Source organism: Sorghum bicolor, chromosome 1, assembly GCF_000003195.3.
Source record: "Sorghum bicolor cultivar BTx623 chromosome 1, Sorghum_bicolor_NCBIv3, whole genome shotgun sequence".
In the NCBI taxonomy this organism is placed as follows: Eukaryota; Viridiplantae; Streptophyta; class Magnoliopsida; order Poales; family Poaceae; genus Sorghum; species Sorghum bicolor.
The window spans coordinates 14,460,854-14,524,194 of NC_012870.2; the positions used below are offsets into that span (position 1 = coordinate 14,460,854).

Below are 63,341 nucleotides of genomic sequence, written 5' to 3' on the forward strand. Positions count from 1 at the left end.
TATTTGTTTCTTTCATGCTTTAAAATGGTGTAGAAGCCATATAGACGATCAATGCTCAAAATTTTGTGACGGAATAGACCGGAAATGGTCAAGAGCCTGTTATTTGAAGATGTACTATTTTTGAGAAAATGTAGTACAAACACAAACTGGAATTTCAGTGTAAGTAGACTTACAAATAAAGCAATGTTTTCTTCTTCTTCCTTCTTTTTTTTTCAAAAAAATTGAGGCAGCAAGTGTATTTTTTTTGGAGGGTACAACTGTAGGAGAGTACAACAATTTTCCAACAATAGTATAGTTTTTGCAAATTAACTACAATACTAGAGTCATTACATCCAAATAAACAACACTCATATAGCATTTGGAACCAAAAGAGCTTTAGATTTATGCAAGCACCAAATTAATTAATGGGTTGTTCACCATATGCATATCGCGCGGAGCTATAGCTTAGCTCTATACTCCATGGTGTGGAGCGAGGAAGAACACGCTCTTGAAGGAGCCTACGTGGCACATTCACGGCGCTTAGACTTTGATGACCATTTCCGTAGAGGAAAAGCAAATCTAAGAGGGTGACACGCTGCTCTAGTTTTGCTACTGGTGATATATATACCTACATATATGACGACTACTCCATTTAGCGCTCGCTGCTTTCGCAAATTATAAGCTAACAAATTTATTTTTTTTAGAACTTTACTTATGCACCTAGAGTATGTTATATCTAGCTATTAACAAAAAAAATTATATACCTAGACTAGAAAAAATCAAATCAACTTATAATTAATTTGAAATTGATATGGTGCCAATATACTCTATATTATTTAATCGTTATGTGGACGAGCGCGGCTTTAATAATTAATCAAATTTAATGGAATGCGATGTCTGCGGGCAAATCGTAATTTATTGGGTTCGCACTCGTGCGAATGGGACACGCTTGGACGTTGAGCGATCCGATCCATGGACCGGTGTCGGCCGCCCGGCCGGCATTAATGATCGATCGATGCATGTCATATTGATGCTAGTATGGTTGAATCCAAAATTCAAAAACTTTTTAATATTTTTCATCACACAAAATTTTACGGTACATGTATAGAGTATTAAATATAAATATAAATAATAACTAATTGCACAGTTTTCTGTAAATCATGAGATGAATTTTTAAGTCTTGTTAGTCTAGAATTAGACATTAATTGCTAAACATAATAAAAAGTGCTAGAGTAGCTAATCTAAAATGTTTTTAGATCTAAACAAGTCGTATATATATTGGCCATTGCCATGTAGTATCTACGACTATTCATTCTTTGTTCCCATGGCATGAGTTTCACCATTGTACGTACGTGTAAATCTCCTGGGCACTCGCCTCGCGTCGCATCACTGCTAGCTACTGCTAATTATTATTAGCGACCCTTTTTTGCGTTATTAATAATGGCTGTCTATTTTAGCAGTTTAATTTACCGGCCGCGCTAGCTAAGTGGTCTACAGGTGTGCACGAGCTAGACGTCTCGTGCAGCCAGCCAGCCAGGGCCAGCAAGAGCAAGCCCTTAATTTCAGCTAGAGCAAACAAAAAAGTAGAGCGTAGAATTGTTGTTTGCTCTGGACGTTGCGGCTGCCGGTCCAGCATATATGCCATCATCACTGATGACTAGCAACATACGGCAGCATTAGCAACAACAAAAATACTCTAAATCAAAGGCGCTCCATATAGGAGATCACCCTGAATCTTTCTTTATTTGGCGTGCACGCTCCCATTTCCAACGCCCATGGATTTTAGGGGGCGCAAAGTCTCGGGATCACTTGTTAATCTTCCTTGTTTCCCACTAACAACCCAATTACCCAAAATGGGGACCCAATGCAATAAGACCCTGTTTGGTTGAGGCTGTTTTATTTTAGTAATACCTATCCTATCTAATGTTTAGACATAGAGTAGCTAGGCAACTAAATGTAGACTATTTATGAAACTAAAATACAGCAGACTATGTATGAAACTAAAACACAGTTAAAGAATACTGTGAAAGACAACTTTTAAATCTAATTAATTCATAACTAGACACTAAGTGTTATAATTATTAATGTGCTATAATATCTGTTAAACTTTAGTCTCTAAAACCAAACACCCTCAATACAAAACCACCACCTCTAGAGGAGTACTAGCAAGAGTGTACTAGGACGCAGACGCAACGCATCACTTCACAACTACCGACACGATCTATTTGTAGAATAATATCCATCCGTGTGGTGTGGCGATATAAAAAAATGCGAGGCCATTCGTGCATGGACCGCCGTCCACGATTGATCCAGGGCAGCAGCAGCTAGCTTTTCAAAAGGACACTCTTGCAATTGCAAGCCGACAAGCGGCGTCACCTGGTTTTCTACTGCGACTCCGGAAAAGCTGCTCTCGCCGCTGTCTTTTACTGCCCCCTTTTTTCCGCTTTGCATTGTGTACTCTTCCAATCCACAAGTACTACTAGTACTACCATATATCCTTTTTTATTATAAAATAAATAAAGAAATTTAATCCTGCCGACGATTTCGGCAGCGCGTGCGACTGTGCTTCCTCCTGTGTGTTAGTGACCCACGCACGATGGCTTTGTTTAGTTGTGCAGTTTGACTAAGCTAGTACATGCTAAACCGCTGCTGTTTGACTCTAAGTGAGCAACCTAACCATGCGTCAAGGGGGCCGGAAAAGTGGATCGTCTGAAATCCCTTCTGTATCTTTGATTGATTCTCCGGTATACTGCAATTTTTATTTGTTAGATGTCTTGTCCCCGTCTTGGAACACCGGAGGATCTTGGCTGGCATGGCATGTACACAAGTTTGTTGTCTCATACAAGTTTTGTTCTCTAGCTAGCCCATCAATTCGGGTCAACTAGATTGATGTATGCATGATGACTCAAATCTGTCCTACTACTCAGCAATACTTCAGCATTTCAGCGAAATGAACGGACCTAAATGGATCTTAGATGAGACTACGTACGTAAAGGATCGAGGCCATATATATAGACATCAACCAAGTCAATAAAAGGTATCAAGAGATGTAAGGCCATATATATAGGAGTGCTAAATAGATCATGCTAGATAGTTCTATTAGATTAGACTCTTGTATAGGGCAAGAATTAGAGAAGAATCAATAGTGTAGAGGACAATAATCATAGGGTCTAGTAGTAGGGTTGTAAGAGCAACAATCACTTGTATTTTCTTTGAGATGTGTGTTTATAGAGTCTACGACCAACTTCACCAAAACTCTAATTTCTCTTGTCATGGTTATTTCATCATCATCATCATCATCATCTAGGGTTTTTTTATGAGACTCAACATTCAATTCAATTGAAACTTAACCTTTCTATAAGGTAAATTAAGAAGAAGAGAAAACCTTAAATTACAAATTCATTGTGGAGGTCTTGTTCTAGCTAGACCTCCAGAGACTGGTGGGGATTCGCTGAGTGCATGTAGCTACGGGCTCTGGTGCAGAGAGCATGTTTACATGGGATGAATGTGCGAACATCGGATGGGGAGCTCGAGGTTATTGTTGGAGTATGATTTGAATTCTAGCGTTATATGGTTTTTGTGTTCTGTACTAAACTGCAGTCTATTTGTCCTACCTATGTATGTACAACTTATAAGCCACATGGAAAGAGAAGACGACTCATCATATTCCCTGTGTTTTATAAAGTCTCATCATATAGTGAAGATCTTCAGTTGGTGCTAGTTCTTTCCCATAAAGGGTTCCCACATAAACAAAATATGTGTCTTGTGTTCAATCTTAATTCACATTTTTATGCTAACAATCATGAGACGCCTATGTAGGGATGAAAACGGTACGGATATTTTCCGACCGTATTCGAGACAGAATCCATTTAGAGGAGTTTAAATCTGTCTGTATCTAAGTTCGATATTCAACATCTGATATTGTATCCGTATCTGAATACTCAAGTCATATATTTATAATGTCGACATCCAATTGTATCCTATCTGACATGGTTAACATTATCCGTATTCAAATCTAAATTTGATCAGAAATATAAAAATGAATATGATATTAATCCATCCGTATCCGATCCGTTTTTATCCATACACCTATGTAGAACACAGGCATTTGTGTCGGTCGTACTTTGACCCCGCCCGACTTAAGCCTCATATGTGGTCCAAAACTAAGAGGAGGTACCTAGTGTTGTTGGGCCACGGCCCAACTGGTCTTAGGTTTGGGATTTTGTGGTCTGCCTCTGGTTTAGAACAAACCTAAGTCACCAATCGTTTGAAACAAAGGAAGTATATATGGTGCAAGAATTAAGAAGACGGACTCGGACTAGGAGATAGCATAATAAACAATATAGATATAGAGGATTAGTACCACTGAGTATATCATAGATAATAAGAAAGTATTGCATTATATTGATGCATGATCACCTATTAACAACGTTTCAGGTAGTAGCTGTACCTTTGTCAAAAAACATGGGTGTACGGAGAGACACATGTACTGTAGTAGGCAGGCCAGAAATGGTATCCATGATCTGTGCGGTGCGTGTACACAGCACGCGTGCTGTCGGGCGTACCGTACAGTACGTGACAGGGAGGCGCAGTCGCGCAGAGAGAGCGAGCGGAGGGAGTACGTTTTCATTGAAACGCAAATGTTTTATTCCTATATTATTCCAAAATTTGTATTCACATTTTGGGAACGGAGTCAGAACATGGCTGCTATAGTGTGATACGTAGTACTACTGCCTTGCTGCAGTGTACGTTGCCTCTGCACCATAGTACTATAACGTACATACAGTACCACTGTAGCAGTGCACTAGTGCACACGGAGTATATATTACTTAGTATATTTTTCTGCTGAGAAATTTATGAAGTCATGGCTCAGGACCAACTTTGTCTGTGCGGCTGTAAAATCATTTTGATAAAATTTGAGTCAAACATTAGAAATAAAAATCATAAATAATTTTTAAATTATTGAGTTTGGAAATATGAAAACTATATAAATAGATTTGTCTTAAAAAAATATTTTTATAAAAATATACATATACCACATTTTGATAAATATTTTTATAAAAAATAAAGAGTCAAAGTTAGGTTTTTTAGATCGTGTTGTTATGCTAAACGACTTGTTTTTTTTTGTATATCCAACAATTTGCTAAAAGTACTTGGTATCCTATGATTTTTTGCAAAACCATAAAAAACAGCCTCCAACAAGTTGGCAAAACTACTTGGTAATTTTGTGAGCTTGGCAAAATTCCCTCTTCACTTGGCAAATATGTTAAGTCCTCCATCGCTTGGCATCACGTGTATCCCAATTTGCCAACTAGTTTTGCTAACTTGCTTGAGGCTCAATTTTGTGATTTTGGCAAAAATCCTAGGATGCCAAGTTCTTTTGCTAAGCCCAAATAGCACACTGTTGGAGAAGGTCTTTTTTTTTCACTTGTCATTTGGTTTTGAGACTTGGTAAAACTATAAATTTTCCAAATGAGTTTTAGGCCTTGTTTGTTCACCCCGAAATCCAAAAAGTTTTCAAGATTCTCTGTCACATCAAATCTTGCGGCACATGCATGAAACATTAAATATAGACGAAAACAAAAACTAATCACACAGTTTGACTGTAAATCATGAGATGAATCTTTTGAGTTAATCCATGATTGGATAATATTTGTCAAATAAAAACGAAAATGCTACAGTACCAAAATCCGAAATCTTTTCAGAACTAAACAAGGCCTTAGCAAACTGTTGAAATTGCTCTTATGCTGGTTTTGTGACCATTGATGGACCTTGCGTGGAGATTTTGAGTTTGTGGATAACAACAACAACAACAACAACAACAACAACAACAACAACAATAATAATAATAATAATAATAATAATAATAATAATAATAATAATAATAATAATAATAATAATAATAATAATAATAATAATAATAATAATCTGTTGTTCCTTCGGGTGGACTTATAAAAGATACCGGCCGTAGTAGGTTTGTTTGGTGGAGCTGGGCCTTCCGTTCCGGTGGCACGGCCCATCTAACGGACGGCGATGTGGTGCTGCCACCCGCACGACACTCTCCGCATCGCATGCACAACAACTGGCTTGGGTTGCTTCGTTGGTCGTTGCGTCCTTGCCTGCCTCTCCCGTAAAATAAAAGAGAGTCCATTCTTGTCAGCTTATTTTTTCTACTAGCTAACAGTATTTTTCTCTTATAAAATAAATTAGCCAACAATAATTTCAGCTATAACTTTTTAGACCAACGAATACGCTCAGAAAGATTTGCCGCCTTGCTGGTCAAACGATAGTACTTACTCCCTCCATATCATATTCTCTCTATACCCATAAAACAAATCGTTTAAGATAACAACATGATCTCTAAAATCTAACTTTAACTTCTTATTTTTATTAAAATATTTATCAAAAAATAGTATGCGTATATTTTTTATAAAAGTATTGTTCAAGTCAAATTTATTTATATAGTTCTCATATTTCTAAACTCAACCACTTAAAAGTTATTTATAATTTATATTCTCAATATTTAACTAAAAATCTTGTCTAAAACAAGATATGAAGTGAGTACGATGGTGGTGCAAGCACACGGGCGGCCTCGAACTTAGAATGATTCTCTGATGATGCAGCATGCCGATCCAAATGCGCGGCGCTGCTCCCTGCCCTGCTCTGCTCACACGTGCGGCTGTCCGGACCTGACCACCACACCACCTCCGGACATGGACGCATGCGATCTCTCCTCGTGCGGGTGCGTCACGCGTGCGCCGGATGCCCAGCCCAGCCCAGCCCGAGGCACCACCTGCCTCTGTCTGCCTGCACACGTGCAACTCTCTGTCGGCTAGCTACCTTCACGGTTGTAGCCAGCAGCAGCTCAGGTACTGTACTACTCCCCATCACCTGTCGATCGCTCATACGAGTACGTGCATCCACGCCGAGCTGCATTTCGTACCCCTCTCTCTCTCTGCCAGCAATCGAGTATGCAAGCAACTCTAGCTTTAGTCTCTAAATTAAACTCTTAAACTTTTATTTATAGGCTATGATAAAAAAAAATAGGGGCTCAAATTAAGACCCAACTCCAGTAGAAAAAACAGATCAGGTCTTTATCTCTCATGAGACCCACCTATCATTGACAAATCTCTCTTGCTGAAGATGGTGCCGGCGACTACTCACGTAGGTGGGGAGGCGTGGGTGGGGGGAGAGAAAGTAGGGGTGGGGCCCACGGGTGGGGAGAGTAAAAGTGGGTGGAACCCACTGGATAGGGGGGTTCTGGATGTGAGGAGAGGGCATAGAAAATAAGAGCCTAGGTAGGAGGTAGGTTGAAGTTGATTTTTTATCAAGTCCCTAGATTTAGAATATGAACTTGTTTAGGAGGTGGGCTGGAGTTGCTCTAACTAGTGCTGATACGCGTGTGTGGGCGATAGGCAAAGCAAGTTCAAACATAGTACTCCGTACTCCTAAGACTGTCTTCAACAACGCAATCTATACCCAAAATAGATATACTTTATCTACCCCGAAACACCTTCCAAAAGATGACCTATCTTGCTAACCGGCTGAATCGAGATACAAAAAAGTCTCATCTCTAGACGACGACGCAAATGAAACACGCTCGTAGTGGTGGTGGGCCCGACGACGGCAAGGTGGGGTAGGAGGCAGGCGGCGGCGCTCAATAGAGACAAAGGTGGACGGGGGCGCTTGGCGAGGCGAGCGGTGCTCAACGAGGAGATGGACGGCGGCAGATCTGAGCTCCTCCTCGCCCGTGGTCGTCGGATCCAGCCTCCTCCTCACCCGCAACCACCGGATCCAGAGGGAGGGGAGGGAGAGGCGCCGTGCTCAAAGATGGAGTGGAGAGAAGAAGGGTTGGCGCTAGGGTAGAGAGGGAGAGGAGGGGCGGCACATGTAGAGATGTGAGCGGCGCTCGGTGGGGAGGAGGCGGGTGGAGCTTAGCGGGGAGGACTAGGTCTCGGTTTGGGTTGGCTGTTGGAGTACGATAGTTTTGGATGCCTTGCTCATTTGTTATGCATGACCCAAATAGATGAAATAGTTCTTGGTGTGGGTCGGCTCTGTTGGGGATAGCCTAACTACGTACTCTAGTCCAACCAAAATACAGATTTTGTTTCAAGTAAAATGGATAAGCAGTCCTTAAACTTGTCTTGTGGTGTCATTCAAACCCTGTTCGCTTGAATTTATCAGCCTAACTCATCCGCCATGGTACAATGTTTTTCTTTCACAATAAATCAGCGAACAATACTTTTTAGCTTGACTTTATCCAAAGTTTCTAAATGCATTTCCAAGTACTCGATCTTATCTTAGGGTGTCATCTAGGTTCAAAACTTTTAAAGTGTTATTTTTAGGTACAAACAAAGCTCCAGCTAGCACACATGTTGGACTCTATCGCTCCATCTGCATTCTCTCTCTCCCTCCCTCCCTCCCTTAGCTCCATCTCTATGCTCCACCCCTCTCTACGCCTTTTCAATTTAGTGTGTTGCATTGCATCACAATCGCCAAATTATCACCGCTACATGCCATCATCACCCTCCATATCAAAGGTCACGATGTCTTCAGTAGTAGCTTTGGCAATGCCAAAGCTATTGCTCCTTAATTAGATGGAAGAGGTAGGCAAATGGCAGTTTTCTCCAAGGAGATCAAATGGAGTATGCTGAGAAATAGGGGCTAACATGGCGGAGTCCTGAATTCGGCTTGCATGCCTCGGGCAGGGTGTTTGGGACTAATAGTTTAGGAGGTGGAACCAAACACCCTCTCATCACAAAATTTGTTTTTCAATTGAATTAACCTTCAACCGAAGAGCTCTAGTTTGAGGAAATAATGGGAGGATAAATTTTGAGGACTTGGGGGTTGGAGTTGCTCTTAAGGGCTAATCAATCATGCGGTGAGCGCTCTACTAATTAACTACTACTCTGCTCGTGATTAGCAACCCCCATATGTTGCAACTACGATAAGACTATCTCTAACAATCGTCACCCAAAATACAAGACCTATTTGTCTTTTGGGTAGCGCTACAGGTAAAAAGTTTCATACCTATTTTTAGTCTTCTCCAACAACAAGACCTAAAAGACAACACTCTCTGCAAATGGGTCTCGAGGAGAGAGGATAACCAAATTTGGGTTATGCCTCTCCTGATACCCAAAATGGGTCTTCTGTATGAGTATTCTGTTGGAGGCTATAGGTATTGTGTTGGAAACCTATTTTGGGTTTGAGTTCCCATATGGGTTTTTTATTGGAGACAGCCTAATATAATCTAGCCGCTGATGGAGTGGCATGCATGCTGGAGCAGGAGCGGGAGCAGATGCATGGAACACTGGTGGCATGCATCGGATGCCTATATAGCTAGCTAGCTTATTGGTTGCCCAGTAGTGCCCACCAACATGTTACCCATTCGATTAGCAGAGACTAACTCAAATAAAATACTTAATCTTTTTTTTGTGACTAAATAAAATACTTAATCATGCCATGCGTCAATGCGTGCGCGCACGTTCGTCAAAACTCAAATATATAGGAGTACAGTATTGCTTCTTCTGCTGCAATCACCATGGGTACATCTGTCTGTCATTATTACTCCTAAATAACTGCTGCCCGACCACAGATACCGTACCTGAAATGGCCGACACACGTTACTACGCCAGTTACCATGATTCTTCTTGCATTGGACCCACCTTTACTAATTTTTAGTTACATCAAACAACTTTTTTTTTTTTTTTAAAAAAAATGTAGATGCTTGCAACTTGCAATGCCTTCAACCAGCCGGCAGGAGGGACCCCAAACAGCCCAGCCCAGCCCAGGCCTCCAAACAACTGCCCCCCAACTGCCACACACCCAGGAGCCCCACGGGCCACGGCCCCCGCGCCCGCACACATGTGCGCGTGCACGTGTGGTGTGTCCAGCAGGACCCCAGCGGCCCAGCCTCATCCATATTTTTGCCGCAAAAAATTCACTCATCTGCTGCTCTGTAAACTGGCTACCGGTTTCACTTCCACGCGCGGTGCTCCTGTGATCCTTTTCTATTTTCATTTCAATCACACAGCGCGTATTAAAAATTAGTACAAGTTGTTATTAAAAAATAGTACAAGTTTTGTTCCAAAAATAGAGCAAAGCATTGCACCGGGCCGGGCCAGTTCTTTCTTATGAGGAAGGACGTTGGCCCAGGTGGCCGTGACCCCGTGACATTGTACGGGCTTCTTATTGGGCTGCATGCAATAATGCGTTTATTGATGAGATTTGGCCCATGGGCTTACTCAGATGTTCAGCTGATAGGACACTCCATCAATCAATCAAAGAAATGTTTTGCTAAAAAAGTCGATCAAGAAATGTCAAAAGCCATGCTCAAGTACTCCTGATGTTTGGTTTTCATCAAACACTGCATCGATATACGTCCATGCTACAAGTATTGTGTGTTGATCAACAATGTTGGCTGATGGGCGCACCAACCGGATCGACATACGAGAAGGTGTACTTGTCTTTATTTGGGTACTCGTGCATTAGGGTCAGGGTGTATCGGTCCCCAAACCTGGCCTCCCATGTAACATGGCCCACTGCATCTGGCAGGACGAGTGTTTGCGCGGATAAAGGGCTCAATACATGTCGATCCATGAGGAAGAGAAATATCTCCACCCATAGCATGGAAGCGCTCGTGGCTCATGCCTCTCTCATCCTCGCCCTCACGTGGGCTCGCCTGTTTTCCCCTCTCTGCCCCCACCACTTCTCACCCTCTACCATCACAAAGTGAGTCCGGCTTCACTTCTCTTTTGGTGTTTCCGCCGCCTTGCATTGGCTCAAGGCCTCAGTACCTCCATCTCCACAAGTGAGTCCACCTCCTCCCTCATCTCATTGCCCTTGCTAGCATTGCTTGATTCTTTCCTCTTTGCTCAGGGATTGAGAGAGGTTTGGTGTGGTTCAACTCTTAGGCGAGTGCAAGGTGCAACAATAAAGTAGCACTAGGTAACTCAACCATATGTGTTTGGACATAGGTATGATTAATTATAAAAATATAGTACTAGGTCATACAACATATGTGTCAGAGTGTAAACATATAGTTGTTGTCAAGGTTCCCACAACATATGTGTCTAATCTGCATATATTTACCAATTTATGGATAGTGCACCATGTGGCCAATTTGACTATTTACGGTTGCGGATGAGAGTTTTACATTTGTGGAACTAGAAAGCATGGTTGGCTCAAGTGTATCTTATGGTTGCGGGATTGAAAGCTGATTTGTCTGCTATAGCATGCAGGTGCGTTAGATAACTATTTACAGCGTTGAATACTAAAGGTTTTTGGTGTCTGAATGGCAAAATAATTAAAGAACTGTTTAGTTTGATTAGTTTTTGAATAGGTCTTATTACAAATGTTTATATCAAACTCATGTCATATCTCAATTAAAGAAGAAGCAACCATATTTGATAAGGCAAAAGACGCAAAGAGTATTGGATATAGTTTGGTCTCAATAATATTATTCTTTGCAAGAATAATAAAAGATTGATATTTGATTAATATTGATCAAGTTTGAAGAATGAGTTAAGAATGGATAGAGACTTGGAAAATAACTATGCAATTGATATTAATCAAGTTGAAGCATGAAGAAGGAAATTATCTAGGGCAATGATGTTACAAAAGGACAAGCCAGTGTATGAAAGTGGAAAGAGACATGGTCATATGAATATCTCTGCTCTTATTGTTTAGGCATGTGCCTATATCATGAACATCATTAACATAAGAGAAGGCATGCCAAGTCAAATGAGGTGACCAATGATCTTTGTAAATGTGATTTGGATATGATTTGTGAAAAAGGATTAATGAATTTTAAATGAGAAATCATTGTTGGAGCAAAGTAAAGTTTGATTCAAGGTGGGAAGATGGGTCGAAGGAATAGACTAAGTTGGGCTTTCGAGGTACTAAGTGTAGATGAAGGTAAAGCAACATATTGACACCATGGAATCAAGGCTAAGGTGAACAAGAATCTAGGAATTTGAATTGAAGCCACGAGAATTCATTCTTGGTGAAGCATCAAATCATTATTGTATCATAAGTGGGAAGTGACTTAAAGCCATGATCTGAACTCAAATATGTTAAAATGGTTCAAGTCACTTGCTCAAGGTGGATTTGTTCAAGTTGAACTGAATTCATATATGTTAAAATGCTCATATATGTTAAAATGGAAGTCACATGCTTAAAGACATGAATTGAACTCATGTCTTTTATTAATAATTTGTTTTTGTAAGCTATTAATTAAGTTTGTAATGTAATATATATCATGCATGTGTTGCTAAATTCCTTAGAGCTTTTATTGCCATATAGTGGTGGGTTTTGGGTATCAGGAACCAATCGGGTCTCAGGGATCTATAGAATTTGGTGTCGGGTTTAGATTATCAACCAAACTAGTGTCCGGGTGGTTTTGGGCTTTGAGTTTGGGTTTCAGGTTCATATCAACCACTACTACCTAAAAGATTTCCTAAGACAATACCCAAACATTAATAGAGGTCGAGCACACTAGGGTACCACCACTATTAATGGTTGGCCACCTTTAGGGGTTTGTGGCCGCCTCCATTGATGAGTTTGCAAAAGTCACTATAGTAGTAGTGCATGAAGACTTGACCTAACCTGAATCCACCCAGATGCCATACCTATAGATGATTGAGAGCAAGAGAGAGCAATCTTGGTCTTAAACACCTATGGATTTTCATCAAGCATGTGGTGAAGTGTTATTACTCTTGGAGGTAAAGCTTGTTAGATGGCTAGAGTTTTCTGGCGAGCTCTCTCAAGCTTGTGGTGAGCCATGGAAAGTTTATGAGGGTTTTGATTTCACCACCGCAAGGGAAGAAATCAAGGTACACAGATTAGAAATTAAAGTGGTTAAAAGAGACTTGGCTCGGGTGATCCTCAACAAAGACATAGGATTCATAGAGCGTTGCCTAGGCTTTGAGCGCTCGGTCCACTACTACCCCTCTAGGCGACATCCCAACTCGTTCACAAGTTTTTCTCGAGTATATAGCTTGAGGCTATGGCATTTGCCAACCAATAAAGTGAAGTTTATAGTTAAGCATATCTAACCAACTGTAACTAAAATCACAAATATTTGGGCGTAACACACGGACGTGCATGTGCATGGCAAAATGGTGTTATATCTATTAAATGCATGGATATGCCAGGATAAAACTGAATTACAAATTTTGTTAGGGTGTTGTGACTTTAACCCTATAAATATACGAGAGTTGCAACCACGTCCACCACAATAGAATCGCTTCCTCTGATCTATCTAGCTCTACAGTAGTGCACAAACATATTCACGCCACCATAAAGCCTTTGGCCATCATTCCTATCATCATTTTCCTCCTTGTCACCATGAATGTGTGTCTACTAGTAACAACAAAACTACATATTTCTAATCATTGTGTGTCACTCCATTCTCCACGTCATGATAAAAGCAACTCTCTGGTTGGGACTCCTCCACAATCCCTCTCTAGTTGAGAGAGGCCATACTACACATTTATATATGTATATATATGTATTCTCACTAGCTGGTAGTTGCCGGACTAGAAGGTGTGATCTCTCTAAATCTCTTGGGGGTAGAGAGAGGACAAACGACGAGCAAAATTGATGGTCAAGTCAGGTTGTAACTCCGAGCATGTGAAACAAGTGGCAGTCGTCACTAAGGTTGGACAATCACGAAAGCAACAACATGACACAAACGACACAGTATTGCAAAAACTTTGTATCACTCCTCAATTCCTCATCCATCATGTCGCTCAGCCATGTAAGGTATATGTAGTATTCTCCCATCAATATGTTCTGAGTTATCCTACCCCTTTCTAGTGCATCATCGTCATGCAACTGAGGACCTACACCTTGTGTTCTTGTGTGATGAGTGATTTATTTGTTTTGCTCCAATATCTAAATTGTTGGTTAGAAGAGAGGGAAAAGAAAAGGGTTCTTGTGTTGATGAGTGATTTATTTGTTTTGCTCCAATATCTAAATTGTTGGTCATAAGAGAGGGAAAAGAAAAGGAGAGAGAACTAGTCCATGGATCTACATAGAAGTTTGTGGAGACGATGAAGAGATCGAGGATACAATCTGCATAACACTACTTCTTTATTGTTTCGAATAGATGTTATATAAAAACAGCCAAGGCTACTCTACTACTCGAGTGTTGTGTTGCATTATTTAATAGCCAGCATCACGTCATCAACTTCACTCTTCATGCAATATGCAAGAAATACTTGAACGACTGCACTGCTTCACTCTCTATGCATGAATTCATACGATAACTAGCATGAATGCATGCTCCAAATAACTTGGAAAATGGTCTCGAGGGTGTCAATCATCTCTCTCTCTATTTTTTTTTTGTTTGGGCCAGTGTGGAAGTTCAGGACCCGCAAATACACACGAGCCCACCCCTCGCGGCCTGGCAGGCGGCAGCCCAGCATCACACGCACCCTGCACGCGATCATTTTTCCCACGACCGATGGACGCTGACGGCTGGAATTTTTTTTCCACGATCATTTTCCCTTCACGATCACATGTACAGGTCAAATTTTCTGATCATATTTAACTCTGACCGGGTTAATTTCTACCTTACCTATCTCAAACCCCTAGTTCACCGTGGCCGGTTTTCTTACGTAGAAAAAAACACACCTGGTTTTCTCATTTGTGGTTTGAATGACAATTTTATGGCTACATGTATTTTGGTAGTCATAACGAATTGGGTTGTGAGGAACTCATCCTGGTCACACAAAAAAAAATCAAAATAACATGACCACAAATTTTCTGATACAGTGTCGAACATGCATTAACTAAAATTAAAACATTTGAACACCAATCATGCGAACATTCACCACGTGGGTCTGTTTGGTTTCACGAGTTAAAATTTACCGTACCGTTCGTTACAACGACGGGTGAATAAGCTCCCTGCTCCCCGCTCCTCCACGAAGTGTCAGACAGCCAGCTACTAAGCGTCCTGTCAGATTCGAGAAGTTAAATTTTTTTTCTTGACGGATTCAAGATGCTAGAACTGAACTATGGCCAAACTTTTAATTTGGAATTGGCAAATCCAAGATCCCACTAAGATGAGTATAATTGCAAGGCATACACGGGAAATAGATTCTTTATTCAACTCAGTGACAAGATGTTCAACTTGCCGCCAACCGCTTGGTGAGCTACTGCAAGCTGCTGGATCCCTCTGCACTACCACTTCTAGACACCATACCATTCACAGAATAGGACAGAGGAAGAAGTTGCTGTTCTTACATCTTGGGCCTTGTTTAGTTCATCCTGAAAATCAAAAAGTTTTCAAGATTCCACGTCACATCGAATCTTGTGGCACATGCATGAAACATTAAATATAGACGAAAACAAAAACTAATTACACAGTTTAGCTGGAAATCACGAGACGAATCTTTTGATCCTAGTTAATCCATGATTAGATAATATTTGTCACAAACAAACGAAAGTGCTACAGTACCGAAAACTTTTCACTTTTCGGAACTAAACAAGGCCTTACCCTTGATGAAGTGTTCTCTCCACTGCATAAGAACAGAGCAAAAAATATTCTCCTGCTTAAACTTTTTGTTAAGATGAATAAATACAAATTAGCTTATGTGTTTGCAAAAAGGCCAAGCGGGCATGTGTTGCTGTGATATTCATCCAGATGAAATGCATGCTGATGGCCACTGTATACTCTTTTTGGAAAAATAAAAGCAACATGTTTTCAATTAACCAAGAGAAGGAAAATAATTTTTCAACAACAGCATAAATCAATTAAGCCTACGTCAAGCTATGTTCTGCCTATTTTGTCAACAAATTTGTATGACTGGCCTGCAAGAGGGAACACAGGCTAGCTTACAGCATAAATGTTTGTCAATAAAGTGAAATTAAACTATAACTTTATTTATGTGAAATGAAAAAAATGTACCTTAGAGTAGAGGGCTACAGAATGACTAATCAGCCTGCATGGTGTTGTTGAATTCACCAGCAGCAAAATACACTCAGCTAACTTTTCGATCTTCTAGTCATGCCATTGCCAGCACTAGCTTTGCATGTTACAGTATCACCGTGGGAGGTAGGTGCTAGTGCCAGATTTTTGGAATGAGGAGAAAGGAAGATTCGGTGAACTAGAATCTATCCCTGCTATCTGTGCCCAACATTTTGTTCTGCAAAAAGAGTAATTATATCAGGAGAATTCTAGGGAAGGAAAGAGGAAACTAATAGGAGCAAAACACAATAAATTGGGAGGAATGCATCATTAGATTTTTAAACTACGGACATGTACACAACTCAGACAAAGATGTACTAATTACTACCATCGCTGAAAAGAGAAATTAGATTACCACTATTACTACTAGTATTCCTACTGCTACAGACTCCATACCTACTACTAATAGTTCAAGCATATTTAGCTGTAGCACTAGATGAAGCCAATAGGCACACAACTCATGTGAAAAAGCTGATATGAAGCATACAGGATGCATACTGAAAATCACTGAATGTGTGAATGACCTGAACAGGTCACTTATTTTAACTATGCACTAAATTTGTATATAATCAGGGCTTAAGTGCCATCTACCTGAACACCCTCTTGAAACTTGAATTGTTCTTTTTTCGTAAAAGCAATAGCACAAATAAGAAAGAAGCCCATCTCAGTATTATCAATATTTGTATTTTATCATCATATTTAAATTAATTTATCCTGTTTTCTTCAGGTACACACCTACCTATTGATCAAGGTATCTTCAAAAATCTTTCTATAATCTCCAGAACCTTGTATTTTTCCTACAAATCATCAGAATTCCAATTTAAGATGGTCTGAAAGTGGAATCAGGAATAGTAGGATAGTTAGAAACCATTTGATTAGTGATTTCTGACTCTGTCCACAATTTAGTACTTTTTTTTTTCTTTTTATAAATTGTGCTCCGAACACAGTTGAATCCAGAATAGCAGTACAGGCATTTAGAATAGATGAAGGAACACATAGTTGCATCTGGAATAGTCCACACAAACAAAAGCAAAAGACAGCTGCTAGAGACTAAAGAAGACCCAGAACTCCTTGGCCATAAACCAATTAGAAATCACACGCAGGTAAAATGCATAAATTTGACTAGATTTCAACCAAGAATATATATAGCATATAAATTGTAACCAACTAGCAGCATAGGAGCATGCTTTGAAGGGAGCAATCACAGACAATGAATCATCAAGATCAGCAAACCTAATCCACAGACCAGTGCATAGCACATCCAGCTAGCCATATCTTAATTAACAGATAATTTCAGTACAAGCAAGTGGCAAAAATAAACAAGAATTGGAGGGTGGCTACTTGTTTACTTGCACGAGCACATACGGGCAGCCTGATCTAGAAAGCACCTGATGGATAGAAGACAGATGAAAATTGCAGGGGCAGGGGCCGCCGTGGAAGGGAGCATGTGCCGGTGCCGCTGCCGGAGCTTGGAGGGAGGGGGCACAGTTGTCCAGAACTTTCAGTTTGCACAGACCAAGAACCAAATTTTAGTTTGGGGGAAATCAGAGCGAGAGTAAGAGAGAGAGGGCAGGAGTTGGCTGACCGAAGCATAGTGATGATCAACAGCAGCGTCCCGGTGGTGATGTGGATTGAGCGAGGCTTGAGCTGCTGATAAGAAAGGGGCCAATTTACTGAATATATTGTGTTACATTAGTATTCATGCATGTTTAGCTTAGTCCCTCCTGATAAGAAACAGAAATTATGTGACATGTTGCTTAACTAAGTCTAATAGTTGCTGCCCAATGGATGAGGATGACCAAACATCAACAGTTGAACACAGATGATTGAAGCTCTTAATTTATAACAATATGATAATATGCTACTTCGCTGAACTAGAGATCAGAAAGATGGACAGCAACTACACAATAAAAAATCTGGAGTAACTTTGATGGTGAGCTCAAGCGATAAAATTCAAAGGTGCCAGTCCATATAGAGCTTGGGTAATTTTACCTAATGTCATGCATCAGCACCCATAATCCCATTTACCTGCCCCCAGGATCCACTGAAATATATATGTGAGGTTCCTCTTCCTCCCTGGGTAATTTTGTATTTCTGCAAACACCAAAGTACCAAACAGATGATAAAGAGAAGGCATAGTATTATCACAAAAAAATACACAATAGTAAAATTAACACAACACCTAACCTGAATTAGCTGTTTAAGGAAAATCACATATTCAACATATCTAGAGATGGATCCATGGATCTCTCAGTGGAGGAACACAACAATGTAAGGCATCACAAGCACTACTCAGAAAAGATACCAATAGTTTTGTACCAACAATATTGGTCAAATGCTCAAATTCCTTTACATTGCAGTGTTTCAGTGGTGTTACAATCACTAGCAGCACTACACACGGGTTTAGGATCTACAGCTAGTAGCTCTACCCCTCTAAAAGTCACTTCCTTTCTGCATCTTCTTATCATGTTCAGCCTTCTAATTGCATCCTCCATCCGTCTTTCAAGATTTTCAAGCTGCTTAAACGCCGGAATAAGACCCCTTTCTTCTATATCCTCCAGTAGTTCCTCTCCATTCTGCATTCTCCCTGTCGAATACATAGCTCCAGTGAGTGTGATATAGGTAGTAACGTTCGGCCAAAGACCCTTAGATTTCATCTCTCCATAAAGATCTAGTGCATCAGAGATATGCTTGTCTTTGCATAAACCAGTAATTAGAACATTATAACTGACAACATCAACCTTCAATCTACACAACTCCATCAGCCTCTTCAAGTGCAAAGCATCAGCAATCTTGGATTCTTTGCAAAGACTGTGCATTAGAGTAGTGAAAGTAGCAACAGTTGGCACCATTCCTGAACGCATCATATTACTGAAAACTATGACTGCCTCCTCAAGTTTTCCACATCTACAAAGTCCTCTAATAATTGAGCTCTCAGCAACTTCAGCAGGCACAATGCCAATAGCTTTCATTTCTTCTTTTAGCCTGAACGCTCTATCAATCTCACCAACCCGACATTTTGCGTTGACCAATGCAATATAGTGTGTATGGTTTGGTTGAAGCCCTACTTGTAACATCTCATGTAAAACTTCGTGACTCTGGTCCAAGTAATTTTTTCTGATCAATCCATTGATCATGGCACTAAAAGTTTTACTGCTGGGTGACAAATGTAAACACTTCATACAATTGAAAAGTCGTAGTGCATTATGCATCTTGGATTTCTCACTGAAAGATGTAATCAATATATCAAAAACTAACTTATCAGGGAAAATGCCTTCTAAGACCATCTTCTCCAAGAACTTAACTGCAATGTCAATCAACCCACACTCAGAAAGCCCAAGAATGAGCAAGCGATATGTAACATTGTCTGGCCTGATTCCTTTCCTCACCATATATTTGTACAGATATAAGGACTTTGAAAATTGTCCCCTCTTGACATACCCATGCATAAGTATGTTATAGCTAGCAGAGTTTGGATAAACCTCATTCTGATACATATCAGACATCATCCTTTTTATAGTATTCACATTTCCACCCTTGAGGTACCCATTCATCAATGAATTATAGGCAATACAATCTGCATACAGGCCTTCCTTGCATATGATCTCCTGGAAAACATAAGAAGCAGCCTTCACTTGGCCTTCATTGATCAACCCATTCAGCAAGCAGGTATATGCAACAGTATCAGGGACTACTCCTTTCTCCAACATCATCTGCAACATGACTAACGCAGGCAAAATCTTACCTTTCCTGCAAAAACCACTGAGAAGAATGGTGTAGGTATGGATATCAGGTAAACAGTTGTTTTTTACCATTTTCTCGCATATATCCAAAGCTTCATCTAGGGTTCCATATTTGCAAATCCCAAGAAGTAGTGCATTGAAAGTTTTCTCATCAACAGCAGAAGGTATGTCAAGAAGACAGAACATAAACTGCTTTGCTTGTACCAAGTGGCCTCCTTGACATAATCCTCTAAGCAAATTCTGATATGTGCAAACATTTGGAGAATGGCCATATCTAACCATATCATCATAAACTGAAAATGCCTCAACTATTTTACCTCTGTGGCAATAACTATCAATTATGCAGTTAAAGGAGACAGAATTAAATGATATATTCATCCTAGACATGTATTGTCTGAAGTGTTCAGCCTCTGTAATCATTCCCTCTCTATAGAAAGCACGTAATAATGCATTATGGATAACTGGATTGGCAACTAGACCCCTTCGATAAATGTCCACAAAATGCTTTAGTGCTACCTTGACATACCCTGCCTTACAATAGTAACAGATCAGAGTTGTATATAGCACGTCATTAGGTAAAATTCCACTTTTCTGCATCCTTGACAAAATTTCTTTTGTTTCATGCATCTTAGCCATCCTGCACATACCATTGATCAATGCTGAATAAGTGACGACATCTGGATCAATTCCATCCTCAAGCATACTCTTCAAAATTTGTTTAGCCTTGGAAATCTCACCGACTTGACAGAAACCATCAATGAGAATAGTACACATCGTCTTATTGATGGTTATACCTCTTGATTTCAGATCAACCATAAGATCTAGAGCAGGTCCCAGCATGGAAACTTTGCAGTAACCATTCAACAAAGCACTATAAGTTAGTTCGCTTGGCATGACACCAGTAATTTCCATTTCCGACAGAACACTTAGGGCCTTATCAATTCTCCTGTTTCGGCAGTACCCATCAATCATTGTAGTGTAAGTAGCTACACTTGGGACCAAAGTTTGTCTCAGCATATGATTAAAGACACAGCGAGCATGATTTATCTTACCTTCACCAAAAAACCCATTGATCAAAGTATTGTAGGTACATTCATCAGGTGTTAAGTCATCTTTTCTCATTCTCTTGAGCAAAAGGAAAGCACGCGCACTCCTCTTTATTCTACATAATTTATCTATCATGATGTTGTAGGTATATATATCTGCCTGTATACTATCCCTCTCCATATCTTCTAGAACACACAAGGCAGCCTTAAATCTTCCCTTCTTAACATACCAATGTAGTATTGTATTATAAGTGGCAGAATTTGATAGGCAACAACTCTTCATCTTCTGAAGCATATCTTCAGCCTTTCTAAATTCACCATTGGTGCATAGGGAATTCAGAAGAATATTGCAAGTGGTAACATCCAAAGGAAACTTACGGGCCAAACTCTCTCTCAAGAACAACCAAACATACTTTGATTCCCCTTCCTCCACAAGAGCCTTAAGGATGGAATTGCAAGCAACAGGTGAAGCCTTAAATCCACAGTCATCCATAAAGAAAACTGCCACAGCTGCATCTAGCACTTTTCTTTCCTTGACATATGCTTTGATAAGGAGTTCAAAAACGACATGATTGGTGGAATCAAAACGTGAAATGATCCGCAAGAGGGAGGTAAAAATAGCAGTGCAGGAGAAGCCCGTCACAGCAAGATGCTTCAACACTGACATTGCTTGCGAATGCATTTGAGCCTGGATGAGAATTCGAACAGCCATACAGTAAATGTAGGTAATTCGGTCTAAACCTGATCGCTCCACAATAGAATTCAGTATCTTCAAGGCCAGTTTTCCATCAGACTTGCCAAGGCTCCCAAATTTGTAGGCCATGTGGTTCAGGGTCTCCCACCGCGTCATAGTCTGAATGGTAATGATGCTACTATCAATTCCATGCGCTGAAAGAAAGAACCAAATCAATGAAAGAGCGAACTGATACCACCCAGAAAGAAGCAATAGCACACATGAAATCTGCTGGGGCTCGGAGTTTGACTTCTAACTTCAAGGAAATGCTACTTCAGTCTCTAGGATTGGAATCTGGTACTGGAGTAGCACACACTATCATATGTAATGTATGTACATTTCTCCAGTGAAATGTGGAGATAATCTTCAATTGAAGTGATAGACAAACAGAGAACAGCCATAACCAGAGTTTGACATGTTCATTATTACAGTAGTTAATCGAGTGCATTGAGGAATCCGTTTGCAACAGATGCTACAAACAGGTGAAGAGAGAATCAAGATAGAAAACATGTGCGGAATGCACAACCAGCAGCATTCTGAAATCTTCAGATTTGCACGAATTAATGAGCACTTCTAGTAATTGCAGAAAGCATGAAGTCAGGGTAATTCTTATAGGCCTGGGGTTTGCATTTTGCACTAGAAGGATCAACTAATAAAGTACTAATACCCGATTTCTTCCCCCTAATCCTTAGAATTAACGAACTACGGAACATAGAAATAACATGTACACAGGTTTGCTGACTGAATGTTCCTATCTGCTATAGAAGGGTCAAGCAGTTTGCCTTTTCGCGGAGAATTTTACCTGGGGTGTTGTTGGAGCTGGCAGCGATACGGGGGCGTGCGGGGGGCCTAGCGCGGGAAGGGAGCCGCGAGGAGTAAGCCACAGCTTTGCACTCGACGATTCTGCGGCGATACGAGGAGTGCGCCAGCGACGAGAACGGCCGTGCCATTAGCGCAGCAGCCGCGCGCCTCGCTCGGCTGCTCGCGCTCGTGCCGCCGCTCAGCTGCTAGCGCTCAGCTGCTCAGCGGTTGGTGGGATGGAGGAGAATGGAATGGAGCGGCTCCAACCTTGGTGCTGTTTGGTTGAGGAACGGATTCCAGGACGAACTCGCTCCCGAAAAACTTCCGGTGGGCGCGCGTGCTGGGGGCTGGGGCGGCCGAAGCTGCGGCCGGGGTGCGCGGCCGGAGTTGCGCCAGGGGTGGGCGGAGATGGCTAGTCGGCAGCGGCGGGATGGCTAGCCAGCGGCGGAGCCAAGGGCCTGGGCCTGATGGCCGGGCGGCGGACTCGAGCAGGGCTACAACCGGCAGCGCGGACGCGAGCACGGCCATGGCTTGCTTGAAAGAACAGAGGAAAGAGAGAACTCAAGAATGACATGTGGACCCATACTTAACACGAGGATTAAGACATATGTTATGTGATTTAGGTCGTGTTTAGTTCTCATGCAAAATACAAAATACTAAGAGCAACTCCAGTAGTAGCCTCCAAAATAGGACCACTACTTTTTATTTAGGTGCTCCCTCTATTTTCGGATGCCTAAAATTTTTGCTTTCACTCCAACAGTACTACCTAAATGAAGGCCCTCAAATCCAAATTGGCAGACAATGACATATGTGCCCCACTTATTATTGGGTCAAACATTTCGCTACCGCGTGGCCACATGAAGGGGAGGCTCGACGCTCGCAACGACCATGGCTGGAGCTGCTCTCGCTCATCAAAGAGTCACTCTCACCGGAAGGGATAGGGGTGAGGCCCAACGGTGTGAGGTCGGAGGTAGAGGGAGGGAGCACGGTAGTGGAGATCGGCGCTGGAGGGAGGTGGGTGAGGCTGCGTCTGTACGGTGTGATGAGGTAATGGCCACACCACGTAGGATAGGGGTTGGACTGTTGGGCCAACAAAAATAGGGTCTGCAGGGAAGATTTGGATGTCCACCCCAAATTAGGGCTCTAGTAGGGGTCCTGTTGGAGTGTTGTTTTTAGCCTGGGCACCCACATTTAACTATGAGGACTCAAGTAGGGACTCTGCTGGAGTTGCTCTAAGTACTTTGAAATGATGAAGCGTAAAATCTCAAATTTTTCATGGATGCGTTTAGTTCTATCCAACCCAAGCGCTTTTGGGCTTTTTTGTTTTTTTTTCTCTTGAGACTAAAATCTAAAATAGAGAATAAACATTTTTTTGCTAAAAATTTGTATGGTGTTTAGTTTTATTATGCAAAATGATAAACCGAAATCCAAAATTATTTGAGATGAAAGGGAAACTAAACACTCTTATTTATCTCATTCCTCTAAGGGCACTCACAATACAAGACTCCATCACAAAGTCCAAGACAATTAATTACATATTATTTATAGTATTTTGCTGATGTGGCAGCATATTTATTGAAAAAAGAGGTAGAAAAAAATAAGACTCCAAGTCTTATTTAGACTATAAGTCCATATTATTCAAGTTAATAAATAACTTTAGACTCTATAATAAAGTCTGCATTATGAGTGCCCTAACCAATCAAAAATACATATGGACCCTATACTTAACGGCCATGGCTTCATTCAAGGGCATTGACGGGGTGTGCTAAGTTTGATAATAGCAAAGTAGCAAAATCGCTTTTATGGATAACTAAAGAGGAAAGCCCACATTTTATAATGGCAAGATCTCAATATTAGAGATTAATTTGGTACTAACTCGTGATTATCATTTGAAGAGTTATTTACATAAAAGTCGTTTGTTATATCTTTTCACTCTCCAACAGTTCTTCTATATCTTATATGTACTCTAGGAATTATTCTCGCCTTCTATATTTAGCTAGCGAGAAATCCAAAATAGAAGATGTCTATGATTGGATAACTATTTAGAAATACAGTTGAAGTGTAGTTTCTTTTACCAAAATCTCTATTCCTACATTTAGAAATCATATAGAGTCTTTTGGAGTTGCTTTAAATAGCCTATAGCAGGCTGAGAGTAGATTGGTGTCAAGGTAGCAGATCACATCACGGTGGTATTATTACGGACACTATTTCTAATAACTACTTATAATCATTACATCTAGATTTAAACATATATATCATGACTAATTAGTACAAATAGGCATTTAACTATAGTAAAAAAAATGATGTCTCACATACTTAACATGTGAAAAAATGTGGTGTTTCATATATTATATATAAATCATCATAAATCATAGTAGTTTATATAAAAAAAGATGAGAGCCATAAATAGTTCGTAAAACAATAAATCGTTATCGTTGTTAAAAATCAACAAAATCATCCTACAATCACTTAAACCATGTGTATCTTAAGTGTACTAGAATTATTTATTAGTTGCATATTATATCATGCTATTGCAACCGCTACAAAGATTTACAGACTGCTATAACGGCTGGGTGCCTCAAATAGTGGCCACTAAGTTCCAACTTGCTATATCTAGACTGTTATTTAGTTCCATTAGTAAGAGCATCTCCAAGAATTTCCAAGAATTTCCTTTCAAAATCCTGAAGTTTTTTTTTCCCAACTTACCAAAAAGTATTAAGAGGAGTAAATAAGATAAGCTCTAACAGTTTTAATTTACACCTAAAATATAGAAGATAATTTTATATTAAAAAACATATATTATTTTTAAATTATTCTAATCACTTTTATATATTTTTCTGTCTTATACATTTGTATCAAACCCTTTTCTACTCTTATTTTTTCGGAGGCTCTTTGGCCTTAGATTGAGAGACTGATACACATGCTTTCCACACGCGGATATGTGCTTTGGATAATTTTTTTCAAATACTAAAAAAAATGAGGTGAGATTAGAAACTCTTAGAGCATCTCTAGGAGCCTTTCTAAATCTCACTTTCTAAATCATCATTTGGAGAGTCATTTGCATAAAAATCGCTTTCTATATTTTTGTACTCTCCAACAGTTTTGCTAAATCTCATGTGCACTCTAGATATTTGGCTAGCGAAAAATTCGGAATAGACAATGACTATATTTGGATGACCATTTAGAGAAGCTGTTGAAGGATAGTTTTTCATCAAAATTGCTATTCCTAGCATTTAAGAACAATACAAAGAGTATCTTGGAGATGCTCTTAGAAGTTAAGTTTTTTCTATTTTTTTCCAAAATCCTATATTGGGAAGTTTATTGATACTCTCGGAGATCCTCAAAGGTTCTTGTCGAGCAATAAAGACTGTATACAATACGCCAGTCCGGATCTTCCGGCTCCTCCGTCCAGCGAGCAGAGAAGCCAAAAACCCCAAGCCGGACGCCTCCCGTCTCCCTGTCCGGGCGCACCAGCCTACCTCGCCGCCGGAGACATGAACCAGCCCGTGCAGAAGAACACCCTCTACGTCGGTAAGCCCACCATCTCTTCCTCTTCCTCTTCCTCTTCCTCTTCCGCTTCCAATCGCGCGCGCACGCTCCGTTGTCCAATCTCCCACCTTCTTGGCCGCGCGCGTCACCTGCTCGACGAAATTCATCATCAAGAATACTCGCTGTGGCCACGACAGGACCTTGTACTTCCTCGGTCGTGTGTCGTTGACGGACGAAATTCCCCGTGCGCGTGGACTAATCCGAGCTTCCTCGACCTTGATTGATGGGCGCAGGTGGGCTGGCGGAGGAGGTGGACGAGAAGATCCTGCACGCCGCGTTCGTGCCCTTCGGCGAGGTCAAGGACGTCAAGACGCCGCTGGACCAGTCCACGCAGAAGCACCGCTCCTTCGGCTTCGTCACCTTCCTTGAGCGCGAGGACGCCGCCGCTGCCATGGACAACATGGACGGCGCCGAGCTCTTCGGCCGCGTGCTCACCGTCAACTACGCCTTCCCCGAGCGCATCAAGGGAGGGGAGCAGGGATGGGCTGCCCAGCCAAGTGAGCCTTCCGTTTCCTGTGTCTCTCCCTCTGTATTTCTTTTGCTTCTTCATTCGGTCGCGCCCTGCCTTAGCAGCTGCTCGATTGTTTGTTTTAGTTTCCTGACTAACTTATTAGGGCAAGGACTGGCATAACTCTTCACAAAAAAGTTGATTGTAATTCGGTTCAAAAGCGTGGTCAGAACATTAAGGGTGAGGAAATCTTATTGTAGTACTACAAGGCAAGATTTTAGGTAACAAATAGGGAAATTGAGAATGCATAAAATTGGAACTGGAAAGGTAAGAACTGTTGAAAACCCTAGTTATCTCGGGGAAAATTAGATGTTTGTGTAAAGCGAAAGCTGAAATAAGCGCTCCATCACATATATATCAGTATGGTTCTACAGACTTTTGGATGTTATTCATATGTAGCCATTTTTGTTTGTCTTCAACTATAACAAAATCTCTTCCTAAATGCACAAGCAAGATGAGTCCTTGTGCTTGAACTCAATTGTTCAAATGCCAGCAATTTATGGCTGATGGATGTTCTTTGTGTAAGTATAGTATCCTGATTTGTTGATTTTAAGCATTGTGTTATAATGCTTTGTACTTACCTGTAGGGGCCGAGGCCCCTCCAGTTCCATCAAAAAAAAAAGAAGAAGCAATGGACAGATAAACAGTTGTTGTTAGTGATAGTTATAAGAATGGTTGTTTTTGCGGTTGAAACATCAACCCCTGCTTGGTTTGGTTCAAACCACTGTGTTAAAATCTCTGTTATGGTCTGGAATATCCCAGTTCATTCAGTTTACATCTTATATGGTCAACATTGCAGAAGGAAAACAAAATAGTTCTGTATTATATTGTATTTAGAAAGATAGCAATATAGCATTGAAGATAGTTCAGAGTTGGGAGGTTTTATCTTCATTACATTACAATGAGCTAATAGTAATGCAGTTCATGGTGTGGCAGTTCATTGGTGTTCTCTAGTAATCTATCAGCTTAGACTTTTCGCTCATAAAAGTTACATGTATAGCAGCAGTGAATGCACATGGAGAATGGAACCTAGTCGGGGGTGGAACCAGGCCTAGGGCCAGTAGGGACATGGCCTGATAACACTAGTTACACCCTCTTAATTTAGACCCGCAGCCCCACACTCGAGGTGTAAGTCAGGCAGTCTTCCTACTTGGGCAGAGGGCAAACAGCCCCACAACCTCATGCATCCCTTCCGGCATGCGTACGTTCTTCCCACACAGACACGTTGGCAGCGCCGCAGCCTGCAGCTCCCCACCAGTCTGTGGACGTCCAGCTAGAACCTCCACTGTGAATATATGATTTGAGCTTTTCTCTTCTCCCTAGTTCCCCATCTAGAAAGGTTAAATTTCCATTCAATTGGAAGTTGAATCACAATTAAATTTTGGCCCAATTTTGTACTGAAATTACAGACTTAGAAGATCGTCCTTGTGGCTAGGGAATCGGTGTCACATTTGCTCCTGTCATGCAATGAAAACAAAACCACCCTCATGAGTAATCATTAGAAATTGAAGCTAGCAGTGCCAATGCCAAGCTAGAAGATTCTCGACATGAACTTCTAGAAGAGAGATGCTGATTCTGAACAAGAAACAATAAGATCAGTGGTAGCAATGCTATTCATGGGCTTTGGAAACCAATTGTGGAAATGCATCCAAACATTAGGGGTGATGCCTCAGGTGAGGACAGCTGTTTTACTGCCAGGGATCCATTGTCTAAACCTTAACTTAGGTGTAGTTCAAATTATATGAAAAATGATGATGCTCAGATATTGCTAGGGTGGTTTGCTTGTTCGACTGGAAAATAATCTGATACAGAGCCAGGTCCAGTTCTGTTTACCTAAAGGATCATTTAGTGGAATACTCGGGGGGGGGGGGGGGGGGTGGGATGTGTTTTAAATATGTTTTAATGGTTTACTGTCTGGGAGATTGAACTTGCAACCTCACCCCTCCATGCCCCCAGCGCACGAATTGGGTGACAAACATATGAGCTATAAATTTTACCCCTGTTCTTGCTTAGCTAGGTGCTTCGAGTTATATTTAGGTCAGTACAATTGCATATAAATAAAACATTTACAGGCTTCAAATTCAAAAGTATTTAACTATAATATTTTGAACTCCAAGTTGATCCACATGTTGTACCATTCCTCTGATGAACCAATCATCTCTACAGTGTCTAACTGTGTTTGGCACCAAGGTTCTGACCTGATCTGATGCCTATATCATTTAACTTTTCATGCAGCTCAATAAATTAGTTTAGTAGAAAAAGGGAGCTTATACAAGCTGACAAAAGTTGGTTTTGAAGTGTGGAACAGAGTTTTATAAATTTTAATTATAGAGTAATACACAATGGCACTTCTTTGTCGAGATGAGAGGGTAGGGATAAGACAGGGTCCTGGCTATACATTATTGTCCTATACACCATTGTTGGTCCTAACCTCCTAAAGCTAAAATCACATTTCACATTTGTTACAGAGTAGAATTTTATACTGATTGCAGAATCGGTTGTGCACTTGAAATCAGTTAGTGGTTATTATTTTTGATGAAATCAGTTTGGGGGAGTAGCCTTACTGTATATATTATTGATAAACAAGGGGAGAAGAAAAAAGTGATAATTTTAACTTTTGTTTAGGTTTCTGAGCTGCTGAAATAAATGTTTGTATCCCCATTGGCCATTGCAAGTGAAAAAATAAACACTGAAGAAGCATTTATTATAGTTTATGTCCTGATGAACTCTTGCCCAGTAGACTTATTTCATTTATTTCCATGAAATCTTTGATACTTACTTTCTTTTTAACATTGTAAATTTAATAAGTTGGCAATACAACCTGACTTCCAATCAATCCAATTAAAAGTGCATTAAAAATGTACTGTTGATTCTCTTTATCTCTTGCATTTTTTTTCCTTATTGTGGATCTATTGTATTACTTATTGCTTAGTAAGTCCCGAAACAAAATTCAGTATATCTAGATTGTGCCTTTGCTGTTTACGCTTCAAATTTTTTAGTTTTTAGACACTTAGATTTAGAAAATGACTGGTATGGAGGTTATAGCTTTGTCTGTGTTTCATCAGCATTGATTGCTAGCAACACATAATCTTATTGCTCATTACAATATGTTGTCTGTGTTCAGTTTGGGCCGATGCGGACACTTGGTTTGAGAGGCAGCAGCAGGAAGAGGAGATGCAGCGGCTGCAGGCAGAGCACCGTGCAGCAATGCAGGCAGCAGAGAAGCTGCACAGGGAGAAACTGGCTGCCGAAAGGGAGGGCGAGAAAGAAGAAGAGACAGCAGATCCCATGGCTGCTGCAGAGGCTCAGGCTGTGAAACAAAGTTCTTAAGAACCGGGATATCAATTTCATAACATATGTGCTACATTGGTGCCCCTTTGCCAAATACATGTTTCTCAGCAGCGTGGCTACAATATGACTAACGAATCTTGTGAGTGCTGTTTGCTTAGCTGAAAGAATCCTATTTCTCACTTGGATCTGGGATTTTTATGGATCTGTCTCTTTTTTTTTTTCATGTTGAGGTTGCAGAATCAAGCAGAGCTTTACTAAAATGCTGTGGTTCCCTATGCCTACATGTTGCATTGTCCAAGGACTTTGCAAATAAATTTTGCATTTGGTGTTGTTTACAAAGTCCTAAACTCATCTTCAAAGTCTAAAAATAGTCCAACTCCAAGGGACTTTGTATTTAGACTTGGCAAACCCAAAGTATGGACCTCACTCCTGACTTTTTTTTCACCGATCGCGTCCGCGCGTTTTTTTTCCCTTCGCGCCATTTTGACGTACGTCGTGCGTGCCAGGTCGCCGCCCAGGTCAGGTCGCCGCCGGTTGCCGTCCAGTCTAGGTCTTCGCGCCAGTCGCCGCCCAGCCCAGGCCGCGTTCGTCGTTCGTCGCCGTCGTCGTTCGCGTCAGTTCGGCTCCGTCCACCTCCATCAGGGCGGGCGCACGCGGCAGGGAGGACGGACGGGCGTAGAGAAATCGCACGGGGTGGGGGGGCCGGGGGACGGAGTCTGACGTGGAAGGCCGAAATTGTAGATGCAAAGTGATGGGAACGTTTACATATATGTAAAGCCTCAACCTCTATTTGCAAAGTTAACCAAATTGCAAACCTTATTTGCAAAACCATTAAAGGGGTATTTTCTACTCTTTTTTACAAATAGAGCAATGCAAAATTTGTTTGCAAAGCCCTTGGAGATGCTCTAATGTACTTAGTTTTTTTCTTTGCATTCTTCTACTAGGCTAGCGTCCAAGAACACAGAAGAAACTACCAGACGCCCCTGAATACTAAGCAATATTCTTGTGGTATCCGCAACTTATGTGGAAGGCATGAAGACATCCAAATTTACGATGCACACAACATTTACCATCGCACGGCTGCTACATACCTTGAAGAAGATGATTCTAATTGTCGCAGAATGTATCCGCTCCTTCCTCACCAATCTCTCGCTGTGTGCTATCTTGCTTTCTAATGTTCTTGACAATCGGATGGTGAAACGACGGTCAGATCCAAGCATAGAGGTTGTGATACCCAGGATATCTTGCATTGAGCCCCTAGACTAGACCTATGTACCACTGCAAGCACAGATCAACTCCCCATACCAGCACCGGATACATTTTTGGTAGAGAGTGAACCAGAGTGTGCTCAAATATTGTGGTTCCAAATGCCTCCCTTTCCTACATGGCTATATGCTGCATTGTAATATGACTAGTTCTTTGCAATGCACTCTTATAAGGGCCTAGCTCCTAGCTAGCACAATCTACACGCAAAAATAACCTTGATTTTTTTTTTCTGGTTCAATGACATTTCCTTATAAAGACCACATCTCCAACCGAAGAGAGGCATCCGAATAACTACTCATTAATGTATTTTAGGGAAACATAAAAATTATTTTCAGGAACCTCCATATTAAGTTGTAGGTGGCATTTAGGTATGGGTCATTATTTGGATGACCCCACTTTCTATATTGTCGTAGACAACGAGCTTCAATCACAACCACTTTATTTATGACCACTTTACTTGGGTAGCACCAGGGTAGAAGATTACAATTATCAGTACTTTTCTCTGTTTTGCAATACTTGGCCCATGGTACGCCATGTGCATAGAGTAAGAAAAGTTTAGTTTAATTTTAAGTGAAAATAATGTGAAATGACCATCCATACCCCTATTTAATGAGATAGTACAAGCATTTTCTTTTCTATCGAAGTATTTAGTTAGGGGTAAAATACTACAATAGTTTCACTCTTCATATCCGCAGTGGATAAGGATTGTGGAGCGTTTTCTTACAAGATCATGAACATGTATGGTAGAACAGAGGGAGAGTTATTGTGCATACAATATATTTGTAATTCAAGCTCTTTTTTTGGTCTTCTACTACAAACACATATACAGTAATAATTATAATCTTATACATACTCTTAATCGTCACAAATCAAGTAGCTTGGCGTTATTGACTAAAGAAACTATCTGAAAACGTATAGTTCCAGTTATTTTTTAGAGCGCAGATGAACCAGTTAATTTGATATCTTCTCCATTCCAAATTATAAGTTATTCTAAAAATCTTGGAAAGTCAAAGCATCTCAAGTTGACTAAATTTATATAATAATATAATAACATTTATGATACTAACTAAGTATCATGAGGTTCTTCACTAGTTATATTTTTATAGCAATATCTATTTGATGTCACAAATCTTTCTATTTTTTCTATAATCTTGGTCAAACTTAAGATGTTGATTCTCCAAGATTTTTAGAATGACTTATAATTTAGAATAGAGTGAGTACTTATATACGAAACTAATGTGAGGTTTGGGCTTGAGCCAGAGCCTTGGCTTCCTTCTCATTATACCGAAGGTCCCTGTCACGTCAAGTCCTTTAGACTTGGGTTCACCAGGCTGCTCCCAATCGAAGTAAAAATAAGAAGACTAGCGAGGCGCATGTTAATTGGCTAGTCATAGCGTCATACCAGGGCATACCCTTCTGCCTGCATAAACAGCCAGAGTGTACTCCCTCTATATAGAATTTAGAAATCGTTTTGGACAAAATTTAAGTTAAATATTGAGAATATAAATTATTAATAATTTTTAAATTGTTGAGTTTGCCAGAGTGTACTCCTTCTATATAGGATTTAGAAATTGTTTTGAACAAGGTTTGAGTCAAATAGTGAGAATATAAATGTGAAAATTATATGAATAGATTTGTCTTGAAAAATACTTTCATAAAAATATACACATATCATTTTTCCTAAATATTTTTATAAAAAAAAGAGGTCAAAGTTGTGTTTTGAAGACCGTGTCGCTATCCTAAACGACTTCTAATTCATATACGAAGGGAGTATTCAAAGAACTAATGTTGCTAGCCTGCCACACACATTTTCTCTGCCCGAATTCTAGAACTTGCCATCTCTTACAAACACCTTGCATTGGTTCCCTTTGGGCTTTGGCACAACCCGTTCACTTGTCTTATCAGCCGTTTTTTTTCTGTCAGTCAACAGTGTTTTTCTCTTATGATAAATCAATGAACAATATTTTCAATTATGAAAATATTGTTCACTGGTCTGAAAAGTCATGACTGAAAATATTGTTCATTAATTTATCATGAAAAAAAATTACTGTTGACTGACAGAAAAAGTACAACTGATAATACAAGTGAACGAGTTTTCAGACATGACATTTCTCACAATACTCTCGGGGTAGCAACAGCGGCACTAGCTAGAGTGGAGCGAGGGTGCAGTGTTTTTGGCCGGTTGCGAAACTCCTATTCCTGCTTCTGAGAAGTAGGATGGGATTTTTTTCCCGTTCTTGCTAGTTTTGGGCCAATAGATTTGAGTGGGAGTAGGGACTAGTAGATTATTAGATATTCATTTTGGATGGTAAAACATGGTTCTGTTGAGCTGAAATTTTGATTGTCAATAATGAGAGATTTGTACGTGAGGAACCACATAGTTTGATCGATGCTTTCTGAGATATCAATTGTTTACCAAAATGGATATAATACGTAACCTTTTTCTTTTTGTCTTAGTTCGATTGATACCATACTTACCTCTTGTTAACACACATTTGTTTTGGTGAGTGACGAGTTTAAGTACATGTATATGGCCCAGCTACGGTGCTTGATCAAACTACAACATTAGATCACGCCATTACAACATGCATAGTTTTTTTTTTCATTGCATTCTCCTATCGGCTTAGCGTCTAAGAACACACTAGAAACTATCAGACGGATGCCCCTGAGTACCAAGTAAAACTCTTGTAGTATTTGCAAAACACGTGGAAGGCATGAAGACATTCAAATTAATGATGCACCCAGCATTTAACATTGCACGAGTGCTACATACTACTTATTAGCTGGTTAGCTCACTCAAACTGGATTTGTCGATGAACACAGGTTGAACGATGAAGTGACGATACAGAAGGTATCCACTCTTTCCTCACCAATCCCTCATTGTGTGCTATCATGCTTTCCAATGTTGGGGCGGATCTAGAATCACCATCCAGGGGGGCTAATTAGTAAAAGGTTGCTTGGGTTGGTTGTAGAATGAGTTATTTTGGGCTAAATATTGAGGATTTCTATGGGCTTCGAAGACTTGTTTATAGAAATTTAGGCTGCTTCTCGGACTACAGCCCCCGTAGCCTAGGGCCTGGATCAGCCCCTGATCGGATGGTGCAACGACGGTCAGATACCAGGGATGAAACTGTGATAATCAGGATATCTTGCATTCCTAGACCATAAATACCACTGCAAGAAGACAGCGACTATTACTGATCCAGAGAGCGAAGCAGAGTTTACCCAAACATTGTGGTTCCAAATGCCTCCCTTGCCTACATGGCTACATGCTGCGTTGTAATATGCCTAGTTCTTTGCATTGCACTCTCACTGTCACACCCATATTTTAAGAATAAAATAGAATGCATAAAAGACTCATATATGCCCCAGGAATAGTCGCACACATAAGTAGACAAATCTCAAATGTACCATTGCAGTGTTTATTACATAGCGAAACATAATAAATCACATAGTCTCATATAAAGATGATAACATAAAGTAAACAACGCTCTCGATGGAAGCTCCACACAGGGACACTGTTGACTGGTTGACTCCAAACCTAGTACTCATAACGGTAATCCTCATTCCAGTCATCTTCATTATCATATCCTGAGGTGTTGGGAAATTGCAAGAGTGAGCACATATCGTACTCAACAAGTATAACCAGGGGTTCATGAGGCTCAAAAAGCTGACACTAGTTTGACTGCATTTAGCTTTTAATAGTGGATAGCATATTTAATCATTGGATAGCAAATATCAAGGTAGCACTAATAATCCCATAACCACATGATCAATGTATACAAGAATTAAGAATAACACATATAAACAACATAATAAACCATCATTTATTATCATTATTCACGTTCATCAGTGTCCATCTATTCCGTCAGTTTTCCGGGCCGCCCGTATCCGTGGGCACGGCTAGTATACCAGATTTAACACTCTGCAGAGGTTGTACATCTTTACCCATGAGTCATGATTTACCCTTTCGCCCGAGGTAGCTAGTCTCTTAACCCCCTTCCTAGGGAGGTCGGCAGGGATCACTATGAAGCCTTTCAAAAGTTCGTCTAACATGTTAGGGCCGCAAGGTTTCCTTCGCGAGCAGATATAGATACCCCCTTCCGAATGGCACAATGACGCGCAGCCTATACACATAAGGACAGGGGCTCGCACTATACCCGTGTCGGTTCAGCCCCTCTAGCGCCCTTTCGGGTAACCGCTAACAAGCTAGAAAAGGTCTTCATACTGAGCTAAAGCCAGAGCCATATAGCCCTCATGGTTGTACGAGTTGTCCCAGCTTTTGCCAAGGGATAAGTCCTTACGGAGGGTCAAGATCAATCTAGCAAAAGCCAGAGTTCTTTCCACCCTTTATATTCAAGTTGTTAGAAAGCTTATTTTGTTGTTTATTGTGTATCCAAATATTCATGTCACAAGATCATGGATTTAATAATCAAGCGCTAGCAAGAACTACCCACATGCATATCCAAATAGGTAACAAGGAATTTCAGGATAACAATCATCTATGATTTTGCTAAGGTCATCAAGGTGGACACATGCATATGATATATGTATTAAAAGTGTGTAGGTAACAAGGATGATCCCAAGTTATACTTGCCTTGATCAAAGCTCTCCTGAGCCTGCTGGTCTTCAAAACCTTAGTCTTGATCACCAACGTACGACTCACCGTCTAATCCCAATCATCAATCAACAACACGCAATCCAAAAGAGACAATCATACACAAAGCAAACAAGATATAATTAGAACATTACACCAAAGAGTGGTAAAACAAATATAAAAGTTTATGAAAATATTCTACGCAGCGCTACGATCACACAAATGTAAAGTTCACGAAAATCGGAATTAAAACGTGAAAGATATGAATTTTCTAAGATTTCCTAGAGAGAAATAATTAATTAAATGCTACTGCAGAATTAAAAAGTTTCAAAACAGTAAACTAATATTTCTAACATGTAGAGATCGCAAATACGAATCCAACGGAATTTGAATGGACAAAAACGGAGGTAAAATGACCATTTTATAAGCATTATAAAATCAGTGGCAAAATTGTAATTAGCCGAAAACGTATTTGGCCTTAACCGAACGTAAATACGCTTTCAACACAAGGATACGTAATCTGTTCCAGGGCGCCAGGGACCGCGGGGTAAATAACCAATCTTTCCAGGGACTCTTTATGAATTCTCGCAGTGAAAGGGTATCTTCTAATCCTGGCCCTTGATCTTGGATCCGACGGTCCTCAGTCCATTCAGGGGCGCCAGCGGCGGGCCGGCCGGCTTCCTGGATTCCGGCGCGGTGGTGCGCCATTACCGCCGCCGTGAAGCTCACCGGAGGCCGCGTCTTTCTGTTTTCCGAGCACCAAAACACGAAACGAGGGCATGGGCGCGTGGAGGAGAAAAGGGCGAACTCACCCCCGGGTTCGGCTCGGCCTGGGAAGGAACGAAGGGCGCGCTCCACGGAGAAAAACGAGGCCGGCCCCGGTGAGATCCAACCGAGCTTCACTGGGGTGTCTAGGGCTTGATTTTTGCGACTTAGATGCAAACGGAACTGTGGCTTTGGAGGGGGGAACTTTATAGGGCTTGATTTCACAAAAAAGGCAAGGAATCCGCGGTTCGGGTTCGACATCAGGGAGGAAACCTTCCCTGCGCGCGTCCCGGCGGGGGAAGAAGAAGGAAAGGTGAGTGGGTGAGGCTGACGTGCGGGGTCCGAAGGTCAGCCAGAGGGAGGAGGGGGAGAAAGGAGGCGCGCCTGCTGCCCGGCTGGGCCGCGGCTTGCTGGGCCGCGGGGAGGAGGAACTGGGCCGCGCCCGGCCATGAGAGGGGGGAAAGGGGGCAGGCCGGGGGGCTGGTCTTCCAGGGAGTTTTCTCTTTTTTTTCAAATTCTTTTCTGTTTTCTTTTCTCAATTCCCTTTTCCAAAGAAACTTTGAAACAAAATACTCACAATAAAAACAGAACATACAATACAAAATAATTATGCTCCAGCATGAATGCAAAATTCACGTTTCTAAACTTATGATAAATTTTAATTTGCACAAAATTATTTATTTTGCTAGATTCAAATGCTCACACAAACTCTTAAATAAATCAAATTAATTCCTATTAATTGAAATTCACATTTTGGGTGTTACAAACTCTACCCCCTTAAAAGAATCTCGTCCTCGAGATTGAACGGTGCTTACTCGAACAGATATGAGTATGATTTCCTCAGATCATCCTCTCTTTCCCAAGTTGCCTCTGCTTCCGAATGCCGATTCCACTGTACTTTGCACATTCTGATGACCCGACTTCTGGTGACTCTCTCAGCTGTCTCCAATATCTTGACCGGATACTCCTCATAAGTGAGATCACCTTTAACAGAAAGTTCTTCCAATGGTAGTTGCTCCTCAGGTACACGCAAACAATTCTTAAGTTGTGATACATGGAACACATCGTGCACACCAGACAAACTTTCAGGCAATTCCAACCGATATGCTACTTCTCCACGCCTTTCTAATACTTTAAACGGACCAACATACCTTGGAGCTAGCTTTCCCTTCATATTAAACCTCTTCACACTCCGCATAGGTGACACTTTCAGATAGACATAATCACCCACTTCAAAAGCCAACTCTCTCCTACGTGTATCTGCATAGCTTTTCTGACGAGATTGAGCAATTCTCAAGTTATCCTGAATAGTCCGCACTTGTTGTTCTGCATGTCTAAGCACATCTGTCCCAAACACCTGAGTTTCTCCTGCCTGATTCCAAAACAAAGGTGTCCTGCACTTCCGACCATATAGTGCCTCGAACGGCGCCATCTTAAGACTTTGCTGATAGCTATTGTTGTAGGAGAATTCTGCATATGGCAAGCTCTTATCCCAACTAGTCCCATACTGCAAAGCACAAGCTCTCAACATATCCTCCAATATCTGATTGATCCTCTCAGTCTGTCCATCTGTCTGTGGATGATATGCTGTACTGAAATTCAACTTGGTTCCCAATGAGTCATGCACTGCTTTCCAAAAGTGAGATGTGAATTGAGTACCCCTATCTGACACAATCTTCTTAGGTACCCCATGCAAACAAACAATTCTCTCCATATACAGCTCAGCTAGGCGTTCTCCAGTGTACTTAGTTTTAATAGGTATGAAATGAGCCACTTTAGTCAAACGATCTACTATCACCCATATTGAGTCATACCCTCTCTGTGTTCGTGGTAAACCCACTATGAAATCCATACCTACTTCTTCCCACTTCCATTCCGGAATCTTCATTGGTTGCAACAGTCCAGCTGGCCTCTGATGTTCAGCTTTCACTCGCTGACAAGTATCACACAAAGCAACATACTCAGCTACATCTCTCTTTAAACCATACCACCAGTACTTCTGTCTCAGATCTAGATACATCTTAGTGCTACCAGGGTGAATGGAATATGCTGACTCATGAGCCTCTCTCAGAATTGTATCACGAATAGCCTTCACTTCAGGAACACATATCCTTTTTCCAAACCACAATACACCATTGTCATCTATTCTGAATCCTGGTGCTTTGCCTAGTACCACATTCTGTGCTATCTCCTTTAGTTTCTCATCTTCCAACTGTCCTTTCAATATCTCTTCCTCTAGAGTAGGAGTGACCTCAATTTCCATAGCATTCACTACAATCCCCAAGTTCAAATATGCAAATTCAGCACACAACTCCTCAGATTCAGGTGTCGCCCGAAGCTCATTAGCATATTTCTTTCTGCTAAGTGCATCAGCTACGACGTTCGCCTTTCCAGGATGGTAATGCACTTCCAAGTCATAATCCTTTATCAGTTCCAACCATCTTCGTTGCCTCAAATTCAGATCTGTCTGGGTGAAGATGTACTTCAGACTCTTATGATCAGTGTATAAGTCACTCTTATGCCCAATCAAGTAGTGTCTCCAAATCTTCAATGCATGAACCACAGCTGCTAACTCTAGATCATGAGTAGGATAATTCAGTTCATGTTTCCTCAACTGTCTAGATGCATAAGCAACAACTCTACCTTCTTGCATAAGAACACAACCCAAACCCAGACGAGAAGCATCACAATAGATAGAGAAACTCTTACTCAGATCTGGCAAAACCAACACAGGTGCAGTAGTCAATCTCTTCTTGAACTCCTCAAAACTAGCTTGACACTTATCAGACCACACAAACTTAGCATTCTTCTCCAACAGAGCAGTCATAGGCTTTGCAAGTTTTGAGAACCCTTCAATGAATCTACGGTAGTAACCAGCTAAACCAAGAAAACTGCGAATTTCACTTACATCCGTAGGTGGTTTCCAATTCAGCACATCTCTCACCTTGCTAGGATCCACTGCAATACCACCATTAGAGACAACATGACCAAGAAAAGAAACTTCCTCCAACCAAAACTCACATTTACTACGCTTAGCATACAACTTATGTTCTCTAAGTTTCTGTAAGACCAACCTCAGATGTTCCGCATGTTCTTCCTTGGTTTTAGAGAATACCAATATATCATCAATAAAGACCACCACAAACTTATCAAGATACTCCATAAATACTTTATTCATCATGTACATAAAGTAAGCTGGTGCATTGGTCAAACCAAAAGACATAACTGTATACTCATACAACCCATACCTTGTTGTGAAAGCTGTCTTTGGTATATCTGAATTCCGAATCTTCAATTGATGATAACCAGAACGCAAATCAATCTTAGAGAACACACAAGCACCTCTTAACTGATCAAACAAGTCATCGATCCTAGGCAAAGGATATTTATTCTTGATAGTGACCTCATTAAGTGACCGATAATCAACACACATCCTCTGACTACCATCCTTCTTATCAACAAAGATAACTGGTGCACACCATGGTGATGAACTAGGACGAATGAACCCTTTATCTTGCAATTCCTTAATTTGTTTCTTAAGTTCTTCTAGTTCTTTAACCCCCATTCTATATGGTCTTTTAGCTATGGGTGCAGTACCAGGTAGTAATTCAATAATAAATTCAATGTCTCGGTCAGGTGGCATACCTGGCAATTCATCTGGAAAGACATCTGGAAACTCATCCACTACCAGGTTCTGAGGATCAACAGCATCATTCAGTTGGTTCACTTTAGCTGTGAGTGGTGCTTGCACTGTTACATCAACACTGATTCTTTCTCCCTTTGGTGTTGTCAGAGCCACTATTCTCTCCTTGCACTTAATATTTGTGTCATATTGCTTCATCCAATCCAAACCCAAGATCACATCTATGCCTGAGGTTCTCATAACCATGGGACTGATAGGAAAATCTACCCCCCCTAAAGAAAGACTTGCTGAGGGGCAACATAAAGAAACTGGTATAGTCCCACCCGGTGAATTAACTAGCATAGGAGTTTTCATTGCAACTAGAGGAAGGCTATGAACTCTAACAAATGCTTGTGATATGAATGTATGCGAAGCTCCAGAATCAAATAAAACTGTAGCGGGAATAGAGTTGATACTGAACGTACCCATCATAATCTCCGGTCCCTCTTGTACTGTCTCTGCAGCCACACGGTTCACCTTTGCTCCATGAGATTTAGACTTTTGATTGTTGTTCTGCTGATTGAACCTCTCCGGGCAATCATATGACATATGACCTTCTTTCCCACAGCGAAAACACCTAGTAGGGGTATTGGGAGCACTTCTCTTCATAGAGGTGGCATTTGAATTTCCTGAGCGGGAAGTCTGTTGTCCACTCTGTTGTTGATTAGGATTACGCTGAGATTGTTGGTTGCGATCCCATTGACCAACCGGTCCCTGGAACCTCTGTTGATCGCTCTGCTGAGAATTGAAACGTTGGCGGTGGTTGCCTCCAGACCCTTGTGCTAGCATCCTCCTCTTCTTATCCTGACCTTTGCGCATGTTATCCAACACAATGGCACGATTCACAAGAGCTTGAAAGGTAGGATAGGTATTTCCAGCCAGTTGCAATCTGAGTTCATAGTAAAGACCTTTCATGAAGAGACGCTGCTTATCAGCATCTTCTCTGACTTCGTTTGGAGCATAGCGAGCCAACTGCTCAAACATGTCATGATACTCAGCCACAGACATAGAACCCATCCTGAGAGATCTGAATTCTTCCTGCTTGAGCTCCATCATTCCCTCATTGATGTGTCGTGCTCGGAAATCTCTGCAAAATTCCATCCAAGTGACAGGAGGAGCATTGTTGGGACGGGCAACTTGATACGACTCCCACTATGTCTGAGCTGCACCTTGAAGTTGTCTAGAAGCATACAACACTTTCTCCATATCATTGCACTAGGCTATGTTCAGTTGTCTCTCTACAGCACGAAGCCAATCATCTGCCTCCATAGGATCAGCTGAGTGTGTAAACACCGGGGGTCTTCCCTTCATAAACTCGCCACGCTTATCTCTCACATGGACAGGTGGTGGTATTGGTGGAGGTTGCTGCTGTAGGTGCTGCATGAAGACGTGCATCATCTCATTTTGAGTTTGCATAAGTTCCTCCACAGTGATTGGGGCATTGTCACCATTGCCATTGCCATTGCCATTGCCACGACCTCTGCCTCTGCCTCTTCCCCTTGCTGCCATCCGCATTCCAAGGTATATAAACACATCTTAGTAATGTCCAACATGACAATTACAAGAGTTAACGGAATCTGAAATTTTCTGGGTAACATCCAACATCAGCAGATCAGAAAATCAGTCATATCTCGAGTTCCAGAATTCAAAAGGATACATGCTGTACACCGTTGGAAGGGTAAAGAAATTGTCTACAACTTTCACTTAGATCATATTACCAGATTCCAACGTGAGGTTAATCAAAAACTGGGTACAACCGAAACTGTTCCAGAATTCCAGACTGCGCAGAAACCTCAATTTGAAATAGTCATAACTCTCAGCTCATAATCGATAATATGGTCATTCTTGCGGCATTAGAAAGATATGGAAGTCCACTTGTTTCCAGAAAAATTTGATGAACATTGCACGAACAGATTTTGAGATGTACCAGATTCTTTGCGGACTGCTCCAGAAAACAGCAAAGGACAGAAACAGAATTTTAACCACCCCCAACTATTTAGTTCATTAATCCTTATGCCTTAAGCCTATAAACTAAATAAAATTGTAGAGGAAATCCACAAGATCATTACACTCATTACAAAGATCCAAATCAAGCATAAGCATAATAACAAATCAAACCAAGCATCAAAAGTTCACACTTCAAGCAATGACTCAACTTGCGGTACTAACGTTCTCTTCATATTAAGGGCAAAGATCCTATAACTCCTATTTCAATGACGTTAGAAGGTGGTAAGAAAAGTTCTAAAAGCATATTCAAAGCAAAGAGTGGGGATGAGAACAAGTCTTTAAAATAAGCAACAAGGTGAAGATGAATGGGGTATAGTGTAGAAGAAATTATCAATGTTTATAGAACAAGGATTTTATAGTCATTTCAAAAACTTAAGACGGACAATTTCTAACTAGGCTTGCGTCCGACAGTCAACAAAGCTTTGATACCAATTTGTCACACCCATATTTTAAGAACAAAATAGGATGCATAAATGACTCATATATGCCCCAGGAATAGTCGCACACATAAGTAGACAAATCTCAAATGTACCATTGCAGTGTTTATTACATAGCAAAACATAATAAATCACATAGTCTCATATAAAGATGATAACATAAAGTAAACAACGCTCTCGATGGAAGCTCTACACAGGGACACTGTTGACTGGTTGACTCCAAACCTAGTACTCATAACGGTAATCCTCATTCCAGTCATCTTCATTATCATATCCTGAGGTGTTGGGAAATTGCAAGAGTGAGCACATATCGTACTCAACAAGTATAACCAGGGGTTCATGAGGCTCAAAAAGCTGACACTAGTTTGACTGCATTTAGCTTTTAATAGTGGATAGCATATTTAATCATTGGATAGCAAATATCAAGGTAGCACTAATAATCCCATAACCACATGATCAATGTATACAAGAATTAAGAATAACACATATAAACAACATAATAAACCATCATTTATTATCATTATTCACGTTCATCAGTGTCCATCTATTCCGTCAGTTTTCCGGGCCGCCCGTATCCGTGGGCACGGCTAGTATACCAGATTTAACACTCTGCAGAGGTTGTACATCTTTACCCATGAGTCATGATTTACCCTTTCGCCCGAGGTAGCTAGTCTCTTAACCCCCTTCCTAGGGAGGTCGGCAGGGATCACTATGAAGCCTTTCAAAAGTTCGTCTAACATGTTAGGGCCGCAAGGTTTCCTTCGCAAGCAGATATAGATACCCCCCTTCCGAATGACACAATGACGCGCAGCCTATACACATAAGGACAGGGGCTCGCACTATACCCGTGTCGGTTCAGCCCCTCTAGCGCCCTTTCGGGTAACCGCTAACAAGCTAGAAAAGGTCTTCATACTGAGCTAAAGCCAGAGCCATATAGCCCTCATGGTTGTACGAGTTGTCCCAGCTTTTGCCAAGGGATAAGTCCTTACGGAGGGTCAAGATCAATCTAGCAAAAGCCAGAGTTCTTTCCACCTTTTATATTCAAGTTGTTAGAAAGCTTATTTTGTTGTTTATTGTGTATCCAAATATTCATGTCACAAGATCATGGATTTAATAATCAAGCGCTAGCAAGAACTACCCACATGCATATCCAAATAGGTAACAAGGAATTTCAGGATAACAATCATCTATGATTTTGCTAAGGTCATCAAGGTGGACACATGCATATGATATATGTATTAAAAGTGTGTAGGTAACAAGGATGATCCCAAGTTATACTTGCCTTGATCAAAGCTCTCCTGAGCCTGCTGGTCTTCCAAACCTTGGTCTTGATCACCAACGTACGGCTCACCGTCTAATCCCAATCATCAATCAACAACACGCAATCCAAAGGAGACAATCATACACAAAGCAAACAAGATATAATTAGAATATTACACCAAACAGTGGTAAAACAAATATAAAAGTTTATGAAAATATTCTACGCAGCGCTACGATCACACAACCGTAAAGTTCACGAAAATCGGAATTAAAACGTGAAAGATATGAATTTTCTAAGATTTCCTATAGAGAAATAATTAATTAAATGCTACTGCAGAATTAAAAAGTTTCAAAATAGTAAAATAATATTTCTAACATGTAGAGATCGCAAATACGAATCCAACGGAATTTGAATGGACAAAAACGGAGGTAAAATGACCATTTTATAAGCATTATAAAATCAGTGGCAAAATTGTAATTAGCCGAAAACGTATTTGGCCTTAACCGAACGTAAATACGCTTTCAACACAAGGATACGTAATCTGTTCCAGGGCGCTAGGGACCGCGGGGTAAATAACCAATCTTTCCAGGGACTCTTTATGAATTCTCGCAGTGAAAGGGTATCTTCTAATCCTGGCCCTTGATCTTGGATCCGACGGTCCTCAGTCCATTCAGGGGCGCCAGCGGCGGGCCGGCCGGCTTCCTGGATTCCGGCGCGGTGGTGCGCCATTACCGCCGCCGTGAAGCTCACCGGAGGCCGCGTCTTCCTGTTTTCCGGGCACCAAAACGCGAAACGAGGGCATGGGCGCGTGGAGGAGAAAAGGGCGAACTCACCCCCGGGTTCGGCTCGGCCTGGGAAGGAACGAAGGGCGCGCTCCACGGAGAAAAACGAGGCCGGCCCCGGTGAGATCCAACCGAGCTTCACTGGGGCGTCTAGGGCTTGATTTTTGCGACTTAGATGCAAACGGAACTGCGGCTTTGGAGGGGGGAACTTTATAGGGCTTGATTTCACAAAAAAAGGCAAGGAATCCGCGGTTCGGGTTCGACATCGGGGAGGAAACCTTCCCTGCGCGCGTCCCGGCGGGGGAAGAAGAAGGAAAGGTGAGTGGGTGAGGCTGACGTGCGGGGCCCGAAGGTCAGCCAGAGGGAGGAGGGGGAGAAAGGAGGCGTGCCTGCTGCCCGGCTGGGCCGCGGCTTGCTGGGCCGCGGGGAGGAGGAACTGGGCCGCGCCCGGCCATGAGAGGGGGGAAAGGGGGCAGGCCGGGGGGCTGGTCTTCCAGGGAGTTTTCTCTTTTTTTTTCAAATTCTTTTCTGTTTTCTTTTCTCAATTCCCTTTTCCAAAGAAACTTTGAAACAAAATACTCACAATAAAAACAGAACATACAATACAAAATAATTATGCTCCAGCATGAATGCAAAATTCACGTTTCTAAACTTATGATAAATTTTAATTTGCACAAAATTATTTATTTTGCTAGATTCAAATGCTCACACAAACTCTTAAATAAATCAAATTAATTTCTATTAATTGAAATTCACATTTTGGGTGTTACACTCACAAGGACCTGTCTCCCACCTAGCATGATGCTACAAAGCCCTTGAGTATTTCTTTTTGGTTCAGTGACATTTCCTTATAAAGACCATATCTCCTACCTAAGAGTTAGGGCATCCTAATAACTACTCATTAATGCATTTAGGGAAACATGAAAATTATTTTCAAACCCTCCATATATAAGTTGTAGGTGGCGTTTATGTATGAGTTATTTTAGTGATTCCAGTTTCTATCGCCGTAGACAACGAGTTTAATCACAGCCACTTTATTTATGGACACTTCACTTGGGTGGCACTAGGGGAGAAGATTACGACTAATCAATACTTTTCTCAACTTTGCAGTACTTGTACATGGTACGCCACGTGCATAGAGCAAGAAAATTTTAGTTTAATTTTAAGTGAAAAATAATGTGAAATGGCCATCTGTACCCCTATTAATGAATGGTACAACCATTTTATTCTATCCAACTATTTAGTTAGGGGTAAAAATACTACAATAATTTCACTCTTCATACCCTCAATGGACAAGGATTGTGGAACATTTTCTTCTGAGTTCATGAACAAGCAACAGAGGGAGAGTTATAATGCATTACAATATATTGTAATTAATTCAAGCTTTTTTTGGTCTTCTAGTACAAACGCATATAATTATTATAATCTTACGTACTCTTAGTCGCCACAAATCAAGTAACTTGGCGTTATTGATTAAAGAAACTATCTGACAACACATGTATAGTTCCAGTTGTTCTTAGAGCTCAGACGAACTAGTTAATCTGATACTTATACGAAACTAATGTGATCTTTGGGCTTGAGCTACCAAAGGCCTCTGTCATGCATGCCAAGTTCTTCAAACTTGGGTTCAACGGGCTGCTCCCAATCGAAGTGAAAAAGAAGTCTAGCAAGCATGTTGGCTAGTCCCAGGGTCATATCAGGGCACGGGCATACCCTCCTGCCTGCACCAGACGGCCAAAGTGGCCGAGTGTATTCAAAGAACTAATTCTGCCATTCTATCTCTTGCCTGAATTCCAGAACTTGCTATCTCTTGCAATTCCCCACACGTTCACAAACACCTTGCATTGGTTCCCTTAATAACTTAATTTGGCACATCATATTTCATGGCTGCAGCGGAGGCTCAGGCTGTGAAACAGAGCTCTGGAAGAATCAGATATCAACTTCATAACACATGTGCTACATTGGTGCCCGTTTAATTTGTCAAAAAGTACATGTTTTTGTTGGCAGCGTGGCTACGATATAACTAACGAATCTTTCAAGTTCTGTTTGTTTAGCCGAGGCCTTGTTTAAATCCAAAAATCTTTTGGATTTAGACACTGTAACACTTTCGTTTGTATTTGGTAATTATTATTCAACCATGGAGTAACTAGACTTAAAATATTCGTCTCGTAAATCACACACAAACTGTATAATTAGTTATTTTTTAACTATATTTAATGCTTCATGTGTTATTGCATGATTCGATATAATGGGAAATTTTGAAAAGTTTTTGGATTTTGGATGGAACTAAACAAGGCCTGAAAGAGTCATATTTTGTCACTTGACATGGGATTCTTATGGTTTTTTTCTGTCTTCTTACTGTATTACAGGTTAATATATATGCACACTCACACAAAGTACAATTCGTGTATTATATCTGCAACACTCATGAAGAAGGCAGGAATATACTTGGAGATGCACGCAGCATCTACCTATGGACTAGTGGAGCAGGGGAAGCGTTTTGCTCACAGAATGTATCCAGTCCTTCACCCTCAATCCCTCAAGATGTTGAGTCAAGCAGAGCTTACTAAAATGTTGTGGTTCCATAACCTAGATGCTGGGTTTTACAACATATGCCTAGTTCTTTTCATTGCATTCTCCTGTCAGGCTTAGCGTTTAAGAACACACAAGAAACTGTTAGATTAATCACTAATGCACATGGGTACCAAGTAAAATTCTTATGGTATCTGCAACACACGTGGAAGGCAAACATCCAAGTTAAAGATGCACACGGCATTTGCCATTGCACTGCTGCTACATACACACTTGAATAGACTAGTAGACGAACAGAGGATGAAATCCGGTCAAAGAATGTATCCACTCGCCATGATCCCTAATAGCCTTGATCATTATATGGTGAAACGATGGCCAGATCCAATACAATAAACGGTGGTACCCATAGACCATATGTACCACTGCAAGCACACAGCGACTAAAGGAGATGCCAAGTCAGCCCTGGATACATTGTTGTTAGACAATGAAACAGAGCTTACTCAATATTGTGGTTCCAAATGCCTCCATTGACTACATGACTACATGTTGTGTTGCAGTATACTTAGTTCTTTGCATTGCGTCACTCTCATAAAAACCTGTCTCCTAGACAACATGATGCTACTAGGCAAAATGCTCTCGAGTATTTTTTGGTTCAGTGACATCTCCTTATAAAGGCCATATCTCCTACTGAATAGTTAAGGCATCCGAATGACTGCTCATTAATGCATTTTAGAGAAACATGAAAACTATTTTCAAGAACCCTAGCTGGCGTCTAGGCATGGGTTATTTAGACCTTGTTCAGTTGCCGAAACGAAAAGTTTTCGGCCACTGTAGCACTTTCGTTTGTTTGTGGCAAATATTGTCTAATTATGAACTAACTAGGCTCAAAAGATTTGTCTCGTGATTTACAGACAAACTGTATAATTAGCTTTTGTTTTAAACTATATTTAATGTTCCATGCATGTTACTAGTACAGAGAAGCTCTACGCTGGCGATGGAATTTAATTTTTACAGGCAGTTTCAATTAAAGAACGTCTGTAAAAAAAATTGGCGGGCCCAACTCAAAAACCGCCAGTGAAAATCAATTTCCATTGGTGGTTTTTCTAACAAAACCGCCTGTAGAAATTATGTATTTCTACAAGCGATTCTCCTAAGAAACCGCCTGTAAAAATCATATTTCTACAGGCGCGGTTTCTTAAGAAAACCGCCTATATATATATATATACATACACAAAGTGCTATTCTATACCCTAGGTGTAGAATACTATTCTACACTAAACTGCTATACTGAACAGAATTCAGTATTGTTCAGTACTCGTGTTTCAGTATTATTCAGTATTTCGTGGTCCTGGATGTTGGACAAGATGATACTGAACACTCTCCAGTACTGCTCAGTATAAGCATCTCAACTTGTCATGGACCGAGTTCTTGGTCATATACTATATAACTTTGTCATAAGTGGCCTATAGTCGGATCAGCTAATTTTATGTCATATCAAACGTATGTACAAGATACACTGATAATATTTTTTTTATCCAGAGTAAATGTAACATATCTCGAAGGTGGGATGCATTTTAGTCAAATGACTAGCGCCGGATTCATAAGAAATTGGAGGGCAAGGATCAGTTAAGAAATTGGAGGGCAAGGAGAAGTTATGTCCATCTTATTTTACTTTTAATAATTGCAAACCCTATGTTAAATATCATTCTCGCACGACACGCTAGAAAATGGAAAAGCATTATTAGAATTTCAAAATACAATATCTAACCATCCATTTTAATCTCTTTCATTGTTGGCAACAATAATCATTGGATTCGATTTGCTAATTAATTACTTGCCTCTGCCATTATGATGAACGTTAACCTAAAGTAACCCCTAAATGTTATCTGTGTATTATTCAATTTTCCATGATAATGAGAAGTAACCAAAATTCCAAAAGAAAACCTAAGTTTCAGCCTAAATATATTACTCACATCTACCGTTATTAACAGTAACTTGTAGTAACACCATAATTCTCCATCATAATTACTCAACCCGTGTCATTTTATAAAAAAGGCTAATAACATATTTAATATAGTTCACACCTTTTTCTATTCGATATAATGAGAATGTTAGTTTAGACATAGATTTGGTATGCTTTTGACTTATTTTTTGAAAAGAATGGATTCTGGCTTAACTAAGTTTTTATATAAATGTTTTTGACAACCCCCTTTTTTTTGTAGTTGTTAGCATTTTTCCTTCTTTTAATGAGAACCAAATTTCAAGCCCTACTTGTTGATAGAGTCACACAGTTAAGTACTTAAAAGTACCACCATGCAACAAAGTTATTCTCATTTAATCATTCATCATAACATATGTCTTTAACACTAATCCTGTATGCATGCTAATAAGTATGGGTGTGAATTTCCAATCCACACATATGGGGCTACTTATGCCTCCCCATTTCCTCCCACACACCATGCATATTTCCACAGCCACATGCTAAGCATTGAGCGGTAAGCAGTGTCTAGTCAATAATGAAATAGAATTGGGCAGCACCGGCACACAACGGTACACAATGGGTGAGAGAGTGAGGGCATATGCCCTTAAGGGCAAAATAAACTTTACCCTGGTACAATTTAATTTGCATGCTACTTGTCTCTACGAAGCTCTACACGTACATCCAGGAGACCCGCATTTGTTGATGGCGATGAGTCGGCGGTCAAAAGAGAGAACATTAGAACAAGGAGGAGCGAACAGCTTCTCGACACCTTCGTTCACCATGGATAGCCTTAAAGAAGTCTAGGGATCCCCTAGATCGATCTACCCATTTTATTATGCTGGGTTGATTTTATTTTCTATCATGTTCAGAGGAGATTGTTTGGTCCCAGAATCAGGTCATAATGTGAATGTGATTTCAGTCTCTGCCACTTCAGAAGTGCTTCCATTTCGGTCTCTGGCACTTCAGAATTGTGCTGTTATAATAAAAATCTCAAGATCATGGGGAAAAAGATGGGTTTTTTCTACTAAAATATGTTCTTTTTTATTTTTTACTAATTTATTTGTAACTATAATGTTTACATCACAATATACACCAAACATCATGTAGGGGCATATTAGAAATTTTTGAGGAAAATATCCTATTCTTCGAGCTGGAGTCAAGCTACATAAACAGATCCACCTACTCTAGCAACTCCAGAGTGGAGCTGCTCCATGATTGAGTTAGTGGAGCAGAGCTGAAATAAACATAAACGGAGCAGTCTCGAACAGGCCCTTAACACTGATATCCCTGTACGCATGCTAATAAATACCTTATCCCATCTTAGAATTAACCATGCATGTGAATTTCTAATCATGGGATGGGACTATATATGCATTCCCATTTCCTTCCACACGCTTCATATTTCCACAGCCACATGCTATAGGCGTAGATGCTAGATAAGCCCATGTGTAGGTAGGAGCACAGCAGCACAATAAAAAGGATGTTTCTAAGGAGAAGTAACTGACTAAGTTTAGGCATTCAACGTCTAGAATTGGGAAGCATCGGAAAAACAAATGTATTGGAAGAGACATGCGAGATGGTGCTTCAATCGGAGAAAAGTCTGACCACAGCACAAACATGTAGAAACACACAACGTCACAGCGCCTGAAGATCTGAGTACCTTGTTTGAGTTGCCTTGGAGCTGAGGCACTAGCTTGAGCAAAGCACATGAGACTTGGACCGGAGCAATTTAATTTGCTAGATACTCATATCTTCAAAGCTCTATACATGTTCGCACTAGAAGAATCGCATCTTCTAAGGGCGATGAGACGGCAGTGGAGACACAAAGAGCGTGCATCAGAATGAGTAGGAGCAAACAGCTTGCCTGGACCTTCAATTCACCATGGACTGGGCAGCCTTAAAAAGTCTACAATAAGGGATCCATATAGATCGATCTGCAGTTTATTAAAGAGTCAAGTATATGACAATACAACTAGCTAGAGAAGTTATTAAGCAGGATGTTACAGTGCAAATTTGTATGCATACAATGCAACTTTGTCTGCAAGAGGTGCCTATTACATATACCAGAATCAGATGTAACTATAGCACACATGTATAGTTTGTATCAAAGGAGACCCATTATTACCTTGAAATATCAATAATGAATAAGCACACCTGTCAAGATGCATAGGATGGAACTATTTCTGTTTTCAAAAAGATGGTAGTTTCTCATTATAACATCAATACATTTTTATTTCATCTCTGAACGGCAACTTTTATTCTGCTACTATTCTAATCTATATAACTAAAAATATCTTCAGATCTGCGTCATACATCACTCTTCATTGGTTGATAAATATTCACAATGCATGCATATGCACCCTTTTGTGTAGGCTGCTTTGAACACCAACCACAAATTTCTAGCTAGAGGGGCATTGGATTGAGGAAAAGGCGCTCAATCGTCTCCTTCATATCCTTGCTGCCTGTGTGCGCATCTTTTTTACCACGGTACGTGAACGGCATGCACACTGTTAGGTTGATAATTCGCTGCACCGCTGGAAGTAGCTCAGGATGCTCAAATCGAGCTCTGTTTGCTGTCTTCCATCCATCCTCAATTAGGTAGCCTATCTCAGTCATGGCTACCTCACTTGTTACATTGTACTCGTTCATGTAACACTCCACGGAAGTTGCCACATCTTTCTTGCTCTTCCCACTCTGCAAATTAAACAACATAAAGTGCATGCTCAAATTATATATATTAGTGAGCCACAAGAAGCACTTTGTGAGCATTGATTAACAAAAATATGATCATCAAAAAATGATATGGAAACAAACTCTACATTAAATGAAGCAATGTCATTCAAGAAACGGGCTATCCACCCGAAGGACATAACAGCAGTGTCTCCCCTCAGTGCCCACTCAAATGCATCTCTGGTTGCTTCATCACCCATGCCCATTAGCATCGCGGTAGCTGCTATTTGAGGTCCGATCGATACTGTAGACACATTCACTTGTTCTTGAAACTTTGGCTTGCAGCTATGATGAAACCATTCACTTTCCTGGAGATAACTTTCAGATGTCATCTGAAACTGTACAGACAATGCATCAGTAGTTCAGTACTCGTACATATGAGAACGATTTGATCATTGCAGCCTTGTTAAATGGTTGGTTCATAGTTAGTCAGTGCGTACCGCTTCCCTGGTGTAAGCCACACGGTACCTCTCATTTGGTGGCAGTTCATCCTCAAAATCTTCAAAGTTCTGTAACAGCCTCAGGTAGAACTTCCTCAGGTACTCGGGTAACATAGAAACTGCACTATTGTCCCATCTGCAAGACACCATATACATATATTGCATCTAAATTAATCTAGCCAGTGAATCCACAACAGGTTAGAGGAATAAGGTAATGTAATCAGCCAAACTAACTAATACAAACCTTCGTAAAGCTTCAGCGAGCTTACGAGACTCATCTAAAGTAGCATGATCATCAAATGTGTCATCTACCACGGTTAGGAGTGCAAAAATCTTGGTAAGCATTGCCCGAGCTCGCAAGTGATCCTGCTCGTAGTATACTGTGTAGGACCAGAAGAAACACTCAACCACGCGATCACGCATGTAGTTTAGTTCCACTTCTTGGTAAATATCCTTCCACCATCTGAAACATTTTCTCTATATATCAACAGTAGGCTAGGCGTGGACTAGTTTGTGTTGCATGAGTAAGAATTATTTAGCCTTTTTACAGCTTTGAAGAGTACTACTAGTGCCTGCCTACTGTAATCACACATAATGAGGCACTAAAATTCAACATGTTGTTTACTGTGGTTAATCAGGAGCTAAAAGATTACACACACACCTATGAATTGAAGGTACAAAATTTGATACCTACATACTAAAATTCTGTATCTGCCTAATTATAATGTTGTGAAACTTCTTCGCACCTCCTAGGAACTATAGAAGAGTTCTAACAATATACTCCCTCTGTATTTTTTATATGATGTTATGAAAAAAAACTAAATACAAAAAAAAATTAACTAGTTTTTCTTAAAGGCCACATACTGAAACGTGGAAGATAGCAAAGTTAAAGTTGTTTTAAAATTATAATATGCCACAACTGTAACCGAAAAGTCAACTTAGTTCAGCCTACAGTTTTACAAAATTCAAAGAGCTATGCAGTAAAATTCACGAGAGTAAAATACACTGGCGGCCCTTTAACTTGTCAGCCTATGCCACTTTGGTCCATGAACTTGCAAACCCGAAAAAGTAACCCCTGAACTTGTCCGCTTGTGCCATTTTGGTCCATGAACTTGCAAACGCAAAACAGTGGCCCTGAACTTGTCGGCTTGTACCACTTTGGTCCATAAACGTGTAAAGGCCCTTTCAACGCATCAACAAATATTTATTTATTTCATAACTAATTATTAATGAAATGCTAAATTCATGAAATATTTTGTGTAGCCTCTTCATGTGTACTCTGCCTAGAAAAAATATGAAACCTAGAAAACGAATAATTTTTGCTTGTTTTAAAATTATCTCTTTTAATTAATAAATGCAACGAATTGATATATTATTTGATATATTTGACGCTACGAATAAAAATATATCAATTTTGTAAATTAAAAAAGAAGTGCTGACATCATCGCTGACGTCAGCACCATAAACAGTACCATGCATGGCCTACTAGAGGCGGCCACGTGGCAGAACAGTGCCATGCAGCCGGTGTTATTTTCGTATTTGCATGTTCATGGACCAAAGTGGCACACGTCGACAAGTTCAGGGGGCACTTTTTCGCGTTTGTAAGTTCATGCACCAAAGTGGCACATGCTGACAAGTTTAGGGGCCTCTTTTTCGCGTTTGCAAAGTTCATGGACCAAAGTGGCACAGGGCGACAAGTTAAAGGGCCGTCGGTGTATTTTACTCAATTCACGATTAATATTAAGGAAGGACACCTCCATTTTATGTTTAAACTTCAAGTGGAAGTGGAAGACTGGCATCATAAATGGGAAGAAGATTAAAAACTTGTTGTGTTTCTAATAAGAAAAAACTTGCCAGGCATGTTTTTTAAGAGATAATTAGATGTTTAAAACATACGTACTGGCAAATGGCTTTGAGCTCTTTCAAGTGAAGACGTTGAAGTAGGTTAAAATCCAGCTTTGCAAGCTCTAGTATGGAGGGATTGTATGTTTGCTCTTGAGTGTATTCGGACATATAATCTAGGGCCTCCAATCTCTTCAGTGTCCTTGGCAATGGTAGCTTAAGGGCCCGGGTTACTTGACCAGCTAATGGGGCCCTGAGGCTACTCGTTAATAATCCCAGTTCCAGATGTTGCCTTGCAAATAGAATTGCTTCTTCAAGTTCTACCTCTCCGTGCGTTAAAAGGTGAGCTGCATTATATAAGCTTAACAAGCATCTATGATCATTCATTATTTCAGTACGGAAGCTTCCATCATCACCTCTGAACTTGCTGATCAATTCGTCTGTAATGAAATTACCATACAGATTTGTCATGCCAATATGTGCAATATATATGCAGGCACAAATATATACCTACCTGGAGAAACCCAAAGACCATGGGTCCTCAGGAGGCGAAATCGCAGGGCAGCTTCATGGAGGGTACTGAATCCTCTAGAGCCATGGATGCTATGTAGTGTGGCACCAATCTGCTCCTGGAAGAGATGATCAATACTCAGATGCTGGAGGGTGTCCACAAGGCTCATTTGGTTCACCACATTGCTGTCGCTGCAAGCCTCAAACAGTCCACACACCTCCTTCCTCAATTGATTGACCCTCTCCCTCATGCTTCCCTCAGACATCTACAAGAATTATACATATTGATTGAAGCAGGGTGCATGCACGTGCAAATATTAAAGGCATACATATATTATAGCATAGACACCGAACATGTGCAATTTAATAAATTGACTCCCTATATTCCAAATTGTAGATCATCTATTTTTTAGATACATATTTTTTTTTACGAATGTATATCTAGTTGCATATGTACCTGTATCGGCTGAGGGACATAGTTGATGAAGAAGTCACCCCACACTGAGGGGTCAACAGTCCTCACCTCGGCACTAGTGGTGTTGTTGGCCGCCATCTGCAGATGTGCCTGTAGTATGTCTGTGTGTGTAGCAGCTGTGGTGTTGCTGGCGGCCATTTGCTGATGTGCCTGAAGCACGTCTGTGAGCTTTATACTATATATGTCCTACTATTTAGTACTAAATGCTAATTAAGGTGATTGGACTTTTAAGATTGCCTAATTAATCATGGTCCACAATAGTCTCATCAGCGTGTTGGGCATGCACAGCACATGAAATTTTATGGATCTACAGGAGTGGCTCATGTTTCAAAACATTTTTTCTGGATAAAGTCCAACTACACATGAATACGCTGGTCGGCAAATCTAAGCTACAAGCTACGCCGGCACAAAAGAGAGTTAGACAACAATGAATTAGATGTTTTGAAGTAGTGCTAGTGAGGAAGCACAAAAATCATATGTCAGCTTAGGTATATGCATGGTTTTAAATAGCTGCCATAGTTTTGTTATAGCTTTTCATATGATGTGTCACTACTCTATGGTCAATTGTTCTGCTATTACCATTAATGATATTTTAGCTGCACTAATTGGGAGCTCAATGATTATACATGTACAAATTAAAGGTACAAAAATTTGATACCTACTTACTAAGATTTTGTATCTCTCAAGTTATAATGTTATGATACTTCTTGGTACCTCCCAAAGGACTGTAAAAGAGATCTAGCGTTATACTCTCTCTGTATTTTTTATATGATGCAAGGACAAAAACTAAATGCAAAAACATTTCAATAGTTTGTCATAAACACTATATATTGAAACACAGAGGATAGTAAAATAATAGTTGTTTTCTTATACATGATGATATTCCACAACTGTAACAGGAAAAAGTAATTTTTGTAGTTCAGCCTAGAGTATTTTTGGTGTGTATCGATCAAGGGGATGCGCAGTTTACGATTAATTTTAAGGGACCCCCCCCCCCCCATTTTGTGTGTTTAAACTTCTTTTTTTTGTTTGGAAAAGGAGAGATTTCGGCCTCTGCAAACACACACAGCCAAGTTATACAAGTTTTCAGTTCATCTGCTGATTATAGTCAAACTGTCTACCTTTATGTGATCATCAGTGTGTTGGGCATGTGGAGCACATGAAATTTCACAGATCAACAATAGTTGGCTCATATTTATTTTAAAAACATTTTTTCAGGACTTTGTCCAACTAATATCAATGTGCTGGTTGGAAGATCTAAGATACAAGGTATGCCGACATGAAAGAGAGTTACAAGCCAGCATATGAATCATATGTTTTGTAATGGTGTCAAGTATGGAGGCACAAAAATCATATGATAAGCTTAGGTACAGGTGAAAGAAATACATACGCTTCATTTATAATCAATTACGTTCACGTTTCAGATAATGCAGAAGAGTTCAGTGAAGAATGAGGAAGAGTCAGTAGGTACTCGTTACAAGCACAACCAATGGGGAAAGAAATCCAAAAGAGAAGCCAAGTTGTTGGAACATCTGCACCCAACTAGGAATAACTAATCCCATTTTCCTATAACTAGAAATAAAGGGGATAGAAGGCAAACATCAAGCTTCAGCAGATTCTCCTTTCGATCTCTTTTCTCTAAATTTAGTTCTCAATTGAGAAACCTGCCCCCTCAATCCCACAAAAAAAGGGGAATGATCAAAGATTTTTCTCGACCCCCTTTCATTCTTCACCTCTCATTGACTTCTAGGGCCCATTCCACCACACCACACCTTGCACCGCCTAAGCCATGAGGGTCACCGCATACCCCTAGACGAGCCCCGCCCCCCGCTGCTCCGTGTACTCCCACCATGCCACTGTGTAGATGGGGAGAAACGATATAAGAAATAAAGAGGAAGAGAATTTATATGGCACTGGCATGCATGTGGGGAACAGGGTTTTACTATTACAGAAATTATTTTTGCTACCACCACTTTCACTGGATTTTTGAAACCATAGATGATGATATTTGCCGACGATTCATAATATGAACATTGGTGGAAATTAGCTCAATTTTCGCCAGCAATTTGTAATACGAACAGATAGAAAAAAACGTTCCCAGTGGGTTTAAAAAAATGGTGGCAAAAATGGTGTTGGAGAAAATATGTGACAAAGTAAAACATAATTCTGGAATAAGAAATGCATGGCTTAAGGCTCATGACCCGGATTTAGCCAAACTTATGTGCATAATGCAGCCCACCTAAGAACCCTAAAGCGCAAGTGACCCGAGGCATTGATCTAAGACGAACGGATAGGATTGACCAGAAGGAAATTAACTAATATATAAGCCGATCGAGACCCTAGTTACAACACTCACTCCCTCACCCTCTGGGCATCTCCCATCAAGTAGTGGCATGGGCGTGGCACCTCGGCACCCGATGGCATGGGCGCAGCTGTCCCGACCACCAAGCAGCACGAATTCCCGAGCACTAAGGATGATGGCGATGGCATTGGCGGCTTCAAGGATGTAGTGCACTAGATCTCTCTTGTCTCCTTGACCAAAGCTTGCAAAAAAATATAAAATAATTAAATCATTTGTTTTGTTTAGTGAAAATTGTTCACATCCCAAAATAGCAATACCTTGTTGTCCATACCCATGCTCTTAAAGTGTTGATTATTGTTTATATCCTAGACCGTAATTCCTGCTTAGTTTGCTTATCCCGGTAGAAGTTGTGCATATGATGGGGTTCTCATTAATTGTTTGTGTGAGGTTAGGAGTTGACTGCTTTAGCTAATGAACAAACATGACAGTAAAGATCTAAAATATGACCAAAATGGTGAATGTGATCAAGGCTCGGAGAGGGATAGTGTCAATGTTTTACCACCAATAGCCTGCCACGGGGTACCCGAGACAGTTGTTCGAACTTTGACATTTGCTGGAACTCGAAGGTGAATACAAGAGACAATCGATTTATCCTGGTTCGGACCCTCGAGTTCAATCTCGAGAAAGTCTTTACGTCCAGTCGGCGTTAGCCTGTGCGTTGTATTGAGTGTATTGCATTGTTCGTTTGTTACCTCTTCTCTGGAAAGAGGTGAGGTTTGATTGGGTCTATCGATCTACGGAGCACTGCCCTCCTTTATATAGTCCAGGGGACAAGATTCCTAGTCGGTTACAAGTTATGAGTCCTAATAAGATTACAAGATAGCAATGCTACTAGGATTACATATGGGGAATCCTAGTCAAAATAGATCTTCTCCCTTCCTTACGGGGTATCCCGGGTACTATGTACCGATATGCCCCCGAGCACTCTATGGTTGATCTTAGAAGCCTCTTCTTGTTCCTTCGGGTCTTCGCGGATAGAAACAATCTTTGTCTGAGTGCTTTGAGAAAAACCATGTAGCGCTTTCTGAGATCTTTGAGTGTGCACTTCTTTGGAGAAACTCACTTTTTCTCTTTCTTCTTAAAAACATTGTCACATCATCAAAAGTTCTTATGTGGAAGTTTAATAATAAATACAAAAAAAAAACTCTGATGAAACTCCTACTAAGATTAGACTAATAGATCTATCTCATTTCATTCTTGTCTGATCATTAAATGACCACTTGATAATTTTGCCAGAAATAAATAAATAAAGATAACTACACTTAATACAAATAGTAATGAATTACAATATGACTTAAGCATAGGACCAAACTCTGGATATATATATATATTCTACTGTCTTGCGGTATAGATTGATATTATTATAGTTATAATCGCACTTAGGGACAAATTAAGTAGCAGCAGAGACATAGTTCGCATCATAGATCACCTTATTAATTTGATACAAAATTATTGTGAGGTTTAGCCTTGAGCCATAACATGGACTTCTTTCTTAACGTTATACCAAAGACCTCTGTCATATCAAGTTCTTCCAACCTAACGCCATCAGGTAGATCCCAGTCAAAATGGTAGAGAAGGCTAGCAAGCGACAACTCCATGTTGGCCAGTCCGAGCGTGATGCCAGGGCATATTCTCCTGCCTGCTCCAAAAGGCGTGAACTCGAAGTCAGTACCCCTAAAATCGACACTGCTACTTCCAAATCGTTCTGGCCGAAACACCTCGCCATCACCCCAAAACTTGTTGTCTCTTGATATTGCCCAAACATTCACAAACACCCTAGTTCCTTTTGGCACGTCATAACCCATAACCTGACATGTCTCGCGGCATTCTCTAGGGATCAAGAGTGGTACGGGAGCATGTAGCCGCATAGTCTCCTTGATCACTAGCGGTAGATATCTTAACTTGACCAAATCATCTTTAGTTATCTTGTGTTGCCCTTTGAAGGCCTCCCTCACCTCTGACTGGGCCTTATGCATGACCTGAGGATTCTTAACAAGCTCCGACATTGCCCATACTAGTACAGTCGATGACGTCTCACTCCCAGCAGAGAAAATATCCTGCAACACAAGATCAAATTAATTATAAACAAATTATAAGCTAGATTAAAAAGCATATATTTGTATGCTTTGGAAATTGGAAGAGAGTCGAGTCGTGTTGTGTTTATGTTGGATATAATAATAGGCGGGATCTTACGAAAATGATGGTGCTAACTATCTCGGTGGTGAGTGCAAACCGCAGGCCACCACCCGCCTGCAGCCTCAAGAGGACACCGAGAAGGTCGTCGTCTTCCTCTCGCTCTGCCGTTGCCTGCATGACTACTGCGCGCTCCTGGATGATCCTCTCGATGATACGGTACAGGTTCCTCTGGCACCTCGCCATGTCCCTGGCGGCCGTGCTGAACCGGCGTACCAGCCGCGAGGATGGGTACAGGTCCGCCATGTTAAACCCGCCGTTCAGCCGCACTACTTGATCCAACTCGCGCAAGTATTCGTCCTGGTACTTGCACCGGTCGCCGATGACCGTGCGCGCGACGACGTCGTTGATCATGCGGCATATCCCTTGGCTGAGGTTGACGGGCTGGTGGTGGCCGCCGCCGCCGCCGCCGCACTCGTCGGAGATGGAGCGGAGGAGGCGCGCCACCTCGTGTTCCCGGACGGGACGGAAGGACAGCACCCGTTGCTGGCTGAAGAGCTCGAGCACGCACACCTTGCGGAGCTCGCGCCAGCGCTCGTTGTAGCGGGAGGAGATGATGTTGTTGCCGCCGCAGGTGATGATGTCGAAGGTGGCGCTCAGGTAGCGGTCGCAGAAGGCGAGGTCGTGGGTCCTCATCACCTCCCCGGCAGCCTCGGCGGAGGAGACCACCAGCGTGGGCACGGCGCCGAAGCGGAGCAGCATGAGGGGCCCGTAGGTGCCGGACATCTCGCGCAGCGCCCGGTGAGGCAGGTCGCGAAAGCGCGACAGGAGGAGATGGTGCAGGCTGCCGATGAGCGGCAGCTGCCATGGCCCCGGTGGGAGGCGAAGCGCTGATGGATTTGTGAGTGGTGAGGATGTGCCGGAGCTCCTGATGGTGAGCTTGACAAGGAGCGCAAGCAAGAGGAAGGCTACAAAGGGGACGATCCAGATGTCCATTTCGGCCACGGATGCAAGGTAAGCGATCTCGCTCGAGCCTCGAGGAGCTACTATTATATATATATAAACCGTATTGGAGCATAGAGACCTAGAGAGAGAGTATTATATATAGCATTCTGAAAAATAATATCAATGTGAAACTGAATAGCACTTTTCCATTCGGTGTGTTTGTTATTCCCAGTTTCCCACACTACAGGTAATCGTGTTTTTAGACATCTGATTATTTTCTTTAACAATAATTGTCACCATCTTTGGTGCATCCACTTACGAAGTCATCGAAAGAAGTAGCACGGATGAACATAATCTGATTATGACATAAACCTATTTGGTGATCATGTGCGAGATGTTACATCATGCACATTTACGGGTTAATGCATGTTTGGATACCATGTGATTCAATAGCACGCATGCCGATGGAATGATGCTAAAGTCTAGAACCATATGATTCAGCATGCCCAAGCAGATGGAATCGATATACTCCCTCCGTCCCTGAAAGCTGCAATTTTTAAAGTTGTCTTAAGTCAATTTTTTAAAACTTTGACCAAATTTATAGAAAAAAACACTAAGATTTATAGTACCAAATTAATATCATTAGATTTATTATTGAATATATTTTCATAAGATACTCATTTGATGTTATACATATTGATGTTCTTTTCTATAAAGTTGGTCAAAGTTAAACAAGTTTGACTGGCACGGATTCTAGGAATTGAAGCTTTCAGGGACGGAGGGAGTAGAAAATTAACAAAACTAATAATGTGAGACCCTATTTGGATCCATTAGTGTTAACTGTCAGTGCTGTAGGTAGCCGAGAGAAGCAAGCTAATAGATTTTTATTAGTACTGGGGCTATCAACTAATCTACTACTGTATTAGTTGAGTCATGTTTGAATCCTCCATTTGACCATTTCAGCTAATAAATCTTGAGCTATTAGTTGAATTATTAGATAGGGTATTTGGATCACTGGTGCTAAATTTAGCTGCTAACAAAGAGGAAAGCAAGGAAGAAGCCCACTCCAGTGGTGGATGTGATGAGGTTAGTAGGAGTGCCTGATTGATCAACTGAGCAAGTCCAAAGATTATGAATTCCTGACACTGCCAGAGAAGAAGAGGAAGAAAAGACAGATTCCGGCATCTGAAACTGAAGAACTCAGAGCAGCTTGAAGTTGCCCATGTCCATGCAGCGAAGTCCTCAGAAATGATCCCTGTCCCTTTTCTGCAACACTTGGGAGTGCAGTTTTGTGATGTGCCTCCTATGTGCTCACTTCAGATCTTGTCCACGCAGAAGTTTCTAATGAAGTTTCATCTTATCTTTTGTGCTCTAAGCAGTGTTGGGTGTGATAATTTCTCTAGACTTTTGTGTATCAATCTTCCACCTTCAGTTGGACTTGGACGTATTTATCTTCAAAACTTCGTTCTGAAACCTCCTGTTCAAACTTGCTCTATGCCTTTTTATTTGGTGACTGTTATGCAGCCACTCTTGGCTTGCATATTTATCTCTTTTTTATATCTAGTTACACTAGAACTTGGAGTGTGTTATGTTGGAATATTCGTGGAATTAATTATGAAGCTAAATAGGTTGCCTTTAAAAAAAATAAAATTGAAGAAAGCTCATATTCTATAGTCTGCCTTCAAGATACTAAGCAAGAAAACTTTGATACTTCGTACATTAGAAAGTTTGCCCCACCACGTCTTGATAACTTTGATTTCTGCCCTTCGATGGGAGCTTCTGGACGCATTCTTGTCATGTGAAATTCTTCCCTGTTTACTAGAATTATCCTGGAGAAGCAGAACTTTGCAATTGTAATTCAATTTACTTCCACCCACAATCTAGAAAAATGGACATTAACGTTTGTTTATGGTCCACTCATCAACCGGCTACAACTGTTTTTATTGATTGGCTCCACAACCTTGGATATTGATCCAGATAGTTTGGGGCTCATCTTAGTGGACTTCACCTTCTATGGACAACAGAAATCGGTCACGTGCCGATTGAATTGCCACTAAAAGGTTGATTGTCCGCATGGAGTAATATGCAAGCATATCCTCTTCTACAATAGCTTGATTGGTTCTTTACATCTCCAGCGTGGTCTTTGTATTTCCCCAATTCGACGGTTCTCCCCCACAAAGCCAATTACAGATCATGTGTTCAGAGTATCAGCAAGTCTCATATCTTCCCTTCTGAAAAAAAATGTTGGCCACTCTTACTACGGTTTCGTGATGTAGAAGTTGAGTCTTAGGCCCAACTGATCTTTGCGAAACATAGTATTCACAACATTTCTTCCAAACTCAGGCGCCAAACATAGTGCTCACCCCAGTACTCTGCGGCATCTCGCCGACAGTGTAAGGGGGTTTTGTATTCTCTTAAAGCAACACGTGCAACGCACATTTTCGAAAAAAATAAAGTCATGGGATAAGTCTAAATCCAATCAGACTTGTTTGATTAAGAAATGTAATTTGGTGATTTCTTTTATGGACACACTGGAAGAGATCAAAACTTTATACACCCATGAGACAAAATTCAGAAATATTATCAAGCAGCATTTGCTAAAGTTACTTAGGGTGCAACAACTATACTAGAGGAAGAGATACACTGAAAAGCTAGTGAAATTTGGGGATGAGAACACCAAGTTTTTTCATGCCTGAGCAACAGAGAGATACAGGAGAAACTCAATTGCTCAATTGTCTACCTCTGATAATAGAGTCCTCTGATCAGGGTTCAAAATTTCGGCGAAATTTCGCCGAAATTTCGCGAATTTCGGTAATTTCGGTGGTGGCCGAAAGAAAAATCCGAAATTTTATTATATACTAATACATGTGCTATATAACTTTAGACTCATATTTTTTATTGTTTATATTGCATATTCTTCTATTCAATAGATGTGTAATCATAAATCATATTGAGACTTGTTTAGATCTAT

The 63,341-nt window shown here is 40.8% G+C and overlaps 4 protein-coding genes and 1 long non-coding RNA gene across 13 annotated transcripts; 1 reads left to right on the top strand and 4 right to left on the bottom strand.

The window, feature by feature from the left end:
• LOC8062534 lies at positions 14,745-22,830 on the bottom strand. Of its 9 annotated transcripts, none has more exons than XR_002449535.1 (7): positions 22,277-22,830; positions 21,483-21,629; positions 17,981-18,046; positions 17,538-17,602; positions 17,341-17,450; positions 15,893-16,130; positions 14,745-14,938 (listed from the first exon to the last, which is right to left on the bottom strand). XR_002449535.1 is itself a non-coding variant. In XM_021452042.1 (6 exons), the coding sequence occupies exons 1-6, from the start codon at positions 22,422-22,424 to the stop codon at positions 16,028-16,030; spliced, it is 639 nt and encodes a 212-aa protein (XP_021307717.1). In that variant the 5' UTR covers positions 22,425-22,830; the 3' UTR covers positions 15,847-16,027. The 9 variants fall into 9 exon arrangements, 1 of the variants encoding a protein (XP_021307717.1); XR_002449536.1 differs by lacking the exon at positions 14,745-14,938 and adding an exon at positions 15,477-15,503; XM_021452042.1 differs by lacking the exon at positions 14,745-14,938 and having other exon boundaries at positions 15,847-16,130.
• On the top strand, positions 25,642-29,946 carry LOC8062535 (peptidyl-prolyl cis-trans isomerase E). The gene is made up of 3 exons (XM_002464214.2): positions 25,642-25,806; positions 26,058-26,321; positions 29,457-29,946. The coding sequence occupies exons 1-3, from the start codon at positions 25,770-25,772 to the stop codon at positions 29,660-29,662; spliced, it is 507 nt and encodes a 168-aa protein (XP_002464259.1). The 5' UTR covers positions 25,642-25,769; the 3' UTR covers positions 29,663-29,946.
• On the bottom strand, positions 27,281-31,087 carry LOC110432944. The gene is made up of 2 exons (XR_002450243.1): positions 30,715-31,087; positions 27,281-27,789 (listed from the first exon to the last, which is right to left on the bottom strand). It is a non-coding gene; the product is annotated as an uncharacterized LOC110432944 (long non-coding RNA).
• On the bottom strand, positions 51,231-54,721 carry LOC8064523 ((S)-beta-bisabolene synthase). The gene is made up of 6 exons (XM_021452014.1): positions 54,460-54,721; positions 54,004-54,385; positions 52,348-52,566; positions 52,104-52,239; positions 51,753-52,001; positions 51,231-51,627 (listed from the first exon to the last, which is right to left on the bottom strand). Exons 1-6 carry the CDS (start codon positions 54,719-54,721, stop codon positions 51,337-51,339), a joined length of 1,539 nt encoding a protein of 512 aa, XP_021307689.1. The 3' UTR covers positions 51,231-51,336.
• On the bottom strand, positions 58,411-60,440 carry LOC8062813 (ent-isokaurene C2-hydroxylase). The gene is made up of 2 exons (XM_021451569.1): positions 59,486-60,440; positions 58,411-59,349 (listed from the first exon to the last, which is right to left on the bottom strand). The coding sequence occupies exons 1-2, from the start codon at positions 60,419-60,421 to the stop codon at positions 58,726-58,728; spliced, it is 1,560 nt and encodes a 519-aa protein (XP_021307244.1). The 5' UTR covers positions 60,422-60,440; the 3' UTR covers positions 58,411-58,725.

Bases quoted from the DNA above. Each gene is read 5' to 3' on its own strand.
- LOC8062813 (XM_021451569.1), bottom strand. From the start codon at position 60,421: ATGGACATCTGGATCGTCCCCTTTGTAGCCTTCCTCTTGCTTGCGCTC. The intron at 59,350-59,485 runs GTAAGATCCCGC...CTTGTGTTGCAG, and splicing joins TAGTTAGCACCATCATTTTC to GATATTTTCTCTGCTGGGAG.
- LOC8064523 (XM_021452014.1), bottom strand. From the start codon at position 54,721: ATGTCTGAGGGAAGCATGAGGGAGAGGGTCAATCAATTGAGGAAGGAG. The intron at 52,240-52,347 runs GTTTGTATTAGT...GGTGTCTTGCAG, and splicing joins CTCGCTGAAGCTTTACGAAG to ATGGGACAATAGTGCAGTTT. The intron at 52,002-52,103 runs GTACGCACTGAC...TTGTCTGTACAG, and splicing joins TGGCTTACACCAGGGAAGCG to TTTCAGATGACATCTGAAAG.
- LOC8062534 (XM_021452042.1), bottom strand. From the start codon at position 22,424: ATGGCACGGCCGTTCTCGTCGCTGGCGCACTCCTCGTATCGCCGCAGA. The intron at 18,047-21,482 runs GTTTAGACCGAA...TGGTGTTTGCAG, and splicing joins TTCTATTGTGGAGCGATCAG to AAATACAAAATTACCCAGGG. The intron at 17,603-17,980 runs GTAAATGGGATT...CTTTCTTATCAG, and splicing joins TCAGTGGATCCTGGGGGCAG to CAGCTCAAGCCTCGCTCAAT.
- LOC8062535 (XM_002464214.2), top strand. From the start codon at position 25,770: ATGAACCAGCCCGTGCAGAAGAACACCCTCTACGTCG. The intron at 25,807-26,057 runs GTAAGCCCACCA...TGATGGGCGCAG, and splicing joins GAAGAACACCCTCTACGTCG to GTGGGCTGGCGGAGGAGGTG. The intron at 26,322-29,456 runs GTGAGCCTTCCG...GTCTGTGTTCAG, and splicing joins GGGATGGGCTGCCCAGCCAA to TTTGGGCCGATGCGGACACT.